The sequence below is a fragment of the Ixodes scapularis genome, unplaced genomic scaffold (assembly GCF_016920785.2).
Source record: "Ixodes scapularis isolate PalLabHiFi unplaced genomic scaffold, ASM1692078v2 PGA_scaffold2__306_contigs__length_199485367, whole genome shotgun sequence".
In the NCBI taxonomy this organism is placed as follows: Eukaryota; Metazoa; Arthropoda; class Arachnida; order Ixodida; family Ixodidae; genus Ixodes; species Ixodes scapularis.
Window position 1 is genome coordinate 122833972 of NW_024609857.1, and position 71651 is coordinate 122905622.

At 44.8% G+C, this 71651-nt stretch overlaps 3 protein-coding genes, 2 long non-coding RNA genes and 2 pseudogenes across 5 annotated transcripts; 2 read left to right on the forward strand and 5 right to left on the reverse strand.

Moving 5' to 3' along the window:
- Positions 1-4714: 4714 nt before the first annotated feature.
- Positions 4715-13549, reverse strand: LOC121836797. The gene is made up of 3 exons (XM_042292008.1): positions 13195-13549; positions 11977-12322; positions 4715-5009 (listed from the first exon to the last, which is right to left on the reverse strand). Exons 1-3 carry the CDS (start codon positions 13246-13248, stop codon positions 4912-4914), a joined length of 498 nt encoding a protein of 165 aa, XP_042147942.1. The 5' UTR covers positions 13249-13549; the 3' UTR covers positions 4715-4911.
- A 3101-nt stretch (positions 13550-16650) lies between these two features.
- LOC120847625 lies at positions 16651-20260 on the reverse strand. The gene is made up of 3 exons (XR_005717402.1): positions 20227-20260; positions 18020-18174; positions 16651-17936 (listed from the first exon to the last, which is right to left on the reverse strand). It is a non-coding gene; the product is annotated as an uncharacterized LOC120847625 (long non-coding RNA).
- A 2505-nt stretch (positions 20261-22765) lies between these two features.
- LOC115315150 lies at positions 22766-23661 on the reverse strand. Its single transcript, XM_040504206.1, has one exon. It carries the CDS (start codon positions 23393-23395, stop codon positions 22766-22768), a length of 630 nt encoding a protein of 209 aa, XP_040360140.1. The 5' UTR covers positions 23396-23661.
- A 1207-nt stretch (positions 23662-24868) lies between these two features.
- Positions 24869-28817, forward strand: LOC115308999. Its single transcript, XR_006078004.1, has 4 exons — positions 24869-28027; positions 28084-28264; positions 28499-28603; positions 28751-28817. It is a non-coding gene; the product is annotated as an uncharacterized LOC115308999 (long non-coding RNA).
- A 3939-nt stretch (positions 28818-32756) lies between these two features.
- On the reverse strand, positions 32757-39895 carry LOC115309003. Its single transcript, XM_040219495.3, has 10 exons — positions 39768-39895; positions 38834-38964; positions 38650-38787; positions 38503-38569; positions 37959-38087; positions 37492-37533; positions 33469-33684; positions 33323-33378; positions 33037-33259; positions 32757-32967 (listed from the first exon to the last, which is right to left on the reverse strand). Exons 1-10 carry the CDS (start codon positions 39874-39876, stop codon positions 32843-32845), a joined length of 1236 nt encoding a protein of 411 aa, XP_040075429.2. The 5' UTR covers positions 39877-39895; the 3' UTR covers positions 32757-32842.
- Positions 34289-36473, reverse strand: LOC115309124 (annotated as a pseudogene).
- A 273-nt stretch (positions 39896-40168) lies between the features above and the next one.
- On the forward strand, positions 40169-52320 carry LOC120847631 (annotated as a pseudogene).
- Positions 52321-71651: the final 19331 nt, after the last annotated feature.

The window sequence follows — 71651 nt, forward strand, 5'->3', positions numbered from 1 at the left end:
AGGGTGTATGGATAACACAACAATGGGGCCACTGATAGCAAAATAGAGCACATAAAATATAAGGTAAGAACGCTAGTGACACGTTGTATCTTAAAATCATGACTACAACATTACTGAAATATAAAAAACAACAAAAAAAAAACAACATGCAAGCACCTTAGAATTGCGAAAAACATGCATCAACAAATTGTTCTACGGTCGTACATGCAACAATCCCGTCGGGTAAAAGATTCCATTCATCTACAGTTCTGGAAAAGAAAGAAAACTTGAACACTTTGGATGACGATCTAAAGGGTCGAATGTGGTGCGAGTTGTTTATTCTACTGGAGTGCTTGAAGGGAGGGAGCAAATACATGGTAGGATCGATACCGGTTTGCCTGTTCGCAATACAGTACAAAAGTTTTAGCCTAGCTAACTTACGTCGGGCGCACAAAGGTTCTATGTTTGACAACGACAACGTCTCAGTGATAGAATCCGTCCTTTTGTACCTGCCATACACAAATCGTAGACTCTGGTTTTGTATACGTTCGATTTTAGAAGAATCAACTTTTGTATAAGGATCCCATACTACAGTGGCATACTCCAACATTGGCCTTATTAGGGTCTTATAGGCGGTTAGTCTGGTGGATGTTGGTGCCAGCTTTAGTTTTCTTCTAATGAAACAAAGTTTTTGGAAGGTAGCTGAGCATATATTATGTACATGCAAGCTCCAGCTAAGGCCAGGAGTGAGCGTTACTCCTAGATATTTCATGGAGTCGACCTTGGAAACGGGGGAGCCATCAAAAAGGTACTCAAAACTTAGAGGGCTTTTTTTCTTAGTGAATGTGATCGCTACCGTTTTTTGTAGATTAAGTTTCATCTGCCATTTCTTGCACCATTCAGACACTGAATCCAGGGCGTTGTTGAGCATAATCTGGTCCTCGACACTCTCCACTTTCGTATACAGGACACAATCGTCCGCAAAAAGCCTGATCTGGATTTATTTTTTATATCGTTCGCAATGTCATTTATGTAGACAAGAAATAATAACGGGCCTACGACCGATCCCTGGGGGACACCGGAAAAAACGTCAAGGGAGGGAGAACGGGAACCATTGATTTCAACATATTGCTTCCGGTTGTACAAATAGCACTTTATCCACTGCACCAAGTCTTCGCTAATACCAGCTTTTCTTAATTTAAAAAGCAGTGCATCATGGGGAACAGTGTCGAAGGCTTTCGAAAAGTCGATAAAAACGGCGTCGGCTTGCCCTTTTTCATTAAGAATGCTTGCCAAGTCATGCATGGTGCAAACGAGCTGGGTAGTGGTAGAGCGATTATGCCGAAAACCATGCTGGGAGTCGGTGAAAAAATTGTTGCTCTCGAGGTAATCAGTAATATGCTTTTTTACAATGTGCTCAAGAAGTTTAAAAGATATGCAAGTTAAAGATATGGGTCGATAGTTCGAAACGGAAAGCTTATTGCCTGCCTTATGGACCGGTACTACGCGCGCGCAAAGCCAGTCGACTGGAACAAGCCTTTCTTTCAAAGAGGACGTAAATATTATACACAGAAACATTGACATCCACTCAGCATACCTCTTCATAAATGCAGCAGGAATGTCATCTGGGCCAGACGCTTTTTTATTGTCTAAATTAAGTAACATAGCAAAGATACCTTGGGCTCTCACGGTTAGGTCAAACATGGGAATAGAAGTGCAACCTGAAGGTGCAAGGTAATCTACAGCTTTTGGTGGTCTGGTAAAGACAGACTGAAAATATGTATTGAACTCGGTACTTATAACCCTTGGAGTGTCTATGACTACATTTCGTATTTTAACTTTCTCAACCACTGCACGTGAGGGAGACAGATTTTGCCAGAATATTTTTTTATTCTGGCGATAGTTTTTATTTTTTTTCTTTGTCGAAAGTATAGATTGAATTTAATTTTACAGACGTAGCTTACTCATCTCCCTTGGCAGTTTATTTGCAATGCTAACCTCAGTCTTCAGACCGTAAATGTGACACTTGTCATATGCAGTGGGTAACCTCCAACACTGCGGAATACGTCATATTTGCAAGCCATGCATCCAATATCAAAAGTCGGAAACACTCACCTGCTGATCTTGAGGAATTCATCGGCTTTCTTTTTGGCTGTGTGCACCCTATCAGTCCAATAGTGCTGCCACCTTCTCCTGTCTTTGATGGCAGGTCTGATGGCATTGGGCTCGGAGACAAACTCAGCCCAGAGCTTATCTTTTTCCACCTGTGTTGCACCTACTCCTGTCTTTGATGGCAGGTCCGATGGCGTTGAGCTCGGCGACGAGCTGAGCCCAGAACTTATCTTTATACACTTGTGTGACCGTCGGCGCAAGATCAGCGGCTCCCAGCTCGATTTGGGGATGTTCTGCCATAAATTTCAATAGTGCCTCGCTCTGGGCTGCCAACACTTGCGGATCCAACCTTGACATTTTTGTTGTTGGCTCCATATTTGCCACCGATCATAGCAGACGACTTGACACTCCGAGGGAATGTGGCATTCACTATTTTATCGCAGATCACTGCAAACAACACAAATTTTTAAGTTTTTATTCACTGCAAATCAATTAGATTCACGTTGGAGCTCTAGAAAACTTTTATCAATGTGGCCCCTCCTTTACGGGAGGGCCGTCGGAGTTGAGCTCTGCGACGAGCTGCGTCCAAATCGCGTATTTATGGGCGTGGAGTCCACCCGTCCTGAAATTTAGTATTGCCTCGCACTATACGGAATGTTCCTCCTGTAAAATTTGTCATTTTCACTCACTGGGCCGGCGAAACCCGCGATTGCGACGTGTACGGCCTTTTCCGCTTTGTCCCTTGAATTGTAGCGGCGGCGCGCTGGAGGGAAAACGGCACGCTGGAGGGGCAATTGGCGCTAGACTCGCGTGACGTCTCAGCCAAAGTGGGGGTAAAAAAATGTAAGAAAGGAGAACGAATCTCGCCACAGTTCGCCCCAGGGGCGGGTCCTTAAGAGCCTCCTCCTTTCGTGACATGTTCTCGCCTGTTTTTTTCGCCGCCGTCCAACTTAGAGCTCCTGGTCAAATCTTCTGTTGATTTCGCTTGTAATGCAGTCAGTCGCCACAAAATACTAATCTTTATCTTGCCTTTGCATCAAGAATTGCAGGTCTTGCTGGGGTGCCGGTGGTTTTGCCGCCCTCGGTTGTTTGGCAGACGGTTGTTTCAAGCCAAACTTCTCCGCAGCGTCCTTCGACTCCCCCCAGATGCTTTCGAAACCGACATCCGATCTTAGTTGTGTTAGGGTCTGTGTGAGGATCCTCGCAGCTATTTTGGCCCCAGTGGCGCTGTAATGAATGCTTTGCAGTGTCCTTGCGAGTTCTTCACATGGCCCAAAAACTGCAATCGCCACGTTTAATCCAAAGACTTTTTCTAGCTTACCCAGAATCTTCTCACATCCTCTCATAGCCGCTTTGCAGTCATCTCTAACTGAACCTGGAGTTTGGAGGATTTCCCAGAGTGTTGCTCGAACTCTTTCGGAATTTCGGAGGAATCTTTGCACAGATTTCACGCGAACCACCCAGAACGTTGTTGGTGTAAACACTCTTCCTTTTTGCTGAATCCAGGATGATTTTTGAGACGTCTTTCACAGTTGTTAGGGCATCGGCAACCAATTCATTGCCACGGCCGACTTCTTGTAGGGCCAGATCGAGAGAGTAGTTGCTGCAATACATGTATACTGACTTTGGCTGGACAGCAGCAATCTTTTTTTTGCACTCCAGAAAAGCGACCCGACATGTTTGCAGCTCCATCGAAGCACATCCCTCGCAGTTTGTCGAAGCTAAAGCCCAGACGTACAATCATGTCCTTCACGACACTGAAAAGTGTTTCCGACTTTGTGTCGGGTGGATTGTATGCCCCGATGAAATCTCCCCCCTTAGCCAGTTGTCTTTTTGAGTCAGCCACTTCTTTAGCACCAGTATATTGTCTGATCTTTTTTCCAGCAGCTCAATCAAGTTACCTTCTTGTTTTGTGCGCCCTTGCAAAGCCTGACCGGTAATGCAAAAGTATTGCACCGAACTGATGATCACGCGCAGCGCAGCTCGTGCTTCCTCTTGCTGCCTGCTTGCGTGCTTGGTGAGGAGTCCAGTTACGAACGACCCTTTCTTTTTCGTCTCGAGATACGTAACGGATTCCACGTGGTAGCGACTCTTTTTGTGGCCGCGGAATCTTTCGAGCGCCTTCCTCCAGTTTGAAAATTGAGTTTGTATGAAGCTGGGTTTTATGACTGCAGAGCCGTCTCCCTTCTCTCTAAGTGCCTGGATGCATTTCTGGCAAACGACAACATCGCGGTCTTCGATGTATTGAAGCCAGGAAAGCCTTTTGAACCACGAGTATTGGCATGATCTGTCGCTGTTATTCTTCGGGTATTCGTAGTTCTTCGCTGGGTGGAATCTAGGCAGAAGCTAATGGCCCACTTCATCTGTGTTGTGGCAATCCGCTCCGCGGTGAGGAGCCAATTTGATCGTGCTTCCACCATCATCGAGGGCTGAAGAAGTTAGAATGGAAACCCAAAAGTGTAAGTTCAATACATAGACTAGCAAAAAAAAAAAAAAAAATTGTAGGCAGTGCTAGAGTGCAGGAGAGCTGGTAGGGAATCAACATCTTGTAGACCCTGAGATGGGGAACAATATTTTGAGACTGTTGTTTTCGTCTTTTTTTATTGTTCTCCCCCATCTCAGGGTCTACAAGATGTCGAAAACAAGTAGCCAAAAGTTTACAGCATTGCTGTGGAAAGCTGAAATTTGACTGGGCAATTATCAAGCTAAATGTAACATAAGGTTTCGATTTTCTACGATATTTATGCAAACACATATAAACCGTGCGGTTCGGCGGCAGCTCAGCAGGAACAACCTCGGCAGGCGTAACCTTGGCAGGCATCACCTCGGCAGTGGTGATTGGTTCCTTGTAAATATAGAGCCAGATGACTCCCCAAGCTCTGGTGAATCTGGCATGTTGCCCAGAGGAAGCCTGGTTGCTGTTTCAACAAACGAGAAATCCAGTCAGAAGTAATCAACCATGTAAACTCCCAGTGAAATGCCCTATTATACGCACTCATAAAGTTACTTCGGTATAAAACAAAAGCAAAAACACAAGCTTTTCCTTTTTATTCATAAAATAAAATGCATTTGTTTTCACCTTGCAAATTATATGCATAGCCAAGAGCAGTAGGGAAATTAACAGCCTCTATGCTTTTTTGATGCACCTACAAGTTTGGAACAAGTTCTAGTCTAGACGGGGAATAAAATACAAAGTTTAGATTTTAAGCTACACTCAATTTCAAGGATAGAGAGGTAATTGAGGTGAAGAGAGTCAAAACTTAGCAAGAAGCAAGATAGATGTTAACTTTTGTTTTGCTTATGTTAGTACTTGTAAACTGCCTTGGTTTAGAGTATGGTGAGAACAAAAGCTGTATAGTTCATCCCACTCTACAGAGTGGTCCAGATGTTGGGCCAAGACCTAAATAAATCGCAAAAACCTGATGCACAAGCCACAGTAAGGTGGAGATTTAGCTCAGTTTATTGCAAACGAAAAAACGGTCCAAAATTGAGAGAGAAACAGGACAAAGTGCCCACTACACTTTAAGCTACAACACACTAATGGCTGGACAGCGTTAGTGTGTTGGCCCCAGAAAACGCAACGCATGCAGCCACTAATGTACCACATAGGTTTGGCGTGGTAGTAAATTTAATTTGTAAAATTACAAAAAAAATAATACTTGCCTCAGTGAAAAGTTACAAAAGAAAACAAGAAAATTCTCATGTATTCCAATGCAATAAAAAATGTCAGTACGGCCCAATGTTGGGCCGTACTGACGTCACGGCCCAACATTGGGCCGTGACGTCAGTATTGTTCTCCTTTTTTCCTCCGGTCCGAGCGTTGTGCGAAGTGTGCTTCTTTGAGCCGCTACCACCGCTACTTCGGCTTGTGATTGGCGTGTTTAGCCGTTGCTTTATTTGTAGCGCCCATGTAGCTTCGGTATAGCCTTTTGTTTATTTGCTTGTGAGAACTCCAAGACTCGTTTTAGCAAGCAACTTGGTGTGCCCAAGACTGCCCAGCTGTTCCTCGAAAGATGCCGAGTGCGACTTGTAGCACTGTGGGCTGCTCAAACAACCCGCTGCGCAACACGGAGGTGCTTTTTCACAAGTTTCCAACGGACCGGAAATTGGAGAAGGTGTGGGTGAACGCTATTCGACGAGTGTACTTTGGACTTCAGCTTTCACGTGCCCGAGGAAAAAAAGAATGAGAAAACAGACAGGTTGCAGCCCAGCACACGTGCGTTCAGGCGCCGCGGCCCGGGCCGGAGAGCCTCAAAGCTTTATGTTTGGGACTGACCCGCAGCGCGAAAGCGAGAGGACCCCCAGTGGCTGTACGTAACTGGCAGCGCGGCGTAGAGCAACGGCGCTCCATCCATGGAGCCTTGATGACAATATAGGCCTAGCGACGAGTACGGAAGGCCGCGCACATGGCGACAGCCACCGAGTACGGCACCGAACGAGTTCACTCATTTTCCGGTTGCTAGCTTTTGGGTATACAAGCGACGAGTAGGGCATAGCGCACGCACGGCGGCGGCCGCCGCCGAGTACGGCACCGTAAGAGTTCACGGGTTTTCCGGTCACTAGCTTTTGGGTATACGCACTAACTCTTGCTACATATATGCTGGATAACTACCACGTATACAGAATTAAAACAAAATCATCTTGCCTCCTATCTTTAGACGGCTAGCGCAACAGGCCGCTCAGCCTGCGTACTCGTTGAACGAGAACGATCCTTCATAATAGCAGCTGATTTTCAGTGTTGCCAGGGCCTCGAACGGCTAGCTCCGGTTTCGTTGGCCGCGCCCCAAACAAAACTTTGAGGCGTCGATATCTTTAAAACTACGCACAGTTAATAACAGACAGTTATTTTGTTGTTGTTTAAATTTGTCTTAGTTATTTTATTTAAATCGGACTAATATCACTGCAGCTAGAAATAACGACCACTTTACATAATAATTGAATGCGAGGTGAGCTTTTCTCCAAGTCTGTGAAAATACTGGTGGGCTTTTGTCCAGACCTGCACAAAAGTGGTTGAGCTTTTCTCTGGGATTCACCTGGTGCAATGATTACAGGCAGACATATGAACCCCCGGGGCTAATCACGATCCAGAGGAAAATCATCCCATATGTTGCTGCAATCTCATCTTAGTGCAGTGATGTGCACGTCGGAGCAATCTGTCGCACATTTTTCTATCTGTTTTCAGGTTGCACCTTGCAGCGAAGACACCAATCTTTTTCTTATACGATGTATGGGGTCTAAATTGACCTAACAGTCTGGGTATGTCATGAGAGTTTCAAGCTTCCGATCATCGATGAAAAGCAACAGGCTCCACTTATGCACAGCGTGTACACTTGTGATCTGAACGTTGCACATGGTCCCAGTTAAAAATTCCCATTGGGTCCAATTGGATTTTCCAATTGGTACCAATTGCCAAAACCATTTGTGTTTTGGAACGCCCCGTTGGAACAAATGCCAATTGGTTAAATATTACCAAATGGCTTTTTTCCAATTGGCACCATGACCAACTGTGTTTTGGAACGCCCAATTGGAAATATACCAATTAGTTTTTTTCCAATTAGAATCGTGACCGACTGTGTTTTGGAACGCCCAATTGGAGAAATACCAATTGGTGTGGTTCCGAAACGGAAGCACACCAATTGGTATCTCTCCAATTGGTCTGAAATTCCCATTAGAAAACAGCCAGTTCGTACATTTCTAATTCAAACTATAAACAATTGGAAAGATAGCTAGCAAGAGAAATTGGTTTTCTGATGCATTAGCAATTTACACAGCCCCCAAATGACTCCCAAATGAAATTTCAAATTGAGCATGTCTCACATAAGTATGTCCAGATATGCCAGCTGGATATGTTCCTAACAAATAGGGTTTTACTATATACAAAAAATTTTAAGCCTGTTCTGAAATAACACATTATTTTAGAAAATGCATCTTTTTTAGTCTTTTTTTTATGAGTTTTTTGCAGTCACACTAAATGGTGCCAGATACCTTTGCAAAATATAAGAAACAAGCAAAATTATAAGGAGCACATTTATTACAATAGAAGAGGAAACACTAATACCCAGTTCAGACCAAAAATGATTTTTCTTCCTTCTACCGAAAGTAGGACGATTCCTGAGAGACACTATGACGTCATTGAGCGTTTGTTTAACGTTCCTCCCACAGTGATGTCATAGCGTCTAGCAGGAATTGTCACCTAGTTCCGGTAAAAGCAAAAAGAAATTTCTAAAGTGTTCAAACTACTGGTCGTCCATGGTTGCATCCTCCTCTTGAGCAGTGTCTATAGCAGCAGCTTGCAGCCTAGAACGAAAACAGGCGACAAAAATTAGTAACCCAGGAACGACTGAGATCCAGTGTTCCAAGCTGTGTCACATCACCAATGCCCTATGGTACTAGTATATGCATCTATGCATCGTGACATGGGACCTCAAGCTATTTAAGGGCACATTATTTACGAGTTTCAAAATGCCTAGCTTGCATTTGTGAATTTGTTTATATCAAGAAATTGTGCATTCGAAAAGAGACATTTTAAACAAATTGTTCAGTAACTGCACTTTACTTTGTCTGAGCAAAAGAGAAAAAAAAAAACACTAGAAGGAAAGCCCTCATTTAGTTTATCAATATGCAATAAGTTAGGCCGTTACCTTCTGGCAGGAATGCCAGTCGGTATCATGACAGGGGTAAAACATGAAAGCAGAAAAATCAATGAAAGCTAGATAATAAGGCTTCAGTTAGTATGGGCTTCTGAATTATGATAGTGATCCAAGGCTTGTCGAAAATTTTAAAAAGGATAAACGGCTCAAGTCTAACACCTGGCCGCAGAAAGTTGTATGTTGTCCATTCAATTCGTTAGTTTTCTGCAATCTTAAGTTTCTACAACAAAATTAGTCCCTTTTTACATACAAAGTGAGAAATTTAATATGTTGTTATCAGCTGAGAGGGGATCCAAAGCTTTGCAGTCAGTCAAATTTGGGGGTTTTACATGCCAACCAACGACGGGCACCTGGCACGCCCCAGCGGAGGTTTGAGGATTAATTTGGACCACCTTGGCATCTTTTGACGTGCAACCGAAAGCTTGTTCTCCGCAACAGGCCTCCGTCAAATTGCGGGCACCTCGGCCGGGATTCGGACCCGCCACCTGGACACCCGTAGGCCGGCGCTTTGCCTTGGTGCCACAGAGGCAGGTTAAGGCTTTGCAGTGCGACCATTAACACTTTTGACTGCAAAGAACTATTCGTTCTGTGCACACTGGATCTCGGAAAGGATACAATTGTCATTATTTGCATGTGTGAGGCTAACATGCCGTTGATTGCAATGAGAACAGAGCTAGCTTTATTCTCACAGCTGTCCGAATTCAAAGGAATATTTATGAGAGCGCATGCTAGCTGCATTCTGCACAATGGGAGCATTTAATAATTTACAAATATTGCAAGCAACTTATGGCAATAAAAAGGGTGTTAAGAGCAACCTAAAAAAAACAGCAAATCTACTGAAGGCTCAAATACTGAATGAGGAAATAGTGAGACACTAGAAAACTGTTTGCTACAATGGAAAGCGTTTTACAATGCGATGTGTGTACTGCACGGCAAACTTTTTCCGTAACGCGGACGTGCGGCAACAGTTCCAAACATAAAAGCAGATAGAACACGCAAACTTGGCTATAAGAACACTTTAGCACACACGGTTGACCGTGAAAATATTCAGAACTTGCTTCAAGAGTCTGAAGGACAAAGAGCAAAAACCCCGCTCACCGCAGCTGCCACGGGACGGAGTTGCTGGTTAACCCCAGCATGTTGCGGTTCCCCAGGCTTTTCTTGGACACATTGATTGAAACAAGACTTGTTAAATGTTGGTAAACTTGATGAAAATGTCACATTTTCACATCCTCCTACTGGCATCCCACACACGTGTTCCCAGAAAAAACAAACACCTATTGGTGTCACTAGCGATGGGGCGTTCCAACTTTCAAACCAAAACTAGAAGTAAAAAAAATAAATAATAATAATAATTGCTTTGTTAAAAAGCCGTAAGATTATTAGTAAAGTATTTATTTATACATATATATATATATAAAAAGAGAGAGAGAAAATGCAGAGAAAGGAAAACAAAAAATGAATATGAGTAATATGAGTTGGCCAGTGAGCAGATTCCTTTGTTGACGTTCCCCGCACCCTTGAAAAAAAATCCATATTTTATCCTAGAGTTTATTTATGATTCAGAAGAGTAAGGTCACAATCTTTCACTGCAAAATTATTCTAGAGCTCTAATATCCAAGAATCCAATTGGAATAACTCTCCCAATTGGTTGCTTAATACCAATTGGAAAATTAACTCCAATTGGAATTGCCGATTGGTTAATTAATACCAACTGGAATATATATTTCCAATTAAAGTGACCAATTGGAAAAACGTATTCCAATTGGAATGGCCAATTGGTTGATTAATACCAATTGGAATATATATTTCCAAATGAAGTGACCAATTGGAAAAATGCATTCCAGTTGGAATGGCCAATTGGTTGTTTGGAATGGCCAATTGGTTGTCTTCATACCAATTGGATCCCACTGATACCAATTGGTACCAATTGAAATTCCAGTTGGACTCAATGGGAATTTTTAACTGGGGATTAATGAAAAAAACAATGAAATGGCACATTGCTTGTCTCGTACACACCGTGTGAGGTATGTGAATGCAAACATGCTGCCACACCCGAGATCGAAAACACGAGAACACAAGAGAACAGCTTTTAGAAATGGAGTCTGAATGACGTTTAGTTAGCTGCATTTGAGACATGCAGTATGTGTCTCTCCTTGTTTGTCCTCAGCCTTGGGATTTAGTACCAAGTCTAACCATAACCAGCTTGCCTGCCTCATACACTCTTTCTCTATGTTGCCATAAAATTTATTTAGGCAACATTTTGTACTAGTATTATGTTGTGCCAAGGAACAGGCAAGAGCGTGAGTTAAAGCTGCAAATTTCACATAGATTTATGTGTGCACAAAAGAATGCACACTTCCTCACCAGTTTCCTCAGAATTTAAATGAGTTAGGAAGTCCCTTAGTTGAGAGAGATATATGATAGTATACAAATTATCATAGTCTACCTATAAGTATATCTTCCACTGAAAAAGGAAACAAAATTATAGTGACACATTGGGTGCAGTTCAATCACTGCGTAGGTCCTAATTTCTGGTCGTTAGCATAAGAGCCTCTAACTTCACTGACATAACATAATGCTGCGGGTCCTTATGCGTGGTAACCATTGTGCCCCAGAAAGCTATTTAGGGGTAGGAATAGCTTTTGCACAGTTGAGCAAGCGTGGAGACAGCAGGGATAGAAATAAATAGTGATTGTTGTGTCATTTTTAGGAACCTCCATTTTCTGCGGAGAATTTTTGAGACTGCCAAATTTGTAAAAGGTCCGATTATTTACAAAATTGAGGATATTACAAACTTTTATAAACAAATCAATCTAGACACTTGTAGCACATATGACCACACAGTTTTCTTAGCCAAGTTAGGACTGTTACAGCTTTTTCTTTGGTGTGATTCCTGAAAAACAACTTTCTCCTCAAACCACTGATAAACAGTTTGAGAAGTATGTTTCGATAAACGAAATTCAATTTTCATGCTCTTATCTAAGGCATCTACAATGCTAGATGCACTTCTACGGGGCACTCTAACGGTGCCAGGCAACACTGGCCCAGCAACAGCCACCACTGGTGCCCTGTCTTGGTGCACTGGCCTGGCACTTGGCTCTGGCTATCCCTGCATCAATCAATATGCTCTTGCAACCAAATAGGAGAATGGCAGACTAGCATAGGGAGGAGAACATAATCTGAAAGCATAAATGTGAAACACACTACAAGTAAAAGTGATTAGGCTACTTGCCAATGTTATCGAAGACAGCATGCGTCAAACGAGTGTTTGTCTGCCTTAGGTCCTCCACCTCCTGCAGGCGCCGAACTGTTGCCTGGGCGTGCTCGAGCTCCGTCTTAGTTTGAGCACAGGTGAGGCACATGCTTGGCTCTCTTGCCCTGCTCAACTTTAAGCGGAGAGACTTCATCGTCTCCTCGGCTTCCTCGAGCATTGCCTTGGGTACGACATCAGGGTCCTCGTCGTCACTCGAGGTCTCCAGCTTCCTTTTGCTGATGAAGCTCGTGAGCTGTTGCTTCTTCGCGGCAGCCCTGCGTTGCTTCACAGTCTTGGCTGAGGGGTCAGGTGTTGACATGGAAGCCTAAAACAAATAAACACATGCAGAGTGGGAACAGAAACAAGTTAGCTAAGAAGAAGAAAGGGCAGAAAGGAAGTCAAAGTTAACCTGGGGTATTTTGTCCCGGTTCGCTACTTTATATTCCGCATATATCTGTGCTAATGTATAATTTCCATCAAAGGGGAGCATATACAATGGCGGATATTCCACACCAAATAAAAGTAACAATGGTTAGCAAGTCACATCTTCAAGGTATAGTGCGAGTAAATATAGATTGCTTAAGCTATAATGGGACAGCAATACTATTTTTCAATGCCTTATCTATGAACAGTATAAATTTGTTACAACAGACCTGGTTATACAACAGACATTCAGATATAACTTACTGATTGGTGAGGTTCACTTAGTTTTCCCATTTGCACCACTGATTCAGCTGCGTTTCTGCATACTACATACTCCTTTTGCAATGGAACGAAATCTTGGTTAATGTCAAAGTCCTTTTGACTCTATGCTGTGTTCAAGACCTTGGAGCTGGTGGAGCCGACGCTCGTGCTGCACAATGCAAAAAAAGCTGGGTTTGATTCCCACCCTTGCTTGTTTCCATCTGGATATGCATTGTATCGGCATACATTTGTGTGATCACTTGTGTGTGATAGATGTTAAAGACCCCAGCTATAGACTATAGTCAAGCCCATTACTTCCCACTGACTAACCCTCGATCATCAATGCAATTATTATTAACTCGAGTGTCAATATTTTTTTTATCTAAAAACTAGCAAACAGGAACAAATATGGATTCCCCTTCTGGGTTGACCGAACATTTAGGATTTATGTACTGAGGGTACTACTTAGCAAAACTTTAGACCGGTCCCTTAAAAGAAAACAGTTCTATTTACTTTCAACGGCCCCTCAAAAATTCGTGGAATAATCATCCGCTTCCTCTGCGACATCTCTTCCAGGAGTGCTTTCTTCGATTCTGCCAACGCAAAAGGAAAAACAGATAGCAACTGAAGACGCTGACATATTTTTTCCGAAATGCAAGTGCAAATTTTTTATGCCCGACTAAATAAGTTGAAGAGGTCAGTGCCTGCACGAAGTGAGTGCAAGTTTCATTGATACATATCCCACTAAAGTGGGATATCGTATCCCACTAAAGTGGGACTTCCGCCGCTTGGCATCGGGCGCTCGCGCGTGCGCAGAACGCTTCTCAGAAAAGGTCCATGGCACAGTCTCATCGTTTCCAGCCACCACATCTGCAGTCATCAGTCTCTTGCACTTCTCTTTTAACAGACTATGTAACATTACGAGATTTACAAAGCCAATACAGCTGGAAATAAAGGGGGAACAACTCGCCCGCTGAGCATGTGTAGCGTCACTTGCGGCACCTTTCGGAGGGCGAAGAAACTAAGAAAGTCTAGTTTACATTCCCAATGACAGGTGGCGCTAGTTGAAATTGTCGGGGCGCGCCCGACATTTGACCGCAAAGGAGAAATGGGCCTGTCGGGGGAGCCCCGACATTTGACCAGAACCTGAATATTTTTTTCGTCGGGGGTCACCTGACGCAGGACTCCAAAGGGTTAAGGAAATTTTAATCTAACGTCTCCAAAGTCAAGCGCAGTTTCAGCCGCAAGGAACTGCTAGTTTTAATTAAATGTGGACAAAAAGCATATTGTCGTTATGATTTATGTTGTAAATAAAAAACTGATTCATGATCTGCACGATGTCTGTATAATAGAAAATGAACACTATACCAACACTGTGCAATGATTGTTAGTAAATAACACTGGGCTTACATCAAGCCTGGTAACTTTTGTCCATTGGCATTGATTGGAAGTAACAAACTCAACTCGGAGGGGTGCTGGACTGAAATTTAGATTTCACAAAACAGTGCAGGAACACTAGGTGGGGCGCTACAAATCCTACAACTCCACTCAAAGCGATGTCTCAAATGGATGGCCGTACTTTGAAAGAAAAAATTACAATTTAATGAGGCAGACGAGGCATGTGACATTATCATTTTTTCTTCTTGCTTCGCCTCCTCTCTTCTAAACAAAAACATCATTCGCACCGCTCAAACACTTTTTTTTCTTCCAAAAATACAGACACTAGTTGGAGATTTCGCTGTATGACACGAGTGATTCTTTGGTATTTGTTACATTCCGTCAGAGTTCTGGTGCCGTTTTGTGAAAAAGTATGTGCAATTAATGTACTATGTGTATCACCATGAACAGTATGAGAAGGAACACTCAATCTGTCTTCTTGCTAGTTTTACGGGTCCCACAACCTCCATTATCTCCCAACCTGTCAAAGAATACATAGGTTGGAATCTAAACTTTGCCATCTCTAACCTTCGTCTACAATAACTTGTTCAGAACTTGCAGATGAGTAAAAAAGCATAGATGTCTGTTTGTGATAGAACCTGGCACTGTTTCACAGTTGTAAGAACTTCTAAGCTTGGGTGCATACACACATGCAGTAGTGATCAGACAACTGCACGCCAGTATCACTAATAGGGAACTGTACCGAAGTGCTACAAAAGTATGTTGGCACTGCTTCAAAATTTGAATATCCCCAATACAATAGTGCTCCGAAACTAGATCTTTCATCGTCCACATAAATGCTAGAAAACAGGGGGTCGGCATTCTTTTTCAGCAAAGGGTAGAGTCGTCGCAAGTGCAACGCTGAGCAGGTTGAACCGGAGGGGGGTAAAACAAATAGTCAATAACGAACAGCAGGAAATGTTACGATCAGTTCGATATAGCAAGAAACATTTTCAACGAACTTCCACGATGCGTTCGTTGTAAGGCAAGAGCCTTCTCTTCCTTTCCCAGCGCTTGTCCTGTCAATTTCTCTTCCTTGTGTCTTCGTTGTTTGCGCGCTGATTCCATTTTGTAACGATGAACCAACTCGCCTGCATTGCCACTTTGCTTCCTTTCCCATCTCCGCTTCCACCTTGTAACAATGCGATGGAAAGTTGTTTTTAGAGCGCAGCTCTTAGGGGCCCGTTGTCGGCTTGAGCGGCGTCGCTGTCGGCGTCGGCGTAACCAAGGTCACGTGACCCCCCCCCCCCCCAGGTCAAGTGCCACCCAAAGTCACGTGACCCCCCCCGGGACACGTGACCCCCGATGACGTCATCAGTGACGTCACTGATGACGTCACCGGCATCCGCATCGTCATCGTCATCATCACTGATGACATCATCGGCATCCGCATCGTCACGTGACCCCCCACCCAAGGTCACTTCACCCCCCGTACCCTTCCCTCCTCCTCCTCAAGAGCTGCGCTCTAATTCGGCGCTACAGGGAGTTGTAAACGGCTTTCACTTTTTTTTAGCTTAATCTTTCCTTTTGAATCGCTTCCCTTCGTGGGCAACAATTTGGGACGAAAATTTTTTTTTTCCTGTGCTTGCGTGCAGTGTATTTTTTAGCTTTCTCACACTTCTGAATCTCTTCTCTCCACTCAATTATGTTTGCAACTTGAGCTTTTGCAATTTTCTTTCTTTCCTACTTTTTTGAGGAGGAAGGGACAGGCTAGAAGACGATTGTTTGTGCTTTTTTGGAAACCTTTTGGGGGGGAAAAAGTTTGATATAGCCAATACGTTGTTCGTTACATGCATTTTTATTTAAATCTTCTGCGAGTTCGATATTGACAATAATTCACTGTTTGTGGGTTCCCTTGAAACGGGTTTCACTGTACTACAAAAATTTACAGGAATTCAGACTGGCATGAATAAATTGAAAACGAATGTTTTTATTTAGTCATGCCATAGTGTGACCCTTGGTTTGGGTGCTGGATATTGGGAAAATGCAACCACACGCATTAGAGTTGCTAATTTAAGGTTGTGAAAAGAATATTGGGAGGAGATTCTTCTCGAACTCTGATCATAACATGAACCTGCTAGTTACACAAGCTTTAGCAAGTGGAGGTGCAGTATATACTCTCTGGACAAAGTTCTCGTGCAATCCTGGAGATCTGGGAGGGCAGGACGGGTGGGGCACGATTTCTATAATGGTACTGGGAGGCCAGACGAAGCTGCCTCGCGGACCAGATTCGGCCTGTCGGCCACCGGTTGCCGACCGCTGCTCTAAACCGAACTGGCTGGACCACCACTGAATCTATATAAGAGAAGGCTTTTTTTTTTCATTATAGTAACTTTATATTTACTGTTGGCAATTTAATAATTGTACTGTTTAGGCTTGCAAGCTGTGTTTCAGTTGCAAGTGATTGTTAGTATGGTGTGTAGAAGTTTCATTTCGGAACTTGGTGACAGAGAATCGCTTTTCCGTATGCAATTCTAATGCAAACAGACTTGACAGAAACATGGGCCTGAGAAGGGTTCTGACCTGCGAAAGGGGACTCTGTGTAGAGTCGTACCAGCAATGAACACAATTTTTTGTTCCATGAAAAATATTGACCTCTTTATTGGAAGCAGTTCACCTAGACACGACACATGCCTCTAGAAGCACCCCCACCTTTTCATAACCACACAGTGTATTACATTAATCCAGTATTTGCACAATCTGAACGCGTTCCCGATGCTACCATGGAGTTGAAACGATGGAGCCTAACACTGATACCTCAGACAGCACATTTTATGAATGCACTTACACAAATTAACAGAATATTAAGGACTATAGTCTTACAGGTGAAGAATAGCAGGTGAAGTCTCTCTCTCTCTCTCCAGATTAGTGGAGTCAGCGCTGGAGAGGGGTGAGGAGGAAACAACACATCCTGGTGAGGAGCGGTGGTTTTACTTTTCCACCCTTCCTGCTATTTATAACCTGCAACGGACTATAGTCATTGTTGCAGTCCGAGGGGACTTGTTTGTTGCTGTCCAGAGATCGCAGAGAGTAGTCCTTGCTTCCACCAAGCGTTTGAGATGAAACCCTTTCAAAGCGGTCTCGCTGTCTTCTTTAATCATGCATGCACATCTCAAAGACCTCCAGGCATGCGACCAAAGTCACTCGCTCGGCCTCGTTTTCTAGTTTTTTTGGGGGGTCTGATATAACAAGCACAAAAATTTAACACTATTAGACAAAACCCCCCGAGACGAGAGAAAAACGAAAGACGACACAAACACAAAGTCATCTGAGACTGTGTTTGTCTTTCGTTTTTCCCTCGTGTCAAGGTTTTGTCTAAGAATGTTAAACTACAACCAGCTCATTCACAAAAATCTGTCTGTTTCAGTTGTGGAGATACGGTACTTCTGTATGTCTGTTATTTCACAAGGCAGCCTGGAGCGCCAATCCGTGTACTCTTATGGTTAACTGCTACCTACGGCAAGTACTTGGCAAATGATGAGGCTGAAAATATGTTTATACTGTACAGTGCATGCACACAGTTTTTGAGGTCTCAACATATCTTCAACCTCATCATGCACCAAGCAATTCCTCCACAGATTGTAGTGATTGGGGCTCCTGAATGCTTTTCGGGGAAGCAGATGCATGATAGCTTTCACTGAACGTGGCAACCTTCTTAACATGAGTACCTAAAGCCTCTGTAGTCGGAGGGCTTCGGGGCAGGGAATTCTTGTCACACTCTTGTCACAACACAGCTTGGCAGGGGGACCCTGTTCTCTCTTCCCAGCTTCCCGTATATCCACGATACGAACTGGGAGTAGGCAGTATATCTGTACTTGCTGCAAATATAAAATAACAGAGCGTCAGTTGAACAAGCAGAAACGAGATGTCACAAGCTGTAATTTCGTTAGGATGTACACACCGTGCCCGAGTCACCAATCACGAAGCACCACCGAAAGTTGGTGCTTCGTGATGCAGGGCAGGCTCCCAGCTTTTTCTTTGACTTTGGCCTGCTCTTTGCAACAGACACTCTCTGTGGTGGTGGGCATACTTGCACAGTGTGAATTGCAGCAGCACCTGTTTGAAGAAATCGGACACACATTACATTTCTGCACATCTCTATACACTATAGTCAGTGACAGATCAAGAGTGAAGTGGAAGCTCCTCCCACCCCTTTCCACTTCAGCGGAGCTACTGGTGAAGAGGAGGTCGTGTCTTCTCCCGCATTCGCTCTACTCAGGGGCGGATTTAGAGGGGGGGTCTGGATGTCCTGACCCCCCTCTTGATTTCTGCTTGTGTAAATTTTAGAGCGTAAAGTGAAGGAGAGGGGGAGGGGGTTCCTAAAAATATGGTACGCTGACCAACACCTGACCCCCCCCCCCCTCAGGAAATTCCTGCATCCGCCCCTGGCTCTACTACAGTGGAAAGAGGTGGGAGGAGCTCCAACTTCGTCCTTGACCTGTCGCCGACTATAGGTTCAAATTGCACGTAAAGGAATTAGCACATCTCTAGTACTGTGTATGATTTGGTGGAGCATAGAAAAGGGTTGTCTCTTCCTGGCTTTGGTTCTGATTGTATTGTTCAAATTACTTTTAGTTACTGAACTGGCTCCCAGCTGGTATCCACATCCAGATTGCTCTCTTTACAAATACAACTAGCTGGTGCCTTGAGCAGACTTCTAATATGTTTGGCAACACCTCACCAGTACCCAAGTAGCACCCAATGTTCTGCAAACATTCACTGGATATTCTGAATGTTGAAGGAACATTAAAACTCCTTTCGGAACGTCCGAGGAACATTCGTATGCGAACATCCCCTCAAAGTAAGCTGCTCAACATTTTAGGAAGGTTACCTTTCTGACATTCGTATGCGCAACATACTTGGAAAGTTCTCAGCTGAAGCCAACTTTACGGATATCTCAGGTTCGCTAGTTTTTGGAAAGTCAGCATAAGGGATCAGTTTCATCTTATATGAGCCTACCGAGGAATGTGGTGTAAGACGTAGAAGGAAAGGACGGGTTCTCAGAACTTGGTCATGAACTAGGCACTTACTGCATATGTAGAGAGGCAGTATTGAATAAACCAGATTTTTAGTATCTGTGGTTTACAACTTTGAAAAAGGTGTTTCCCAGTTAAATAAGCGATGCCATATGTATCTGTTCTGAAGCTCAGAGTGAGCAATCTGTTATGTATACAGCGAATTTTGAATGGAAGAAGTTGACAAGTAGAAGTTAAATTTCAATAGTATGTGCTACATGCTCAAGCTGGTGCTCAGGCTGGTGTGCTGAGAAAGCTGCTAGCTCGTGCTTGCACCTTCTAAAAATTTGCTTAGATTAAAAAAATATCACCCTGTGTAAGAGCTTTATGACATGCAAAGAATGTTTCCTGAATGTAGCGATAGGTACCCTTGCCACGCTCCGAGAAGATTAAAAGGATGGCCCTGCATAAATTCTCAACATTTTAAGAATGTTGTAGAAGTTCTTTGGATGTTCTTAGAACCTTGTTAGGATATTTGACTGTTAGCTGAATGTCCCGGTAATGTTCTGTCATTTTCAGAACGTTCCAAGAATGTTCATCTGTAAATTTGCAACGTTCCAGGAATGTTGTGAATGCTCTTTAGGATGTTCCCAGAACATCCCATCATTGCCATCACATAGCAATGATAAGCATTCAATTTTAACATTTCAAGTGGTGCCCCGAATGTGAATCTCAAACATCACGCTAAGAAAATTGATTGGGTACGTCCGCCGTACCTTTAGAACTCCGCATTGCGGGTACACTTTTGCGGCCGACTGTACGTCCGACGCATACAGCCTTTGTAGTACCCGATGCGGACAGCACGCGCTCACGGGTAAAATACAAAGAAATCGACGAAAACAAAATGTCGCCATAGCACAGTCAGTGCCAGAAACGCCTGCATGGGCACATTCTGCCACGCCCTTTTGAACAAAAAAGAAAAATAAACTTGTGGGACAAAATGGCCAGATGCCTCCACCCTCAGCAAAGCGCACATGAAGGCACCCTAATTTGTCCAATGTTTTATTTTCCACGAGTTGCGAGGCCACCAGTTTGCCTGTATCTTATTTCATACGATCGATGTTCGTGCAACTCTGAAAACGCGCAGCCTTACCAGAGTGTGTTGTGTAGCCGCCGTCCGTCGTCGCGCGGTACGCCTTCGGGGGCTGCTATATCGCTGTCGTCGGACGACGCCGATGGGTCACAGGCATACGGCACCACTTTCGGCCTCTTCCTTGGCGGTTCTTCGTTCTTCGTCCGACGGCACGCCGCTGCCGCTGCCACTGCTGTCAGACGTCATCATGGCCAAAGTGCAGTTGAAGTCGCCGCCGTCGCTACGACGCAGAGGCCAGATTTATAAAAAACCTCTTGCCTACGACAACTTAGCTACGAAGTTCGTAAAGTTACGATCATCGTAAGATGAGGCGAGAACGGTATTCACAAACGCGTTCTTAAGTGAGAGGAGGAAAGTTACGACCTCTTACGGAGAAACGATGACTTCCGGTGCTGTTGCTATGGCAACGGCGTCTTCGGCAAAACGAACAACCAATTAGAGAGCTGGGCATAGTTCGCAGCACGTGGATTTTTAATAACAAACACAGGCTAGCCACTTGTTGATAGACAGCTCTGTGTATGTCCTGTCCTGTCTGTGTGTAAATGTTTGGTGTTCAAGCTGATTCTCATAAACACGGGCGGCCTTTCCACCACTGCTTTTCTGGGGTTCGTGTCCGTGCAGTGGTATATCAATGCTAACACGATTTAAACGCTTCGTTGACTGCTACAAACTCGATCGCTACGAAGTCAACACAACTGTCATCGTTGGTGAAAGCCCCGTGCCAGTCGTTTGCAAAGCGACGTAGATGGAAACAAACCGCCGCGGCATTTCTCGCGGCCTCGGAAATGCAGGAGTGAGCCGACGTTAAAAAAGATATGTTTGAACTACGAGTGTCAGCAAGAGTCACGCAAATACTTGTTCACGCTCAAAGCGGACGCGTGCGTTTGATCGAAGTTCTGGATTCAGACTGCGTTTCGGTAAGCGCTTCGGGACCGATCTTCTATGATTGCAACTCGAAACTGACGTGACACTCGGCAAAGAAAGGTTGGACCAGCATCGCGTAGCTCCCACAAACTGATATAGCTCAACAGTTAAAAATGGCATACTAATGACATAGTGTACATACCGTGTTGCGAAGGTAATCCATACGGCGTTTATTTGAGCTCTATATCACACAAAACAAGGAGATGGAATTGAGGAGTCCCTTTTCGATGACAGCGTTCGTCACCGCTGCCTCGGAAAACAAGGTGATAGAGATAAGGGGAATAGGTTGACCTCTGAAATTTAGTTCAGCTATCAAACTATTCATACAGGAAGGGTCCACAAGGGTCGCGCGGGCATATTCCATTCAGCAAGCCAGCCGGTCGTGGGCAGACGGTCTTGGCCAAAAACCGTCTGAGCAATGCTGCGCCGGAACGGGTCGGAGTGCCTGCTAGGCCTATATATACTGCCGAGCTCGCTTGGTCGGTGGGATCGTTGCCTTTGTTGCCTTTTCCGGGTGTTTGTGAATCTAGCGTTGATGTTCGTCTTGGTCGGTTTGAAGTACTTCTTCATTTTTTTCTTGCTGCTTGAAGTCGGGACGCGCAAGAAGAGCAGGTAGAAAAATAAATGCCCGTTGGTCGTCGCAACCGAGCAACTGAGCGACGTTGTCGGCCATGTTAATTTGATCGTAGAAAGTGCGTAAGACAGCTTCGGAGCTGTCGTAGGATTCTGTCGTAACCTGCGCAAAAGTTAAGACAATTTCGTTTCGAGAATACGGATTTTCTCTCAAATTTGTCGTACGTATTTTTTTCGGCGTAAGTTCGCTTTAAGAATCCGGCCTCAGGTGCAGAAGTGGACTGGGGGCCCTGGGGTGGCTGGCAGATAGTGCGCAGCTAACTCCGCTGGATTAGTTGGCAAACTTCCAACGCGACGGGCATCCGTCTACTATTGTTCAAAGCGCAACTTTCTTCCACGCTGTGGCGCGTCGGCAGCTCGAAATGTTCACGTCAGTTCCGTTGCGGTATGATCACGTCAGTTCCGTTGCGAGTAATCCCAGAGGGCCTCGCGCGCGTCGGAGGCTTCTGGCGCTTTTGGCTCAATCGGCGCTCGTCATTCCGAGAAATATAATAATCTAATCTCCATCCCTTTACATGAATAGCATTTTTAGGTATAGTGCGGCCCCGGGAAGCTTGTCCGGGGCTTATTTCGGCAACTTCAGATATCGGTTCAGCATCCCTTTAAGACATTTTGGAGCAACAAGTTTGTTCAATGTGTATAGTTTGAACAAAGTAGAGATTTTTACTCACTAGCATTTCAGAACTCATCTTTGTGCTTGTTATTTGTAATGTGTTTCATATTTCCCCTCAATGCCATCTTACAGTGTCAAAAAAAAAAAAAAAACATAAAACAGCAAATGCTTTTTGCCTAACTACAGCGGCCAAAAATGTTACAAATGGAAGTTACAATGATTGAAAATAAACACACACATAGCACGCAACAGCTGTGTATCTAAACCTGTGTGGCACTCGTGCATCAACAACAGCTCTACTGGAACAAAATAATGGCTTCTATAGGTTCACTATGCCACTATGTTCACTATGGAACAAAATAATCGCTTCTATAGGTTCACTATGCCAGTGATCACAGTGAAGATCTCGTCAACATACGGAAGAAGATTTAGATCAAACCGATGTCGTAGAATTCGGAAGAGCTTCATTCTTTGAATTGCCCTTTCTACGTGTACTCGAGCACTGGCTATCAACTGATTAGTCCTGGCTTCCTCTGCAGTGAGCTGCTTCTCCATTAGGAATGGAGGCCTTATCACTTTTACATTTTTTTCCCGGCACAGCTCACTGATAAGAAATGCTTTGTCAACCATGACAAAGGATGCACTCCACACACTGTCAGTGTGTGGAGTGCATTTGTCAAGTATCTGCGACTCCTTTGTTATGAATGTGTCGGATGCTTTTCCGCCATACGCTGGGCTATCATAACTAATTAAGCCTGCCAGCGTTTCGCTCACCAAGACCTTGGCCGTGTACGTCTCTTTGTAATGACTGTACGTCAGCAACCTTGACACGAGGTCTTTGGGCCTCTCAATTTCAATTTCTGTACAGTCCAGTATCATCCTGGTTTCTTTGTATTGCCAGAAATATCTGGTGAGACAGCTTACCACGGCTTCTTTTTCGGGCCAGAAAACGGCACGCTCTAGGATGCTTGCGAGAACTACAATGGATTCTTTAAACATGTTGGACGCTGTAGTCCCTTGAATACCAAATACAAAACGGGGAAAATGTAATGTTATGGCAAAGCTTCATGAACGTGAGCAGCTCAACATCGTCATCACCTAAACAGAAGCTACGGGATGACCGAAGAGTGCGGGCTTCTGTATATAGTTCCGTAATATTGTAAAACAACTCAAATGAGCAAATTCCAGAGAGCACGAGCAACCCGTTTTCATCCACTACTTTGGAGATTGTGATCAGCTAGTTATCACGGTAGGAGGGACTACTGGTGGTGTCAGCTTGCACCCCAGTTTCCTGTCGGAACTTGTCAAGCTCTGCACTGACCACGGCAAACAAAGGAAAACAAATTCCGAGTGTAAATCTCAATTCAATCATTCATACAAATGAAAATAAATCATTCCAATGATATTTTTCCTGCCTTCACAAATTGGGACGTGGTTGTCGAGACCCGGCCATGTCGGGGATCGGTGAGGCGTTGGCACTTGTTGCAGTCAAGACTTCAACCAATGGTTCAGGCGTAGGTAGCATCCGAATCACTGATAGCGAAAAAAGAAGAAATTGTGGTGACATCTGCAGTTGCATTCCAACAGATTTACATCACTCAAGCAATGCTATAGGAACCGTGCGCATCTAATTCAAGCCCCGACCAGGGCGCCCGTAGCGGCAAACTACGGCAGGGCGGAATCAAGAAGTGGAATGCGGTCGCCTACCTAAGCCTACCCTTGGATGTTTCCATCAGCCTACAGTGGGAATCGCAGAACGGCGCGAAAAAAAATCGCCCAGTTATTGTCAAGCTGATTCAGAGATAAACGTACCTATTACCACAGTCCACTCAATGCCAACCAACCAACCAACCAACCAACCAACCAACCAACCAACCACAACCAACCAACCACAACCAACCAACCACAACCAACCAACCACAACCAACCAACCACAACCAACCAACCACAACCAACCAACCACAACCAACCAACCACAACCAACCAACCACAACCAACCAACCACAACCAACCAACCACAACCAACCACAACCAACCACAACCAACCACAACCAACACACAACCAACACACAACCAACACACACACACACACACACACACACACACACACACACACACACACACACACACACACACAAGCCAATTAGGCGCCGGCGCAGAGCGTAACCGGTGGCTGCGTTCTGAGAACAACCAATTGCTGCGCTCCGCGTCGGCGCCCAATTGTCCTTGGCTGCGCGCTCGAAGGTCATTGAGTTTGTGCGTGCGCGCACTTCCCGCGGCAACGGTTGCGCCAGTGGAGAGAGCCTTTTTATGGTTTTCGCTTTTGTCATCTTATTTTAGCTTTTGTACAGGGTTTGTTTTAGGCGTCGGTTAAAGGCTGCCGGTTTGCTTGGTTCCGAAGTCGAAAAGGAAGCGGGGACCCGCTTTCCTTTCGGCGTTCGTCACCTTTGCTCAATCACTGTGGCTTCTTGCGATTTTTTTTTTTTTCTTCTTTTTTCGATGATTCTCTTCTTTTTTTTTTCCGTTCACGTTGGACCGAAGGCTGCAGTGGTCGTGGCTTCGAATTGCGCTTGCTCGGAGGAGGCGGAAACGAGCTACCCGCGAAGCAGTGGATTTTGCTCGACAGTAAAATGAGTCGCAAGTAAGATACCAACCCGAGATTTGAATTCATTTAATCTCCTGTCTACCTTCGCTATACACAGACAAAAAAAAATCACATTTTTAAACTTTTCCGAAACTTTTTGAGCTCGGTACCCGAGTCATGGCCCACCCCACAATTTTAGAGAATTTCAGGGGGTTGGGGGGTGGGCGTTGACTCGGGATATTGCGGTACCTAATTACTTCAAGATTCAACCCAACTTTTTTCAGCTTTGTGCCACGTCCTTTGAGTTCTGCATTTGTGTAAAGAGTGTTTTCACTTTTGGTTCGTGGGGGCAGCGAAACACTATATAAACACAAACTTCTGTGGAATAAAAATCAGCTGTATTTGAGACGGTGTTGTGTTGTCCTTCGTCTTTTCCCCAGTCTGGGGGTGTTGTCTTAAATTATGTTAAACCTTCCCCAGCTCGTTCGCACCCTAACTTTTTATTTGTTTACTTCATTGTATTTCTACCTACTCATTATATCTGTCTACACTGCTTACAGTTGACTTTTGCTGGATTTAGACAGTGCTTCACTGGTATATTTTGGTGATATTGGGAGCTCATTAATATTGGCCCTTGCCTGGTGCACAACAAAGCCATTGTCAGGTAGCGTGTCAGGCACATTAGTTTTTTTTCTTCGAAGATTTGATCTTTATGGGCAATAAAACATTGATTTTAAGTGAAAAAAAGAGTGTCAAAGCCTAAACACAAGATTTTCGTACGTAAACTGTCACCCTCCATGGGTGACAGTTTACGTACGTACGTGTTTTCCTGTGCTATCAGGGGGTCCAACTGTATGGAGATGGAAGGCTGTGGAAGCTGGTGAGGATGTGCAGCATTGTGTCTTTCACGTGAAAAGAACAATTTGAATGTGCACTGGCTTAATAAACAAGACTGGAAAAAGGGCAATGCAGTTAAGCAAAAGTACAAAATGTTCACTAAGTATGTGGAGTGAAATAGCTATGCACCTACACAGAACTCGGGGAAATTAGACTGTTTTCTGGTTACCATAAATTGTTCTCAGTCGTTGCACATTTTTTCAAAAATAAAGTTTGCTTATGTCTACTAACTGGGTCACAGTTCATTCATGATGCAGCTGCATTTGCGTAGACTTCCTCTGTCACACAGGCACGTAGGCCTTTGGGCATTTGAAAATAATTTTGGAACGAAGGGTTCTGAAGAATCGGCGAGCGAGTGCGTGCTGAGCGGCGCGCGCGAGTCGGTATCGCGAGCTGTTTCGCCGCTCGCCTAAAGGCGGTAGACGTAAATGCTATCTGGAATGCCAGTGAGACAGGGATCTAATATTTTTATGCTATTTTTTTTATAACTAGGAGGTAAAGTCCGAAACACTTACGCCGCTGTTTCGCCGACCCCTCTTACGATCGCATTCTGTCGTGTGGACGCATGAGGAGGTTCGCCGATGGAATCGCCTCTGCCGATAATTTCTGGCACTTGTAACCTGTTTATAAAAGAAAAATAAACAAATACGCTCATGCTGTGTACGGAGACGTGTCGGTATCGATCTTGCCTAGTATCTTATACACGGGGTAGACGAAATCCTCTTGGAAGTGCTTGCTGCACACAAGGGCATACTTTGGCGCTGGCTTTCCCATTCTTAATCAGCCACGCTTTCTTCAATCTCGTCGACTTCGGGTACAGGTGAAAGCTGATACCTGGTTCTTTTCTGGCTTTGCATTGTGGCACTGAACAGAATGCCACCATAGCAGAGACTGTGCGAGCGTGGACCAAACCGTAGACAGGTACGACTCGGGTCGCTGCGTTCCTTTGCCTACGTCACAATACACTTCATCCAATCAGGGCGCAGCGACCGCAGCGCCGCTCGCGCTCGTTCACGGGGCTAATACGCGAGGAGTGCTCAAGTTTCGCCGCTGACTGCAGCGCTATCCCAGGCCCTAGTGAGACGCTTTGGTACTATCAGATCGCGTGGTTTGGCACGTCTGACGGCTTTTTGCTACGCGTTTCGCTGCCATCTTCGTCGCTTCACGAGTTATTTACGTAGGAGGAATGGAGAAAAAGAAACGTAAGCCTGACACACGATACTGTTGCGTAGTTGGTTGTAGCAACAATCTCGGGGAACGGACTAGCAAGTCTCTGCACCTCTACAGTTTCCCTGGCAAAGTGTACGAGACCCAATGACGGCAAGCTTGGATCACGGTAGTGCGCCGACAGAAGTAAGTACTTTATTAGTAGTGCATGGATTTCGCTTAATGCGCCGATAATGAAATGGGACGGAATTACCGCTTTTTTTTTTTCGGACTATAGGCCGCGGACTATTCATGTTTAAAAGTTGAAATTTTACCCGGTGCGGACTATCTAAAGGTGGATCGTTCCCTGTGGCAAGACACGAAGGATATATTAATAGTGATTTGTGTATGATACAAGCTTCTTTGTGAGCTAATACAGCAGGCATTTTTTAAGGTGTGCTGTGTATGATAATTTTCTCGTTCGGATTAGACACTAAGTGCGGAATATGTGCCGCGTGCGGACTATCTGAGCAAAAACTTTTATTTTTGACCCCAAATTCTCTTTTGCGGACTATAGTCCGGAAAATACGGTAGTATGACGGTCAGCATAAAAAATGTGGATATGCCAAGTGTGGTAAAGCACTGTGGCAATGCCGGCGTCATGAGAGTTTGCGATTTACGTGCTCGTATCATAGCATTTATACAGTGACGCTATGCTACTCTGGTAAACATATTTCGCCTAAGATATTTAAAAATGTGATGTCGACTTGGAAGCTAATAAAGGTCGGCCTGATTTTCGGCTGGTCAGGCCAGAGCTTGGTCTCAGGTTATTTTATTTTCCAACGAGGATGGCTCCAAGTGGTTGTCGTCCCCGGCGACGAGAATTTGCAGTGTCCATTTTGTGGACAGCTGTAAGAACGACATTGAGGCACACCCTCGTACATCCCCACCATCTTCCCGCCTGTCTACAAGAAAAAGGCGCCCAATGTAGAGAGGGCAAAGAGGTAATAGTAATGTGGTCTAGCATATAGTGCAAGATGTGACATGTTCAACCTTTCAGGATGCTGAAACGATCCAGCCGCTGCCAACCCATGCCACCTCTAGTGGGGACGCCTCCTGACCCTCACACGGTTTCTGAGCCAGAGGCTACATCAGAGGCCGAGAGTTCCAACTGGGGTTCCTTTGCGACGCTCGTCCACACGGCAGCCTAAGCCATGCCTACGAAGTGCACGTCTGCAATGGTAATTAACGACAATTTATGGGGGTGGGGGCACCCTGTGACTGCAAGTAATATTGTTTTAAAGGCCCCACTTCTAGGACTGTAAATGTAAGTTCTGCCTCAGCATAGAGTATAATACTCTGGACCTTTGTTTCTTACTTTTCAGTGCCTACCATCATGAGCGTACAGTATTTATAGATTTGTTTGTGGCACAGGATGTTGAGTGCTAATTTAATTTCCGTGTTACTGTTCTTAGGCGACGCAGACTGATGACGAGGGACTGGATGGTGGGCCACTTTGGCTCCTGCTGTCTGCCACAGATGGACACAACGGATCAACGCAGGTCACTCACACAGAGCAGGTGGGTGAGGTAATTTTAACAGAGGAATAATACATTTAACTTTAATATTCTCTATGGGAGGATGTCACAACTCAGTTTCTATCCTATGCAGCTGTGTTTAATGGGAATATTTTATTCTAATTTTCCTTCCAACCATTAAATCCCAAGCACGGCCTCAAGCACGGCCCCAAGCACGGCCCCAAGCACGGCCCCAAGCACGGCCCCAAGCACGGCCCCAAGCACGGTCCCAAGCACGGTCCCAAGCACGGTCCCAAGCACGGTCCCAAGCACGGTCCCAAGCACGGTCCCAAGCACGGCCCCAAGCACGGCCCCAAGCACGGCCCCAAGGACGGCCCCAAGCACAGAAAGAGATTGGCGACGGCGGTGCGGTTTCCTTGGGTTCCAGTCTCTCAGAGATTCAGAGCAGGCACTGCAGGACCCATATGGTGTCACAATGACTGTTTTCAGCCTCCTACTGTGTCTTACACCCGCAACCAGGTACAGAAGTAGTGACATTCCGGCTGAGGACAAACTCATTCTCTTCTTAATGAAACTTAAGTTGGGGATCAGTTACACCGCACTGGCCGCTCTCTTTTTCGTCCACAAGACCACAGCTTCTTGGATTTTTAGGACCCTACTGGACACTCTTAGTGTGAGGCTTGAACGATGGGTATTTGTGCCAGCCCGTGAAATTATCAAGGAGTTGCTACCACCAGCCTTTAAAACGCACTACCTAGCTTGCACATTCATTATTGATTGTACAGAAATTAGAACTGAATCTCCATCTGACCCTGAGCAACAGCACTCCCTGTACTCCAGCTACAAAAGTGGTTACATCATCAAATTGCTGATTGGCATAATTCCGAATGGCATGATTTGATTTATATCTGAGATCTATGGGGGCCGACAAAGTGACTGCCACATAACTGTTAACTCTGGATTTCTGTCCCTGGTTCAGCCCGGTGATGTTGTTTTAAGCGACAAGGGCTTTCCAAGCATCCGAACTACCGTGGCTGAAAAGGGTGCCCAGGTGAAAATGTTGCAAGTGGAACCTTTCGAAGAGGTCCCACTTGAAGTGGTTTATCGAACAGGCACCACTTGGCAAGTGGAACCACTTCAAATGGGACCGCTTCAAATGGGACCGCTTCAGTGGGACCACTTCATGGGGGACGCTTCAAGTGGGACCACTTCATGGGGGACGCTTCAAGTGGTCCCACATCAAGTGGGACCACTTCAAGTGGTCCCACTTGATGTGTGACCACTTGAAGTGGTCTTATTTGGAGTGGGACTACTTTAAGTGGTCCCACTTCAAATGAGACCAGCTGCGTTTTCCGTAAAAGACTTCATAATCATGGTCAAATATGTAAATCCATATTTTATTTGACACCTTTGATTAGCAAATACAAAATGAAATGTGTCCTGACAGTCCAAATGAGCCTTGAAGTATTAAAATTATATCAGTTTACTTTTTTTTTTCAAATTACATTAAGCACACGTGTCAAGAAGTCATTCTCGATTAACTTTACATGGCCCCTCTTTTTCTAGTACAAAACGACGTATGCTTCATAAAGAAAATCTACCTGCTTGGGAAGAAATTAAGTTACCTTACTTAAAAGCAACATTGGAATGAAAAAAGTTTCAAACAGTCGGTATAGGCCACAGATATCACGAAATATACTTTAAATGAAAAATAATTTAATTAGAGCAATATATACGGGGCGAGGACCATTTTAGTTTGATTTCATCTGTAGCCACTATTCGAAGGGAAATGTCAAACTAATAGTAACCCTTTTTGCAGTCTCCCATTTGTTTGGAAGGAGAAAGATTCCTCAGCTGTTTATGTAATCTTTGTTGTGTCTAGTCCCATGAATGACACGTCTTTCTAGAGAGTATTATCTGTGCGACATTCTTCAAATGGTGGCTACTTTTGAGAGTGACTATTTGACAAATTGATGCAAACTAAAATCAGTCTCGAACCGCAAATATTACTTCAATTCAGTTGCTTTCTCTCCAATAATAACTTCTGACATATATGTCCTATCCAGACGGTTTAAAAAGGGTTTTTTTGGCATTGCGGTGACTTCTGAAGATGAAGTAAATTTAATGTACACGTACAAAGAATACATCCAAGAGAAGTATGTACATCTGAAATTCCTCTTATTAACAAACAAAACTTCAACAATGGTAGTGTCAAGAATCTCAGAGTGAATATAATTAAACTATCCAAAGTAGGATATAAAAACAAAATCATGTCTACCTTCATTCATGAAAATGAACAAAAGACACTAACTGTCACAATATTAAAACCAAGAGCTGTTCACTAAACAATGCATGTACATGGAAACACTTCAAATAAACATATCAAATCAGGAGACATCAAACTGGTAATTGGGATAGAATAATGCTTGCAGGATAGGCACAGTCTGGGAAAAAAGTTTCCACACTACAGGAGCTGTGGCCGATTTACATTGCTGCACCCTCTGATGACTCGGCACCTGGCGTTGAGACCGGTGCTTGGCTTTGTGCATTCTTCCATACTCGCAGGGATGCCGATTTCCTCGCTTGCGGCTCCCGTGCCTCGATTGTTGGTAAAATGCCGCGTGGCGCCGCTGCTACATCCTTTACTGTTTATCAGTTCAGGTAAGGAAACATTAAATGTAAAAAGTGAAAGCCGTTTACAACTCCTTGTAACACCGAATTAGAGCGTAGCTCTTGAGGAGGAGGAGGGAAGGGTACTGGGGGGTGAAGTGACCTGGGGGGGGGGGGGGGGGTCACGTGACCTTGGAGGGTCACGTGACGATGCCAGTGATGTCATAACGTCACTGACACATTGTCATCGTCATCATCGCTGATGACGTCATCGGAGTCCGCATCGTCATCGTCACTGATGACGTCATCAGTGACGTCACTGATGACCTCACCGGCATCCACATCGTCATCGTCATCATCACTGATGACGTCATCAGTGACATCACTGATGACGTCACCGGCATCCGCATCGTCATCGTCATCATGACGGATGACGTCACCGATGACGTAATCCGTGATGATGACGATGCGGATGCCGGTGACGTCATCAGTGATGATGACGATGCGGATGCCGGTGAGGTCATCAGTGACGTCACTGATGACGTCATCAGTGATGATGACGATGATGATGCGGATGCCGGTGACGTCATCAGTGACGATGACGTCATCGGGGAGGTCACGTGACCCTGGGGGGGTGGTGACGTGACCTCGGGGGGGTCACGTGACTTTGGGTGTCGCGTGACCTGGGGGAGGGGTCACGTGACCTTGGGATGACCTTGAAGGTCGCGTGACCTTGGGGTGACCTTGGTTACGCCGACGGCGACGCCAACGGCGACGCCGACGCCGCTCAAGCCGGGAATGGGCCCCTAAGAGCTGCGCTCTAAAATAAAGTTTATCATAATAAGCGATAACATTCAGACGGCATTCAGGAAGGCATGCTATCACTGGCAATGGATACTAGTTGGGTTGAGTGAAAGGAGCTGGCGAAAAAGGCACGCCACCGTAAAAGCTGGTAAGATCTGCGAATTTTTTCTCCGCTGATTCACGGGCACCTCTTACCACTGCTGCTTCCGAAGCAGCATCATGTGACAGGTTGTCAACAATCGGAGCGCGGGAGTTGCAGACGAGGAAACCGGCATTCCTGCAAGTATCGCAGGATGCACATGCGCGAAGCGCCGGTCTCGACGCCAGGTGCCGAGTCATCGGAGGGCGCAGCAATGCAAATCTGCCACAGCTCCTGTGGTCCGGAAACTTTTGTTTCCAACTGTACATGCCAAAGAAAAGCGGCGTAATACATTTTTTTCGCATATGGCAGAATTTAAAAAAAAGGTGTTCTGGGTTTAACTGATATGTGCAGGGGTAAACCTCCAATATTCCCATTTATCTGTATCCTTGTTCATATTGCATCTTCCGTAGAGACCCCCTAACTAGGCATGGGCGAACAGTGCTCTGAACTGAAAGGTTTGCATTTTTTGTAGCTCTTACAGCACAATTGCATTCCTACTCCTAAAGGCTGGTTCACACTCTTGCAACTGAGTACGACCGAGAGAGGCAAGACCGGTTTTAATCCTCTTGCAACTTCTTAGTACCAGCTCCGCAGCAGCGCGCCTGGTCCTAAGAAGTCACAAGAGGATTAGAAACCGGTCTTGTCTCTCAGTCGTACTCGGTTGCAAGAGTGTGAACGAGCCTTAACTCACAAAAAGCTGTTTTAGATCCCCGCCTCTGCTCAATTCACATGTCCAAACGCCTCATGCTCTTGCGCACATTTTGAATTTTTTGCGACAGAATAGTAGACATGTTCTTGAGGGCGTGTGTCACAGATATTCCTGTTCGGGATCCCCAGTATATCACTGTCTCTGCAAGACAGCAGAAAGCAAAGTGTATTACGCATAGATCACACATACAAAAAATATGTGCAAACTTACCAATCACCAGGGCCACTTTTTCAGGGGTCATCTCCTTCCTTGCAGTGGCACCAGACTTGTAATAGTCTTTTGGGGCTAATTTACCCCCATAGGTTCGTTCGGCCAGCCCCCGGCGACCCCATATTGCTTGTGATATGTCCTTTGCTACTAGCGCTGGCTTCGTCTGTCCCATGGCTTTCTTTGCTTGCTTGCTGCCAACCGTCAGGCCCCTTTTCAAGTGGAACTACAGAAGTAGTAGAAACATCATTTAGAAGCGACCTTGAATACATGTTAGTTATATGCTTACCCTGCCACCACCGATGTCAGTAAAAGGAGCATGACCCGCAGCCTGAGGGTCATCCACTGATGAGAGGCCAAGATTTCATAAGTTAGCCAAAATATTGAAAAGAACACTAAAACAACACTGGTGCCTAGTCAACTTGGCTACTTTACCTGTGGCTGATGGGGATCCCGAGGTGGCTCTTTGGAAGCTCCTGGGTTGGTCATCTTTTGGGAGGATACTTGGGGGATCCCTTGGGGGCGAATCTAGCAGCTCAGTGTTGGGCACTTCTGGGGGTCCTCTGGCCAAGCTTACTGGAAGATTGGGAGGAGGTGTTGCTCGTGCTCTCTGCACACTTGTCTCCGGGACGTGTCGATGTGGTATGCAGCCTGAAACATGTGTCCCTCAAGTATTGAACTTTAAATGTAACACTGGGTAAAGTTGTGGATAGGTTATCCATTGTAAGTCATTTTATTATCAATACTTTTGCAAGTTGAGTCAAGAATGCTCGGCATATTATAGCATACATGTACTGGACAGGCCTCAAAATTCTGTGTGAGCGATAGGCCAATTATGACATATACAGTGGTGGTCCAGCCATATTAGGTTTTGGAGCAATTTTTGGAGCAAGAAAAACCCAATTTTGGAGCAATTCGTATCACATAAACTCCCCTTTTGGAGCAGGGAAAAGCTCGTTTTGGAGCACCTTGGTATCAGGAAAACAACATTTTGGAGCAGCATGAACATAGAGCAGTTCTGTGCCATGTCTTTATTATTATATATATATTACGGCTGCCCTTGTCAATCTTACCTCACCCCCTATATATATATATATGTCTGTGTGTGTCACGAACATCTGAATTTCATATAGTAATTTACAAAGAAAAGAACTCACCATAAGAAAACCATTTTATTTATGACAGAACATTCTTGCAGCTAAAGCTTAATTATGTAACAAAATATCACAGATGAAAACTAAAATATTGCTTAATACTTCTTGCCTTTTGACTGTAGGCTATATATCACAGGTGAAAAAAAAAAATTGACTCAATGCTTTTTGCATTTTTTTTTTCAGTTTGTCCAGCTCGCAAAGAGTGCGTGACAAAGTAGCATTGGCTTCAGCTAACATAGTTTGGCCACCTTCTACTTTTTCTAAGCTTTGGCACTTCAGTCTTGCACCAATGGTCTCTTCCGCCCTCTTCAGCAACGCACGGCACGAGATCACCCTTTCCTCCAACTGCTTCTTTAAGCGCTTGTCATGTGAGTTGTCAGCATCAACTTGTGTGCTGTCAGGCTTTTTTTCTCTTCATGTCGGCCTCTCTGCTTCCAATTCTTTCCTCATACCGGGCTCTTGCTCTTTTGACGCTTCGCAGAAGGTCTGGTGACAGGGGCACCTTTGTGGCATCTCCATCATACCTCTGCAGGTAGGTCTTCACTTGCCGCAATCCGTTGATGCTCGCATTGCACAATGAGGCTCCGCCTTCAAGGAGATGCTTATTCTCACTGAAGCCTCGCTCACAGTCCGCGTTGCCATGAGGTAGAAAGCAGCGCATTTACTAGCCTTGACAACAGTGGGTACTTCTGCTGACCAGCTGCGCACTTTTGTTGAAATACTGTAGCCCAATGAGTGTCGATCCGTCCATCTTCCATCAACTGAAGGCTGTTAGCAGAGTCACATCTCAGCAGATGCCACTCATCGACCAGTGATGACACGTGGTCGCTTTTAAGCACTTGAGGTAGCTGGGAAGCAAGGTATCGCAAGGATCGGACTTCTGACTCCACGTCGCTGGGCTGCAATCCCAAGAGACTTGTGTGCTGAAGGACTTTATTGTCAAGAGGCAGCTTCTGCAGGAGGTCTTTCGAGCAAGCCAAGTAGAAGGCACGGGCCCCAAGAAGTAACCGCTTCTTTTCACCTGGATCCCATTTCAGCATTGCCTGCTCAGTGTCCATACCCACTTCTGGTTTGGTTTTCCACAGGGTAGAGTCCTGCACATCGAGCTTCTTCAGTTCCTCCGCACTCTTGTCCACATAGGCTGCACTCCTCAAACAACGGCTGAGGATTCGCTGGACTAGAGACAGCAACTCCGCGTGGAGTATGTGTAGCAGGGGCTCTTGCTTCTGAAACAGTGTCTGAAACCGAGAAAAAAGCTCGGCACAGTTCTTCAAGAACAACACCTTGGCATAAAGGTCTTTCTTTGAAAATCCTGCAGCAAGCTTGCTGTGAAGATTCTGAGTGTCCACTCGCTGCTTTGTCAGGCTTGCCTTGTGAAAGTATGACTTCAGCGCTTCAAATTGTTCTAGGACACGACACAGTGAATCTTGAAGTGTGAGCCAGCGATTGGAGACATGACGCAGAAACACATGAGAAGCAATCCCTAGAGCCTCCTGACATTCTCCGAGGGCTTCAGCACGAACAGCGCTTTTGAAGTAGTAGTAGAAGTTTCGGACGACCTCCTCAACATCCGAGCCAAACGCATCGAGACCTTTTGGAAAAGCATTGTGGACTTTGTGAAGGTTGCAGTTGTTGATGTCAACCAAACTTGATGGCATATCCTTCTGGAGCTTGTTCCTCACGCTTTTCATGACGTTAGGCCCGTCACTGAAAAAACAAACAAGCCCTCTCTTCGGTAGCTCAGTCAGCGCGTCTTCTACACAGCCCACAATTACTTCCGCGGTGGCACGCCCGAGGTTGTACGATTGCACATGCTCAACGACAACCTGTTGCTGGCTGTTAGAAAAGTACCTAACAAGCACATCCAGTTGCTGCGTTCTTTTCTCTGGCTTTGGGGTTTCGTCGATCATCACAGAGAAGAAAACATTTGGGTGGCACAGCTCACTCACAACTCTGGACTTGAAGCAAGGGCCGAGTCCGTCGGACACGATGCATGATAACTTGGACCTGCTGCAGCTAAACTTCTTAGCAACCTCGCTGTCCGGGAACATACACTCGTACATTCCCGTAGCACTGTCTCCCCACGAGAAAGGGATAGACTTTGAAACAACGGACATAGCGAAAATTGATTCTGCTTTCCACACTTGGTCTTGGAGTGATGTGCCAGAAGCATTTTGTGAGAAATCCAATGCGGCTTGCACCAATTTGGGGGGCTGAAGGTTTCCGTCTTCATCTCTGTGCCTTGCAGCAGCTTCAACATGTTTCTTCAATGCTGCTGTGCGCAGGAAATTGATGAATTACAGAGGACACAAAATGCATCAGTTTTGTGAGTCCCCTTTTTGCACCAGAGACTAATTAAATCATTATTTGAGTCCACCTCACTGAGTACTGAGTCTTTAAATTTGGTGCTTCGCTCTAGAAAAAAAGGACAAAATTACAATTTTAAGCAAACCAAGAAAATACGCCAAAACTTTTTTGCCATGATCTACAAACTTTAAAGTTACCGCGGTGAATATGTATTTACACAATTGTAAGTCGACCTGTTTTTCGGGATTGTGATAAATATACTCAAGGCGTCCGAGAATCCGAAACTATAGCGATTTATTAAACATGTTTGTAAGCTCTATTCTGAGTTCGCACGCAGTGCGACAGTACGACAACCAAGGGGTGACCAATCGTTTACGGCATTTGACATGAAAAGGAACACGCAACAATTTGCAACAAGGAAATCATGCAACGACCACGCGATCAAAAAGAGTACCACGTTCGGTATTGATGCCGCTGGTCTGCCGGTGAACGAGCGTCCGAGCAAATTTCTACTATGGGGTCTGTAACTTAAAACGCGCATGCAGAAAAAAAAAAGTACTCACCTTGGCTCATCTTCAAGAGGACTTAGTAGTGGCGATGCAGAAATGAACAGCCACAACGCCGCATATCAAAACGGTCGCAACAAAACAATAATGCGCAATAATGCCACTGGGCCGGAAACCTGAATTGGATTGTGATGGCTATGGTAACGGCTCTACCCTTCATATCGGGCGGCAGCTTGCGCCACCTAGCCTAGAAAATAAAACTCCCACCGGGTTGCCAGCCGAAAATGCCATTCTTCCAAAAAAGGACTCGTTCACGGACCGACTAGCCCTTTTTGGCGCAGTTTGGCGCAATTTGTGTCTTTAGGCGGAGCAAGGCACAGGTATAGGAGAATTTATCAAAATGGCGCAATTGGCGCAGCTGGACCACCCCTGCATATAAAACATGACTGTCACATTAGACTGCTGCACTATAAATTATTGCCCAAATTTACCACTGTTTAATCTTGGAATCCATGGATCTTCTTGCTGGGAATCTATAAACAAAAACAAAAGTATGACCTATAGGCTACAATCCATCATAGTTAATACATATTACCAAATACTCTTACAACTTTACTAAAGCTACAAAATACTCAGGTCATAACATTAATTTCGGATAACTCAAAACGGCTAGCGAGATCCATATGAACACACTGGTGCCCTAATAATAAAGGCTGACAACGGGAAGCAGACTGACTTTTGAAAGATGGGGCCATTTTGATGTTACTTTCTTTACCTTCATACTAAGGAGCGTTTTTCTGTGCTCAAACCTGTAGGTGAAAATATCAGAAATTCCCACTGGCAAGAGATTTTTTAGCCAACACCTCACATCTAGTAGTTTATAAAAAAATGTATTCTATCAGTTCAGTTCTGTTTAAGTTAATAAAAACATGTCAGTATAAGCTCATGGGCTCCTTACCTGGACGAACTGCCTGCACTTCTGGCAACTGAATAGGCCTTCTTGACTCCAGTTTCTCCTCAATTGAACAAATGAAAAACACTGCCTTAGTTTGGAAACCTCTATCGTAATGCAAACCAACATGAAAACCTTAAACATCAGGGAAAAAAATATTTCAATTAAGCATTATACACCAATTTCAACCAAGCAAATCATTGAAAATTGCGCCTATATATTTAAGGAGAGATTAGTTCAGCAATGTGACAGCTCATCAGATGCATATGATGCCAACGTCAAAAAAGTAAGCCATCAAAAAGAGATTAAGTATTCTCTGTATGTATGAAACAACATGGGCATGCAGTCTCCAAAAATACACTGAATAGAACCACAGGCTTCTATGCAAACAGCTGAATGAATGAAGACATACTTACTGGCTGTCAGCTTGCTAGCGATAGTCCCATTCATAGATTCTTTGATGTTGGTGAGTTGGGCCTTCTCTTTGATGGCTTCCTCACAGCGGTGGCGCCAGTCCCTCGCGTCGCTTCTGGCACGCTTCAGCTCTGACGCAGAAATGACATAGTCATCACTGTCGCTGTCCGATTCAGTTGCAGGACGACATCGTTTGTAGAGACCTGAGCAGTAAAAAATTTAGACCATTGTGTACACAAAGTATCAAAATCTTGTGTTAAATGCATATTTATGGACCACATACCCGGACGGCACAGGCGGCTTCATTTTTTTTCCTAGAGTTTTCCAGATGCTCTTGAAGGATGCTCTGATAGGCAGAGCTCTTAGATGCCAACTGGTGCACTTTGTGCCTTTTCTTCTCCTGTAAAAAGTTACGAAAGTCCTGAAAGACTATGAAGTTGCACTAAGTATAAATGAGTGCAACATACCTGTTTGGATGTTTGCTTCTGAGAAGCAGTTGCCTCATGCTCACTTCCTTCTCCAGTTTCAAGATCTGAAGGGTGGATTACGGCCTTGCGCACCCTTCTGGATGCCCTCTTCGCTTGCAGTTCTTCGGAATCTGTGTTACAACTAAAAAAAATTACTTAAAGTAGTACATCAAATATTTATACAACAGAGTTTGGCACTCATTAGGTCGCAATTTTGAGATATATGAATGCAAGAACTTTGATATCCAATGCTACCCGTAATGTCTTTTGACTAGTAATTGTTATCTCTATACACTGTGCGAGTATGAATAAGTTGTCATCTAGTCGTCTATCGATGCTGTTGCCAGCAAAAATGATTTTCACATTTTGCTTGTTCTTTCTCTCCCTGCTATTTTGGGGTAAGAGTCACACTATTACCACGCGACGAAGCGAGTGTGACGCAAAATTACGCATTTACCTAGTGTTGGACAGTGAATTCCTCGCATAACGATTGTGTGTACACTGGCAACTGAAATAAAAGGCTGTCATCAAAACCACCAGAACTTGAGCCATATAAATACTACTAAAACACTTAATCACCATTTAACATAGTTTTGCTCTTGCACAGTCTGCGGTGCTGGTCTTTCCACGTGCAGTGGGCTCAAACCTTCTGACGAACAGCACGCGGATTTCGAAAGCGGTTCTTAACCTGTCCAGTGAGAAAATGCGGATTACGTGCACATGCTAGTCGTTGCGAGCAGTGTACATGTGACTGACATATTTGATAGTTCCCATCAGTGGCTGCCTAATTAAATTAAATGACCGCGACCACCACGCAGACACGTTTCACTTTATGTCGCGCGTCCGCGCGTATTTTATGAATATGATCACGCCCTCCTAATTTTATATATTATTTATTTGTAATAATTAAGTAAATAAGTCTCCAATTACTTACTTGCCAGAAGCAGCACTTGCGAAGGATACGATCCAGTGTTCTCGGAGTTTTCATTGTCCTCCCAGAACGTCGTGTATACTCCGTTCTTATCGAAGTCATTTTTGTTCATCGGATGAAAGTCCTTAATGCACCGCACCGGAACCACATACCTTTTCTGATCAAATTCTTTTAAAAAAGAACTAGCGCGAACATCGTTTCAATGATGTAATAGGAATTCGCGATTAACTAATCTCCACCACAAAAATGTTCTGGAATCTGCATCCGGAATGCCGACGCTGTGGTGGCTGTGGATCGGATTGGAATCGGATCGATGATTAGGCTTGAAAAATTATGACCACATAATCTACATAAGAAACATACTATTACAGCTAGATCAAAGACAACAGAGATTTTTACTTGAAATGTTTGGCAATTATAAAGCATGTGTAAATGAAGTAAACATAAGTTTCCCCCTTAACCAGTTACAGAGGCAATAGCCAACGAAATCCAATCCCAATCCAAAGAACTGGACAACTAGCTAGACAAAGCCAACAAAGCCACATTTGGTTCACGGCGAACGTGATTTGGTTGAACTTCGGAAAATTAACGTTGTTTTTCAGTTTAGTTGGAGCTGCTGGGCAAGATTGACTGCCTGTAGCTAACCGGGCCGATCTAGACTTCTGTGGACTGGACCGAGATGGTTTTGTGTTGTTTCTCTACTGGAACATGCTGTGAACGTACGACGATGAGCCTGAGCAAATTCAGAACTTGTAAGCGATATCTTGAGCCCGACGCATAGGATGAACCGTTACCAAGATCAACAGAACATGAGATAAGAAAAAGGGTGCTCGTGTCTCCAAGTGTTCCCTGTCCACGCCATAATTCGGGGTGCCCAAGCCCTGCGACTGCTTCGACTACTCGTGGAGCATCGGACAGCAGCTGCGGAGATGAACCAAACAACCACTCGAGATCTGAAGGGAGTGGTCCGTCGCCCGTAGTTATAGACGATGATCCAGGAGATCACTCGGCTGCTGAAGACAGCGGTTCGGAGCACTACGATGAAGACGAACATCACTCTTCAACCGATACTCATCCAGGCACCAGTTCTGCCAGCTCCCCGTTCTTGCTGAAGTTTGTGACCCCTCTTCGAGATGGAAGCTCCATGTCTGTAGGAGACGTCCTTGTCCTTACCATAGACATAGCGATAAAGCATGACTTGGAATGGACGGCCATAGAGGACCTCCTAAAGTTCAGAAATATTCTGTTGGGAAAGAATGTTCTTCCAGAAAGCAAATATTTGTTCAGGAAGTTTTCTGGAGCTTCACCGGAAGAGATGCAGTTCCACTTCTACTGCCCTACTTGTGATCAACTGCTGACGAAAACTGGAGGAAAGCTACCAGAGCGCAACAACATATCGAGCACTTGTTCGATATGTGGAAAGCATTACATTGGTCGCCAGTTAATGGCGAACGGGAACTTTTTTGTTAGCTTGCCGCTGGATAAGCAATTCACCTCTCTCCTTGCGGACAGTACTGTGAGAGAGCAGCTCTTGGAGTCATTGAGCCGCACAAAGGCACCAGAAAACACTGATGTTTCGGACATCACCGACGGATCTTTCTACAAGCAACAGCGAGAGAAGCTCAACTGCAGAAAACAGGACCTGACGCTGACCATGAGTGCAGACGGGAGTCCGATGTTTAAGTCGTCAAACTACTCCATCTGGCCCGTGCACTTCACCCTGAATGAGCTGCCACCACACCTGCGCTGGCGCAACGTCATTTGTTCTCTCCTGTGGTACGGTACAAAGCACCCAAACATGAGGCTGTTCCTTCAAGCGTTCGCCGACCAGATGAGGGAGCTCTCCAGGGATGGGATATCCTGGAATGCAGGTGGCCAAGATATACATTCAAAGGTATGTTTCTATATATATGCTCTTTATTTATTTATTTATTACAATACCCTCAGGGCCAAAAGGCATTACAGAGGGGGTGGGGCAACCAAAAAATGAAAAAGAAAAGGGGGTACAAAAAGAGCAAACACAGCCGAGAATAAACATCAACAGCTCGAAACACAGCACTCTGGTCAAAAAATAAACAAAAGGACAATCACGACAAAAGGTGAGCAGATAAGGTTTTTTTAAATAAATCAATTGAAGGTATATTAACAAACGAAGCGGGAAGGTGGTTCCACTCAAGAGATGTTTTTGGAATAAACGCGTTCAAAAAGGCTGATGTGTTACAATGAGGGACACCAACTTTGAATGGATGATCAAAACGCGGAGAAATGAATGGGGGCTCAAGGAATAGTTTATCTTTCAATGACGTGTTAGAATGATAGATCTTGTAAAAGAGGCACAAGCGCAATATTTTGCGACGTAAAGAGAGGGAGGGTAGGGATAGACTGAGTTTCATGGAGGAAACGCTTGCTGTACGATGATAGTTAGAAAGTATGAAACGAACTCCGCGATTTTGCATGGCTTCCAGGTTAGTTATAAGTGTCGAGTGACCGGGATCCCAGATTGCAGCAGCGTATTCTAATTTTGACCGGACCAGGGAGTTATAAAGCAGTAATTTCAAAGAAACGGGGGCCAGTGTAAAATTTCTTTTTAGAAAACCGAGCATAGAGTTAGCGTTAGCAATAATGTGGTCAATGTGGGTTTTCCATGACATGTTATAGATAATATGGACACCCAGGTATTTGTAACAGGTCACAGACTGAAGTTGAGTGTTACAAATTGAGAGAGGTGGAAGAACCGTGTGACGACGAGAAACTCTCATAGACTTGCACTTGTTAATGTTAAGGGACATCTGCCACAATTCACACCATTGGGATACAGCACACAAATCATTTTGGAGGAGGAGTGAATCGGATTCATTAGTAACGTCACGATATATCACACAGTCGTCGGCAAATAAGCTAATAGAAGAGGATACACACGTAGGTAAGTCGTTAATGTAAATAAGAAACAATAAGGGCCCCAGAACGGACCCTTGGGGGACACCGGAAGTGACTGGACTTAGAGAAGAGTTAGCATCATTAGTATACACAAACTGAGAACGATTAGTAAGAAAACATTCAATCCAAGACAAAATATTAGGATCAACATGCAAGTGACTGAGCTTGAAAAGTAAAAGTTTGTGAGAGACTTTATCGAATGCCTTACAGAAATCTAGAAAGACGCAATCAACCTGGGAACCACGGTCGAGGATGGAAAGTAGGTCATTAGTGAAAGTGATAAGCTGGGTTTCGCAGGACAGTGATTTGCGAAAACCGTGTTGTGATGCAGTAAAAAAAGAATTTGAATCAAGAAAGTTAGCAAGATGTGAGTAAATTACGTGCTCTAAAATTTTGCAGGGAGTACTGATAAGGGAAATGGGTCGATAATTGGAAGGGTTATGTTTACTGCCTGATTTGTGAAGCGGAATCACCTTCCCAATTTTCCAGTCGTCTGGTAAAACGCCAAGGTTAACAGATTGTTGAAATATTTTGCAAAGAAAAATGGAAATGTAATTTTTAGTTCTCTTAAGAAATTTCGGTGTGATATTGTCAACGCCACAGGAGGAAGATGGTTTTAAATCATCAATAAGTTTTATAATTCCGTCATAGTCAAAAGCAAGTGGATCCATTTGAAAAAAACCATATCTCGGAAAAGTACCAGGGTAAACAGGAACAACATCACTAGCGAATTCTTTGACAAAATATTCATTAAAAACGGAAGCACAACTTTGACTAGGAACTACCACGCCATCATCACATGTCAGCGAAAGCACTGTATTTTTAGACCCGCTATACATATTCCAAAATTGTTTAGGACTGTTAGCAGAGCTGGCCAAATTACTCATATTTTGTAATTAAATTACATTACTAATTACTTTGCTGAAAATTGCTGAAATGTAATTAAATTACATTACAAATTACCACCGCCAGAAAGTAATTAATTACCATTACAAATTACTTTTAAAAGTAATGTCATTACTTTCGCATTACTTTTGTATACTTTTAAACATAAAGGAGCCATTGATAACTTCCTTTTACAGATAACTTTATTTACATTATTCACACAGTTCATGGCACACAGCTAGAACTCTCTGTTGCATGTTTACCGATGGACAGAGAAATGCACGCGACTGATCCGTTTCCCACCCCAACCCGGACAACTATTTTTGGAGATGACTGAGGACCCTACGCGGATTATCTCTGGGTGGGGGGAGAACAATTGTCAATGTTCGCAAAATCGCGTCGAGGCCGTTCCACCAGGGGCCTTAGTTCGACCTCCTTCCCCTCCTCCGTTTCCCGAGAATGTCGAGCAGAAAAGCTCGAATGGCAGGCACTTACCAGCCCTATTTCTCACAGTGGAAGATAACACAGAGAGGGTACGCAGCATGCATCAAAAAAAGTAAGCGGAAACTTTCAAGAGGGGCCAGAAAACGTCGAATGCAAAACCGCAAAACATAGGTAGAGAATCGCGCTGAGCGGGTTTTCACAGTTCAAGAGAGTGACAGAAAATGTCTAGCTGATAGCGGGCGTGAGAGTCGCACCAGCCGCATTGGCACCAGCAACATAGTGGCGGCCGAAGAGCGTTTTTTTGGAAAGGTGTAGAGGAAAAAGAAAAAGTAAAATAAAAAGAAAAGCGCTCTTGTGTATTGTGGACATAAAAATATGCCTGGTGCGAAAAAGTAATTAGGTAATTTAATTACAATTACCGTCGCTCGAGTAATTCATTACATTACTAAATTACCTGCTACAAAAAGTAATGAATTACATTACTAATTACTGAAACAAGTAATTAAATTACTGTAATTTCATTACAGTAATTACATTACTGCCAGCTCTGACTGTTAGTTAGCATAGAGGGGAGGGTTACAGAAAAAAATGTTCGCTTGGCCTCCGCGATAGCGGTCTTATAGGAACAAGCTGCTGCGCTATAAGCTTCCCATCGTTCAGAAAGTCCAGTAAGCTTGGCAGTCCGGAAAAGACGTTTCTTTTTATTAGAAAGACGCTTAACAGATCTGTTGAACCAGGGCGATAAGTGGTTAGAAATGATAGGCCTACATGGGATAAAAGAGGTAATTAAAGAGCTTACTTTGGTTTTAAACATATTCCAATTGGTATCAACTGTGCGGTGTGAGAAATTAAAAAGGAACTCATCGAGAAAAGCAGCTAGTTCGCTATTAATGGTATCGAAGTTAGCTTTATCATAATCGAGAAAATGTTTCGTGGTTTTCTTTTCAAAATAAGCTGGAAGTTGCAAATAAAAGTGCAAAATCGAGTGATCGCTAATTCCCGGTAAGTAAGTTATGGATGAGACAAGGTCTGGGTCAATAGATAGAATAAGGTCTAATATATTGGCCGTTGTACTGGTAACTCGGGTGGGTTCGGTGACAAGTTGTGAAAAGGAAAAATCGGCACAAAGGTTCAAGAACTCGGTGTAGTCGGAAGAGCCCCCAGATGCAATCGGGAACACTCCGGACCAGTCAATTAGCGGAAGGTTAAAATCGCCTAGTAATAACAAAGGGGCACGAGGAAATCTAGAAGAGATAACGTTCAGCGCGTCATACAGATCAGAAGTAAAATTTGCAGGGGCGTTAGGGGGGCGGTAGCAGACACACATGATAATACAGGGGTGGAACGGCTGCGCCATTTGCGCCATTTTGCGCCAGAGGCATTTGTCTGCGCCATCCTGCGCCATGTTGCGTAAACTGCGCCAAAGCCAGTACCTCGCGCCATTATGCTCCAAATCTCAAAACGTGCGCAAAAAAATATTGTATTTTGTCTTGGTTTCGGTTTCTATCGACTCGATTGGCAACAATGAGCGCGTTTAGCTTGGTCGGCCTTGCAATCCTTTGTTCTGTTTATTCTCCCTGTGTATCCCGAATCGGAAGCGCGCACACACACACACACAAAAAAAAAAAAGAAACTTTGGGGTTGCATTTTAAGCGCTACACCACCTTCGAGTGGATCGTTATTCTTCAACCATAAGCGGGGTCGAGTAGCAAAGCGTCAGATTGTCTGAGGCTCTGAGGCCCGGAATCCGCACGTCAGCCAGTTGAAAACAAATGAGCAAAATATGCGTTTAGTACTTCATCGTTAGAAGTTAGAACCACATTCCCGCAAGATAAATCGTGATTTTCTAGAACTGAAACGCGGTCCGATCCGAAACCTTGTCGACCAGCAGCTCTCACGCGAGCGATAGATCTGCTCGGCGTACTTTAACCTTGCTCCTGCTTATCGCCTCAAATACGATAACTCCGTTAATCGTAGTCTGCCGTCTGGATATTGAGTTGCACAATAGGATAAACTTGAAATTCGTTGCACTGTTCCTCCGCGCACCTACTCGTCCGTTGCTTAAACACGTCACATGGTTCACACATATAGAATTACTATGTCGAACACGTGTGGGTTGTGCGATAGGCAGTGCTGGTTTGCATTTTGAGCAGCTGAAAGCCACTCAGAAACACTCAGAAAATACTAAGGACACTATATATATATCTTCAGAAACATGGTACTTGCTTTTTGGTTCTCATTAAGACTCACAAAGTTTTAAGTTTTCGAATTTTTTACACTGTTATGCCTTCCACCTAGATCCCTAACCACTCATGTTAATCTGCGCTGCAAAGCATAATTGAAATTGCTCCTGTGATTGTCTAAGACAGAACCTGAAGGCTGCAATAAAACCTGATTTGAGCTGCTCCTAGCCTGCTCCAGAATGTAGTTTTAGCTGCTCCCAAGCTGCTCCAAAACAACTGTTTCAGCTGCTCCCGTGGCTGCTCCCAAGTACATTTCATGAGTTCCACCCCTGTAATATATCTGTGCAGACATCGCAAACGCACACAAACAAGTTCAAGTGGGGTGACAATATCGACATGAAAACATTCCATACTATCGTTTACTGCGATTAAAACCCCGCCACCCCGCCTATCACTCCTATTATGCCTAAAAAACCTATACCCCTTGGAACAATGAAAAATCTCGCTGTCACGAACACCGCTCGAAAGCCAAGTTTCTGTTAAAACAACAATATCACTAGATGACGCATCAACAATTGATGACAAATCGTCTCGGTTGTGAATGACGCTTCTTATGTTAGTGAAAAGAACAGAAAAGTTATTTGGAAAGGAAGTGCAGCAACGTGCTTCACCAGATAAAACTTCCCCTAATTCCGAGGCAGCAGGTCTGTTCCCACTACGTCTAGTTAGTTATGTGGCAGCTTCGTAAACACGGCTTGTGGCATAATTAAAATGAAATTGCTTATCACCAATAACCAGTTTGTCGAACCGGAGTTTAAAAGGACTACCTTGAGTACGGGCAAATTCCAAGAGCTTCTTCCTCGCGAATTGTACATTTTTAGCATAGTCTTCACTGACCGAAACACCTGTATCTTTTAGTTTGTAACACGACCTTATAACAGCCTCCTTCTGCTTAAAAAAAGAAAACTTCACAACAATGGGCCTGTTTTTAGAAGGATTAAATCTCCCAATCCGATGGGCCCGCTCAATTGTTTCTGGGTCAACCCTTATACCAAGTTTCTCGTTACAGACTTCAAGAATCAGCCTTTCGGACTCCGCCCATGTTTCCCTCGCAGCGTCCTTCAGGCCGAAGAACAGTAAGTTAGATCGCCGCGAACGGCTCTCAGCGTCATCAGTTTGCCGCTTAAGTTGAGCGATTTCGGTTAGAACGGACTCAACTTTCGCCTCAATTTCTTTAGTAGTATTAACAGTGGATTTACATAGTGCGAGGTCACTTTCAATGATAACGACACGAGCGGTCAGTGCGGAAATCGAGTCATTCGTGCGCTTTTGTTCCTCGGTGATTTCTCTTAATTGGCTCACGATTCCTGCCTGGCCGTCGTATAATTGCGAGACAATCGACTCGATTTGCGCCAATGACTGAGCCTCGTCTTTAGTCATGGGACCAGGGTTTCGTTCAACATCGCCACAGAGTAGCAATAACAAGTCTAGAAAGCGCTTAAGACAATACCGTGGGCACGGCAGAACTACAAGACAAAGGTTATTTCTTCTTATAGAGCAGGAAAGGTTTTCCGTGCTAACCTGCACGATAAACAGAAGCGGAATATTAGCCATCATAGCTGTGGCTTGCATGCCGTGCCCACTGGTCGAAAGATCCTGGAACGATGCTTTTGAAGGAAGGTAGCTTGCCGTCGATGACCATGGGGCTGTCGATTCAAACAGCAGCGGCGGGGGTAGGTGTTGACCAGTGTTGTAGTAATCATCCCCGAGCATGTCTGAAGATAGCGGAGCATTGGCGTCATGCGATAGGACCAGCAGCTGCACGATAAACAGAAGCGGAATATTAGCCATCATAGCTGTGGCTTGCATGCCGTGCCCACTGGTCGAAAGATCCTGGAACGATGCTTTTGAAGGAAGGTAGCTTGCCGTCGATGACCATGGGGCTGTCGATTCAAACAGCAGCGGCGGGGGTAGGTGTTGACCAGTGTTGTAGTAATCATCCCCGAGCATGTCTGAAGATAGCGGAGCATTGGCGTCATGCGATAGGACCAGCAGCTGCACGATAAACAGAAGCGGAATATTAGCCATCATAGCTGTGGCTTGCATGCCGTGCCCACTGGTCGAAAGATCCTGGAACGATGCTTTTGAAGGAAGGTAGCTTGCCGTCGATGACCATGGGGCTGTCGATTCAAACAGCAGCGGCGGGGGTAGGTGTTAACCAGTGTTGTAGTAATCATCCCCGAGCATGTCTGAAGATAGCGGAGCATTGGCGTCATGCGATAGGACCAGCAGCTGCACGATAAACAGAAGCGGAATATTAGCCATCATAGCTGTGGCTTGCATGCCGTGCCCACTCAGTCTTATCTGTGTCATAAGACTGAGTGTGTCATAAGACTGTGTCTTATGACACAGTCTTATCTTATATTCTATTTCTTTGCATTACATTCTGAGTAGCCTTCGCCCGAAGGCTTGCGGCTATACATTTATGCCAGGAGTTACTCTTTATTTCTTTTGTATAGCCTCTGGTTGAAAAAAATGAAGTCCTAACTTCTTCAATACAATAGACATCTGATATGGAACTACATCAATACATCTTTAACAGAATTGGAGGAAAAATGCAAAGAAGACCTCAGTACCTACCTCACCAGTTCAGCTACTTCTTTTAGAGCGCAGCTCTTAGGGGCCCGTTTCCAGCCTGAGCGGCGTCGGCGTTGCCGTCGCCGTCGGCGTAACCGCGCGTTGCATGCAACAGGTGGCTAACAACCTGACATGCAACCACTCAGGGGAGATGCAACCCGTTGCATGCAACCTGTTGCATGCCACCTGTCGCATGCAACAGGTTGCGTGCAACCTGTTGCGTGCATCGTGCATGTAACGTGCAAGTAACGCGCGGTTACGCCGTTGGCGTAATTGCGCGTTACATGCAACAGGTCACATGCAACCTGAGATGTAGCCACTCAGGGGAGATGCAACCTGTTGCATGCTACCTGTTGCATGCAACAGGTAGCATGCAACAGGTAGCATGAAACAGGTAGCATGAAACAGGTTACAAGATCCAACAGCGTGCATGCACCCCTGTTGCATCTGCGTAATTGCGTGTTGCATGCAACTCGCGTTGCATGCAACTCAGGCTGCATGCAACCTGACCAGCAGTAAGCCCTCAGGCTGCATGCAACCTGAGTTGCATGCAACACGCAATTACGTAGAAAATGCAACAGGGTGCATGCAACCTAGGTTGCATGCAACACAACGATTGCGCCTGGTTTCGTGCAACCCGCCGACTGCGGCGGGTTGCATGCAACCCAAGGTCACGTGACCCCCCAGGCCACGTGACACGTGATGAACAACATTCACGCCAAAAAAAGAAGGGGAGGAGGACTAGCAGCCGTGATCACGAGGGAGGAGGAGGGAGGAGGAATATACCCTCCCTTCAGTATCCTTCCCTCCTCCTCCTCCTCAAGAGCTGCGCTCCAATTCGGCGTTACAGGGAGTTGTAAATGGCTTTCATTTTTTTTTTAAATTAGTTTCTAATAGCACTTATAAATAGGGTGTGTACTTTCCGGTGTTTATTTCTGAGAAAAATCGGCGTATGTTTTTCGGTGTTTATTTATTTTCAAAACACCGGTGTATTTCGGTGGAACGTCTCACGACGAGGCTAAATCCGGTGATTATCGGTAAAAAAAAACCGATTGATCAAAGACAGAGAGTTCGAATTTTATTCACATAGTTCATACACTTCTTCTCTAGGAAGCCACTATTTCTCACACTTGGTTATTATAGTAGATGCAAGCATACTTTCATGCTTGCATCTACACGCAAAGAACGTGCTGCCGTCATGGCAGCACGTTCTTTGCGGTTCGCAACCCGCAATTATGAAAACGCACGCTCTTGTACGACACGGACGTTGGCATTGTCTTCCAGGAACCACAGCAACCTTTGAATACATGGCTTGCACCGACATCACTTGGCCAGACACAATGAGGAAAAGGCACGTGAGAGCCTACCCTCCACTGCGTTAATTTTTCCCCAAAAGGGGGCTATCGGAGACACAATGGGGGAAAGGCGTATGAGAGCTTAGCTTCCACTGCGTTCACTAGACGCTTTTGACCCCCAGAAAGGAGGGCGGACAGACGCCACCTGCAAGCCGTGTATAAACACTGGAAGAATGCAGGATCCACGAGATAACACGTTTGACGAACCTCTACGGGGAAAGGGTTTCGCTAGGTCGCAAACTAGCAACGGCCGATGTTTTTCGGTTTTAACCAGGGCGAACATGTCCAACCACCGGTGTTTTTCGGTTTTAACCGATTTTATATTTTCGTCACCGACGGATGTTTATCGGTGTTTTTCGGTTAAAACCGGAAAATGCACACCCTACTTATAAAATGTATTACATTGTTATGAAGTTGTTAGAAAACAATTTCCATGCAACTATAAAATGCACCGAGCTATATTCTTTGGTGTCTCTTACTTTTTTAGGTCTACTGCATAACCAGTGTCGCAAACGCTCCAGCGAGGGCCTCTATGCAGAACTTGGTGCAGTTCAACGGGTACTACGGCTGTGCTTGGTGCTTACACCCTGGAGTTTTCGTCGAAGGTAGAGTCAAATAAGTTTATTCTTTGAAGGATCATTCTCAGTTGCTAGGCAAAGCACTAATGTTCATGTTTCATTATGCAGGCAGTGTGAAGTACCCGGTGACAGTAGCTGTTGATGACAGGACAGAGGCTTCTATGTTGTCTGATATGACAAGTGCAGCAGCGACAAGCAACGCCGTCAACGGGGTTAAGGGGCCATCGCCTCTCATCAATGTTCCGGGATTCGACATAGTTTGGAGTTTTTGGCTTGATTATATGCATTGTGTCCTCCTTGGTGTTGTGCGTCAAGTCACCGAAATCTGGTTCTCGAACGTCGGCGAGGACCATTACATAGGGGCCCCTAGGACTTTGGCTGTGGTGGACCAGTGGCTCCAAGGTCAGAGGCCGCACCTGTGCTTCAATCGTCCACCACGGTCAATTAAGCTCAGGAAGTAGTTGAAGGCGTCAGAATGGGAGGCATGGCTGCTTTATTACTGCCTGCCGTGCCTGAGGGATATCCTTCCAGAGGAGCTTCTGGAGCATTTTGCGCTCCTTGTTTCTGGACTTTACCTCTTGCTGCAGAACCATGTCACGGTGGAAGACGTCGATACAAGCACTACCAAGATCACAAAGTTTGTCGTGCTGATGCAATATCATTATGGAGAAACACAGATGACATCCAATGTTCACACGTTGCTGCACTTGCCGAAAAGTGTATTGCGGCATGGCCCACTCTGGTCACTATCGTGCTTCGAGTTTGAGAACAACATGGGGCACCTGCTTAAGCTGGTGTCCTCTTCGAATGGAATTCCGTTCCAAATCCTGTCCCGCATTCTCTTGAGGAATAACTATCATCAGTTGCGATCCATGGCCTCCGAAGAGGTGAGGAACCAGTGCTCCAAAAAAATGCCTGACAGGGAAACAGAGACCAGGCTACTTGGGAAACCTCAACCAGCCTCTCAAGACGTGACGGACTTTGTACTGGAGCACCTGACAGAAGTGGACAAAATTGAGGAGTACCATCGTGTGTCTGTGGGTGGATGCACCATCCACAGTGAGCAGTACAAGCCTCTATCAAAACGGGACTCCACTGGTATAAAGCTAGGAGACGTCTATGCGAAGGTGGCGAATATAATGCGTGTTTGCAAGTTTGGTGGGAGCTTGGAGCTTTTCGTTATCTCCCATGTGTACCAGGTCGAAGCAATGGGAGAGGTCGATCACCTAAAAGTGGCGCACAAGACTGCTCAGAAGAGCTTGCATCCACTGCCCCAAGCCGTTTGCTCATGCATGTAGCTGCAGATCGATGACACAGAGATTTTTGCAGAATTGTGCAACCGCTATGGTTCATTTTAAAAAACCTTCAGGGTGTCCCCCAAATTACCTCTTTCCGATCCCCTGACTTTTTCAGGTTATCCTTGACTATTTTGATAAAATGCCCTGACCATTTCTTCGGTCAAAGAAGATGTTTGACCAGCCTATTTGCATGACAAACCAATAGCCGCTAACCTTCTTGTGCTTGTGGCTCTTTTCATTTAATCAGGCAGTGGCTCTTTTCATTTAATCAGGCAGTGGCTTTGCACTGCCTCGTGGCATTTCAGGCAACGCTACTTGGCACTGCCATGCCGATACATGACAATCTGGTTTCATTGCACACCGCCACTTCACCTTCACTGGTAGTTTTCCTCCCATTAGCTAGCTCTTTGGGGGTTTCCCCGATATTTCCCTGACTTTTCTTGATGATCCTATGTTCCCTGACAATCTCGGCTTTTCCAGGTTGGTAGACACCCTGACCCTGTTATGTCGGGGTAACAGGTTATTTCACATAGAGAGGTACCATTGAACATCCCTTATTTATTTGTTTCATGGGAAGTAAACTTCAACTGTAGTAAGCAACTTCTGCCCGCATTTTCAACCTGCGCGTGAAACGGTGTCCACCAACCTGAAAACTTGTAATTTTTAGGGAATTTCAGATCACTTGGTAAAGTCAAAGAATTACCGGATTTCGTTGGCTAAATCAGGGAAAATGACCAGTGCAAGTGGCACGGCAGTGCAGAACGAGATGCAGCAGTCGTGCGTCGGCATGGCCGTGCTGAATATTGCCAGACATGTGATCCATCAAGCGAAGAAACAGAAAATTTTATCAAAATGGTCACGAAAAACCTAAAAAGTCTGGGTTTTTTAAAGTAGGTGTGAAGAGTAACGTGATTTCAACGCGATCAGGAGCAGCACAAATGTAATCAACTGCCTCCTACAGTGCTTAATGTGCCAAAATAAATAGATTGAACAGAGATATATTAGGAATAATTTGGCAGTCCTGCACACTCAAGGTTCACATGCTACACAATATTTGTATCACCAACAACTACCTCCAAATTCTAATCTTTTCTGAAAGATCTTTGTAAGTTGCTATTTTTTTTACTTTGCATTCTTTTTTTTTGTAGATATGGTTGGTTTATTTTGTTCTATATGAGATGCCCCCTCATTGTTACGTTGTCCCCCTTGTTAACCTTAAATTGTATATATGGTAGTAATTATGCTGAAAATTGTCCTGGCAGAAGTGAAACAAAGATATACCATTCAACAAACAAGCAATGAGTTTGTTGTCATTTTCGGAATCATCTGTTTAGTTGACAAACAGAAGTTTTACTATCTCGCCAACTTGAAGTAAATATATATTCTGAACTTTGAAACCATTCATTTGTTGTAATTTTTTGAGTCATTACAAGGGTTTACTTTACCAAATGAGAAGGTGTACTATTTTGCAAGTCTGGTAAATCACAAACATTTGACAAGTTTGCCCTCGGTTAATCACTGTCGGAAAGGCAGAATTAGTAGTGGGGAGGATCCGTCAAGTGCAGTGTGCCATGTTCTCCGGTGCTGACCTGATGATAAGAGTCTTTTCGCTCCTTCCATTGGCAATACCAAACAAACCTCTTGTGTCATGCAGAGAGCCTTTCTTGCTTGTTGTTAGTAGCTATAACTCCCCCAAAAATATGAATTCCAGACTTTTCTGTGTTGCCACATTCACTGAGGTTGGGCTTAGCATAAACTTGGAAGCAGTCGGGAAAAAATTGCAGGGCTCCTTTTAAAGACTGCCAGAATGCCCACCTCCAGCATGTGCTCGTTTCCTTCACCGGACGTAGGGTGGGGAGGTGCACGTGCATGCTTGTCATGAAGTTCAGAAATCTCGTGCAAGAGGTGGAACTTTTTGAGCAGTTTTAACCTTTCACCGACTAGAGTAGCTCCAAGTGTACAAGGGATGACCAATGTGTCTACCAAGTGGGACCACTTCAAGAACCACTTGTATCCAAGTGGTCACAACTGGACCTCAAGCGGGACCAGTGCAAGGACCACTTGCATCCAAATGGTCACAACTGGACATCAAGTGGGACCACTTGCATCCAAGTGGCCACAACTGGGCATCAAGTGGGACCACTTCAAGGACCTTTTGCATCCAAGTGGTCACAACTGGACATCAGGTGGAACCACTTTAAATCAAGTGGGACCACTTGAAATCTCACTTCATATCTTCACCTGGGTGCTGTCCCCGTCATGCCGCCATTCTCAAGTGCTGGTCAGCAGTTTTCTCAGGAGGACATGGACAATACTTACCACATCGCACAAGTTCGCATTCATGTAGGAAGGGTAATACAGAGGCTCAAAACTTTTCACATTCTGAAGCACAGAGTTCCACTCACGCTTATCCCACAGATGAACCAGGTTGTTCAAGTTTGCTCAGCTCTTGTCAACATGCAGGCACCCATTATAAAAAAGTAAGATGTCTCCTTCCAAGACAGATTGAGCATGTTGGTAAAGTACACATAGCTCAGGAAGGAAGGAAAATAAAGGACGGACACAGTACAACTTCCCAACTAGATGCAGTATTTGTTTGCACCAAAGTTTCTATAGTAACAGACAAACTTCAGTAGAAATAAACATTGTCTCTAGTTGGAAGTTGTACCGTGTCTGTCCATTATTGTTCCCCATTCCTAAGCTACATTTCTCCTTTTCCATGCCAAAATTATGACAATCAGCATTATTTTCTTTAAGCAAGCAGGGTGCAGGATATTTTCTCGAAACATGCGTTAACCTCTCGTGGACAACCATTTAAGTCATTTACAGTAGGCCTCACAGATCATAGTTTAGGTGGAAACGTCTTGCAGTCTGTGTTTTTATGTGAAGTAAAAGTAGCCAGGTTGCCTCCAAGAGACCGATCTCACCAACCAGTTCGGCTACGCTGCTGCGGTGCGTAGTGGGAACTTTAGTTTTTCTGCATTTGAGACAGCCTCGCCTAAGCTCTGCATGTGCAGAGCATGAGATAGCATGAGCGGTATCGTGCACTGCTGGTTGCCTCCTGAGAACTAAAGTTATGGCAGAATCACCCATGCGCCAAACATTTGGCGAAATCAGTCTATTTGACAGAAGCTAATTGCAGTGAAAGGACCATGTGAGGGATCGTCAGACAGTGTGTACTCGCTTTCACCTCAAGAATCGTAGTAAAAAAAGTTATCCATACATAGTATAACTAATTTCATCATTGTGGCAGTTTATGCACTTTTATGGGCATACGAGGTGTATTTTGTTTCATAGTTTATGATGGCACACAGCTTTCAAATGTAAGAAAATTTTTTTCTTTTACTCTCAACCAAATTTTGAAAAGAAAAAAAGGCTGGAGGTACACCTAAGCACTTCTTATGAGTTGTGAATGCGAAAGCATGCATGTCATTATTTCACTTCCTTATTTAGTCTGCAATATACTTCCGTCGACGGCGGAGCGCACGTTTAGGTGCCGTTTGGCGTGGCTTCAAAGCTGATGATGACGGCTTGCTCCATGGGACAGTTAGTGTTTTCACTTTAAAACTTCATGAAGTGTATGAATTATATGCAAAACACTTTTTTTTTGAGAATCCGAGTAAAAAATAATATTCACTTGCTCAGTGGTGATCTAGTTAGTGGGAGTGTTGCCCCATTCGAGTACTGAAATTGGTTTGTAACCTTGTGCCCCAATCACTCATCTGTACCTGGATCCCTGTTCAAGATATGTTTGGCACTTGAAACTAACCACCACCTCCTAAAGGTAGACAGACCTTGCACTGCTTAAACGCTCAATACGAATTTGCTTGCAATTTAAAGGAACATCGCTATGTGTAGGTACGTGCTTAGATTTTTTTGTTTTATAAAGTCTAACCAGTCTGATCAAGCTCCTTTTTTTACGTCCCTATAATGTGCCAATGTTAAAACCACCACTATTTTTTCTTGGTGAAGGTTACGACGGCTAGTCATGCATGGATGACAAATCGAATATGAATGGTAAAGAGAAAAAAAAACACTCCAGTCTGGAACCCAGTGAGTTTAACGTAAATTCTGAACGCAGTGGAAGTCACTGTCACCGGAAATGTAGACTGAAAGCAGTTTTGTGTACAAAAAAACTTTATTTGTGAAAGCAATACAGTGGTCTGAAATACCTTTTCCAGAACATAAAAATTAGACTAGTATATGTAGCATTTCAATTTTCCTTTTGACATGTTTTCTGCTGTTACACTTTCATCTGTGCAATAAATGCAACATGTTGTGTTTCATAAACATTGAAAACCTCATTTGCAAATAATTGGGAAAAAATAGGTGAAGTAAAAATGTAGTTTTGGGATGGTCTCTGCAAGAAATGCATCCTCTCTTTTCACCAGGATGGACTCTGAGCCTTTTGGGCTATAGACATGAAATACTGGCTTCTGCAGGTTCAGCGCATACAGCTGAACCTGCACTTGGGTGTAGTACAGGTGAGGTGGCTCAAGTGACAGATCACCTTCTCTGTATACAAGGTAGGGAACATTGCACTGACTTTCGGCACGATCCAGAATCGGGCAGTCCTGGCAGGTTTCTGGGCATTTATTTTCTACCAGCACCGTCTCACCGTCTACCATTATGAGGCCGTCTGGGCTGCAGCAGAGCTGGGGCTGCTGGGGCATCACGAGACCTGTGTGATATTGCACACAGTGAATACCTTATCACTCTATTGACCCAAAATGATGAATATCAGAAAAAAACATCTACTTGGAAAATTGGCGTGCCTAGCTTCTCCTGCAGCTCTTCTCTTGCGGTACCTTCCTTCTGGATACCTGCACGCATATTACAGAAAGAAAGGCAACAAAATGCAAAATCATGCCTGCATGGGTTACTCCAAAGGTAACATGCCGTTACAGTGTACTACCTTGCTTAACAAGATCAACCAGAACAATATCCATGTCAGAAAAGTTACACAGAGAACTTTGCTTCTATAGACCAGGAATTCTTATGTTCCATTCGTGCTGCCATTTTTGTCGATGCTGGCACCACCGACGATAGCAGGGCTGGGCAGGTATTCAGGATGAGCTTTTTAAAGCTTTTTGCAGATTGCAGTGCAGGAACGACAGAAACGCATAAGCATGAAACACCAAGAACACCGATGCCAATGTTGCCGCAAAATGCAAGAACCATTGTAACCGCAGTCCCCCTTTATCATTCGCATGCTACCAGCACGAGCCGATGTAAAGAAAAATTAACCTTGGCGATAAAAGCATTACCTGAGGCTATATGCTCGTACCGAGAACCTCCAGAGTTTGTGCACTATTAATATAACAAAAAAGGTGGGCAGAAACATAGATGAGATCGCTGACAGCGAGGGTTTCGGACAATGGTCTATGCATTTGTTGCCACCTGGTCATGTCATGCATGGCTGGGGCCGAAACGTGAATATATGTGCATATTACCATACTGCACGGCTTTGTTTGAAAAGCATTTTGGCCGGCCCAGGTTTCTGGCTAAGGCTTCATGATCGCCTCCTCTGGTGCAGATGGGGTTGGCCGTGGTGCTACCAATGCGCATGCGGCGCTCTTCATGCCACCTGGAGGTGTTAATCAGGCAGGAAGCAAACAGCCAAGCAGAGAGCATCATATTAAAGCTTTCTTAATGCACTGTAAATAATGTCATTTGCAGCAAACATGCATCATGAATTTTCCAAATTGCAACTTTAATAGCAGATATTTTCAACCAAAAATTTTGCATTTGATGGCGAATGAACCAATTGCTATATTACCCAAGCATTAAGGAGAATGCAGGAATTGGTGTTTCATGTGCCACACGCGCACGCCTTCCCCGTATAAAAGATTCGAAGTAATAACCAAAATAAAGCGTTGACGAACGAACGTGCAAGATGCCATTTGTTTTAGGCTTTTGCTATAGAAAAGTTACTACTGCTGACGCCAGCACGTGCAGGGCGTGGAACACCAATCCCTGCATTCTCTTGATGCTTGGGTAATATAGCAGTAGTTCTATTGTGCCACCCCGCAGGGGGCACCTGTGAAAGCAGGTGTTTGGAGAGTGGCGTCTCCACGGACCCCGAGCCATGCGGGTTCGCCCGCCCACGTCTGACTCTGCGTGACTTTCCCGTGTCTGGAGAAAAGGGCATCCTGGTGGTTGAGCCAAGCCCGGGGTAGGTTTGGACCCTTCGGGGCCCCCCGGGCGAGGCAATACACCACTTCGGCCCCTGCTTCTCATAGACGGGAGTCCTGGTAAGGCCCGGCCAGGATGATTCGGTCTAGTCGCCACTCCTTCTACTATCCCCTCCCTTCTTTCACCTTTGTCTCCTTCTTTTCACTCTTCTCATTTCTCTTCTTTCTTTTTCAACTTCTTTGGCGGCAAGGGCTAACCTTGGGTGGTGACAGATACTCTCGTCCAGATCCACACTTGGTTATAGTTTCTGGGTAGCGCTAATAGAGTAATGCTTCCAGCAAAGCCATATTTCTTATGGGGTGTTACCTATTCCCTCGTTGGGCTCTGTGGTGGGCGGCGCGCCACAGATTCTGAACACCCTTTGCCTTTTTATGGCTCCCCTCTCTCCTAAACCCCGAGCAGAGCGACCCCCTAAAAGGGTTCGCCCCGCTCCCCCTACTCGTTGGACGTCCGCGACGCCACACAGGACGCCGGGGTGCAGTTCTCAGTGACATTGGACTTCCAGCCCCACATCGCTTTGGGAGGGCTGTCGCAGCTGGGTCACAACCACAGTCCCTCCAGTGCACCACTTCCTGGGGGGGGGGGGGGGGGGGCAGTCTCATGGTGGCCAGGCACACTGCTCAAGGACCCCGTTGCCCCGGAGGTTGCCGCCAAGCCAAGGTCTACTGTGAGGTGTGCGGTGGCCGCGCACCCCAGGTCTCGGGCGAACTGATGGACCTCAGTGAGGACAACCCATGGGACCAGCGGTGTGTGTGTGCGTGTGGGGGGGTCTCCAGACCAAACCAAGCGACGGTGTTTTCAGCAGCCTAGCCGTACGTCTGAATTCCGGCGTACTTCGATTTTTAGGAGAGGGGAGTATGGCGCACCATGAATTCACGAGGGCGCCCATCAAACCATTCGGCCAATCTTGGCTGTGACACGATCACATGGTCGTGTTGCCGCGGGGTCGATCGGGATCTCGAATTCGGCTCCCGACACGCCGCTTTCTCTCCTAGCCACTGGAGGGCGCTGCAGGCGCCCCCGTGGCAGGCAAGGAGAAACCTCCTCGCCCATCGATAGATATATACTCGGTGGGGCAGGGGGCGAGAGGCCTCTAAGAACTCCGGACGAGACCGAGACGCAGGCAGGCAAGTGGGTGGCGACCGGATATAGGATATCGCGGGACGCGAGGCCTAAGGCCTTCTTTGTGTTTAGCGTTGGGCTTAACGTGCTGTTGTAAATATTTGTGTAATGTAGCTTGTATTTGTATTTTAGATTGAGTGTTTTGTAGCGTTGTGTGTTATTGTACCAATAAACTGGGAGCGGAATCCCGCTCCCGTGAAAGAACCAGGCTGGACTCGGGTTGTTGACGGACCACGTGGGAAACGGCGAATCGGCGGCGGTACGCGATTTCCCACACCATGGAGACGCAGACTTCCCCGGAAGACCTGTCATCTCCACAAGGGTCCTTTACGTACGTCCGAAGACGGTGGGCAACCCACTGCTTTCGTGCTCCCATGGGGTTGTTGTGCCCTCTAAGGAGAGTGCTGCACCCTCCAAGGAGCCGGACGTGCCGTCACCGGCACTAGCTGGCCCTTCTGGGCGGGGTCGGGGGCTGCCTCCCCGTGATGAAAGCCTGGGCGGTCAGATTCACCTCTGCCGCCCCAAGGACCCAAGGTCTCATTGGATGAGAAAATGGATGTGAGCATCCCGCTCTCTGATGAGGACCTTCCTCTCTCTCGATCAGGGTCTGTTTCCTCGGCCTCCTGCGAGGCTTGAGGAAGGCCTAAGGACACTGTAAAAAAGAAAACCATCCCACGGATTGTGGCACCAAACGACACAAACTACATTTCACAGTTTTTGTATAAGAGACTTATTGAGGCGTTTCCTTTATAGAAGATAAATGTCTTTCTTCCTTCAGTGGAACTGCAGAGGCTTCCTGCCTAACTACGATGATGTGAGCTATCTTTTAGAGGATCACTGGCCCATTGCATGTTGCTTACAGGAGACGCACCTAAAGACCATCCACACTAATGTTTTAAAACATTTCCAGATGTTTTGCAGGGACCGTACACATGCAGCTCACGCAGCTGGAGATGTTGCAGTGGTTGTGCAACGTTCAGTTCCTTCTAACGAGGTAGCCCTGCAGACTTCACTGGAGGCTGTGGCTACACGCATTTTGTTAGATCGAATAATTACAGTCTGTTCTTTGTATGTACCCCCAATTATCAGTTACATATGGAGGAGCTAGAAGACCTTGTTAATCAACTTCCTTCACCTTTTTTACTTTAAGGAGATTTTAATGCACACAATCCCCTGTGGGGTAGTAACAGACGGGATTCTAGAGGGGCCCTTGTTGAACGTTTTTTGCTTTCTGCTGGATTGTGCCTGCTAAACACAAATGAACCTACATATTTTAGCTCAGCAACTCACACTTTCACTTCCATTGACCTATTTGTCACCCATCATTATTCCCATTGCTTTCATGGAAGGTCATCCCGAATCCTCACGGAAGTGACCACTTTCCCATCATCTTAGAATTTAACCATCAACCATGACAGTCCCAACATGTCCTCCTCGTTGGAAATTCGAAAATGCCAACTTTCCTACTTTCAAAGAATCATCTCTTTTTGCATGCACATCACTCGACGATCTCAATATCGATAGAGCCACTGAACATATCACTCGGCACATTTTACAAGCTGCCATTCTCCATCCCCATGACGTCGTCGCATCTACCCAGGAGACCAAAGCCCTGGTGGAACCAAGATTGCCGATTGGCCAAAAAAGAACAAAATCGAGCGTGGGGCAGGGTTGTAAAGTACCTAGGTACAAGTAACTGGAAATCAGTATCTAGGTACTTTTGTTGTACCTGAGGTACAAACCTAGGTACTTTCATTTCTCGGTATCTGTATTTGTATCTTAGGTACATTTTCCAGTAACTTGTAACTAATGAAGCTACTTTTTACAGGTACTTTTCTATTCACTTCGTCAAAATGGTAGAAACTATAAATCTTGAAGTATTAAACCACTACCATTTGCCGTGATTAAAGTTGGGTACGGCATTGGAGGCACTGACTTGATTGAACGACGTTTTAGCGAACGAAGCCCCGCCTATGATGTTTCATCAAACGACAAACTTTAGTGAATGTAGGTGTTCATTTGAGCGAACGGTGAATTAGCGATGCCGTTCTAGCGACACCAATTTATTTAATCGCTTCGGAACTCCGTTTAGGAAAAATAGCGACCTGCTTCCTTCATCTCAAACTGAAATCGACTTCATTGCGTGTTTGAAGTTCCTCTTACAGCTATACAAGGGAGGAGATAATTTGAACGATGTGCGCAGTTTCTGTTGCCCGTATCTTGTCCTGGTGGTGGCACTGCTCTGCCATAAATACAATATGAAATATAATTACAAATAAATAATTACAATCGTAAAGCAATGTAACATTGCATATATAATACAGTTTCCACTCAATAGATTGGACTTAAATTTTGCAGTTATCAAAACTGAGAAAGTTCGGAAAGAAAAAAAAACTAATTTTTTTATTGACTAACGAAAGAAAAATTAAAACGAGGAAGCTTGAAGCCTTTTGCTCCTCGTCGCAAAGGTTAGGTGCATATGCGCTTGACTTGTGCGTTTCTTCATGCGTCCGACGTCTTTTGGGCCCGTTGGTGTCAGCACCGGCTCTGAGGGCAAGAACGTCAATAAGAGAGTTTTGGCGGTTTCGGTGTGACATGGTAAACAGTGGAAGCTGTGGCCTCGGTGAACCAATTGGAGCGTGGGGACAAGGCACGTGAGAACTCAACACCGATGTGGACATCGCATTGACACCAATAAAGCACATTTATCGAACTCTTTTTTTAGTGTATCCTTAATATAGAAAGCTCTACTTCCAATATATTTTACAACTTTGGAGAAGATAAATAAAGACAGTATCTTTAAAGTAACTTTACCTGTACCTAGGTACATCTTTAAGCAGGTACCTAGGTGCGTACCTAAGTACCTTTTCGTAGGAGTAACTATAACTCTTAGGTACATGTTTTAAGTAACTTTTACAACCCTGGCGTGGGGTATATTTAGGCGCTACCCTACAACACACAATCTTATTGAATTTAAAAGAAAAAGGGCCCAGGCGAGGTGGATTCGAAGGCAAGCGAAGAAAAAAGTTTTAGAGGGTACGCTTCTTCAATTAACAGCACTGTATCTGCGAAGGAAGTCTGGGATCGCGTACATAAAATTGACGGCTCTTACGGGGCATTCACTGTCCCACTCTTGAGTCAGAATGGAGTGTGTCCTGCAAGCCTTGAGGAACAGGCCAACATCCTCGGTGAGCACTTTGAGTATGTTTCCAGTTCCGAACATTACACCCAAACGTTCCAGTGACACAAGATCCATGCAGAAAAAAAAAGCTGTTATCACATCAGGTGGCACGCACGAACCCTATAATACTCTTTTTACATTATACAAACTTCAAATGGCACTTCTTTGTTCCAAACAAACTGTCCCTGGACCAGATGGTATTCATTATAAAATGCTCGAACATCTCCATCCATCCACTATGGAGCTAATTCTGTACCTTTTTAATAGAGTTTGGCTTGAGGGCCACTTTCCATTCTCCTGGAAGATCGCTGTAGTTGTACCAGTGCTGAAGCCCGGCAAAGATCCCTCTTGTGCATCTAGTTACAGACCAATAGCTCTAACTAGCTGTCTTTCCAAGACATTAGAAAGGATGATTAACAAGAGACTCATGTTTTTTCTAGAACGAAACAGCTGCCTTGATAAGTTCCAGTGTGGCTTTCGGTCAGCACGGTCCACTGTCGATCATCTCGTCCGCTTTGAGACCTTTGTACGGGAGGCTTTTGCCAACAGGCAACAGTGTCTCTTCTTTGATTTGGAAAAGGCATACGACACAGTCTGGCGTTACGGCACACTGTAAGATTTATTCAATCTTGGTTTCCGTGGCCGAATGTTGAGTGCTATACAGAGTTACCTGCAGCATCGTACGTTCCGCGTGAGGCTGGGAGAAACTCTCTCTAAGGAGTTTTTACAGGAAAGTGGAGTCCCTCAGGGGGGTGTACTGAGTGCCACTCTTTTTATCGTCAAACTTAATTCCATTGGCCGTGCAATTCCTCCTTTGGTGCAATATTCTTTATATGGTGATGATCTCCGTTTCATCCTGTAATCCCTCAATTTGTGAACGTCGCGTCCAACTTGCGGTCAATAATTTGGTCAGATGGGCCGATACGAATGGTTTTAAATTTTCTCCCGAAAAAACAGTTTGTGTCAGCTTTTCTCGTCGACATGGTGCTCTTCAGGAACCGTCTTTGAACATGTATGGTTCTCCTATTGTTGTAAAAAATGAACACAAGTTTTTGGGCCTTGTTTTCGATTCCAAGTTGACTTTCGTTCCACACATTAAGAGCTTAAAACTCAAGTGCCTTAAATCTCTGAACATCCTTAAGGTCTTGTCACATGTATCATGGGGCTCTGACCGACTGTGTCTGATGCGTATCGCTCAGTCATCCGCTCTCAGCTTGATTATGGTTGTATTGTCTATAACTCTGCTCGGGCATCAGTTCTAAAGATGTTAGTTCCTATTCATCATCAAGGACTGCGATTGGCTACTGGTGCATTTCGCACCTCCCCAGTGCTTAGCCTTTACGCAGAAGCAAACGAACTGTCCCTTGAGTATAGGAGGTTTTCCCTGGGTTTTATGTACTCTGTCAGGGTGCGCTCTGTCGCGGAGCACCCCGTCCGAGATAATATTGAGACCATCAAGTTCCAACGCACATTTGAAAAAAAACCTACCATAGTCCCCCCTTTTTCTATGAGGAATAATACTGCAGCAAAATCTGTTGGTATGGATGCAAAGCCTCAGTTAGTCCAGTACCCACCAGATATAGCTCCATGGAACAGCTGCCATATACATTGCGACCTTACGCTGACCAAGTATAACAAAAAGGATGTTCCACAGGAAGTCATAAGGCAGGACTTCTTTGAGCTTCGGACCAGATATCACGAGTATGCCAGTTTTTATACAGACGGGACAAAAAAAGACACGGTAGTTGGCTGTGCTATGGTGGGACCATCGGTAAAGCAGGTGAAGAGAATAAATTCAAAAGCCTCTATACTAACAGCAGAGCTTTATGGTTTGCTGCTGGCTGTTGATTACATAATCAAAAAACGACTTTCTCATGCTGTAATCTACACAGACTCTTTAAGCTCTCTGAAGGTAGTCGCATCCATGAACCGTCTAAAAAACCCACTGGTTTCCGAGTTAAAGTACAAGATTATCCTGGCTGCAAAGAAAAATCTTGACATAGTCTTATGCTGGGTTCCTAGCCATGTTGGCATTCCTGGAAATGAAGCAGCTGATTGTGCAGCCGGCTCTGCTAATGATAGAGAAATTGACACACACCAAATACCCTACAAAGATTACCACAACTCCCTGAAACGTTGCATCAAAGCAAAGTGGCAGCTGCAGTGGAACAGCGAGACCGCCAACAAACTACACGCAATCAAACCTCTTCTAGGCGAGTGGGAGAGTGCCCGACATCGGGAGCGCTTTTATGAAGTCATACTCTGTAGGTAGTTTCGTTTCGTTTCATACTCTGTAGGTAGTTCGGAGTTTTCGGATAAATCCGAAAAACTCCGAAAAACACCCGTCGGTAAAATTCTGGTCAATTCGGATTCATTCGATAAACTCCGAATATTTGTGTGTCAATGGCACTGCCTCCCCTCCCCTCGCCCCCCTGGCAAAAGAAAGAAAGTAAAATACTTTTTTTATATAGTTTGATCAGCACGGAGTTAAAGGTCCTGGGAAAATGGAACTATAATTATCTTTCAAGTCTCGGACCGTTGTCACAAGGGGTCTTGCCGCTTGTCTCTTCAAGGTTGATTCAGGGCAACAGGTCGTTCGTTGTACATTCGTGTCACGACGAAAGCCCCTGTATTGGTTTCCAGTTTGGGCCATGCGATTTGTGATTTAGAGGAAGGAAAGGGTATGTTTTCGTAACAGTGAAAGCTATCGACCATAGGGATTGTATAAGATTGGGAAGAGGGGCAGTTCAAACTTTCTATTACCTCCTTAACCACTCCATCTCGCGCGGCCGCGGGCTAGATTGATGGAATAGGATGGGATGACTACGAGCTTCCTAGCGACGACCTCCGGGAGTTCATTGATCTTAAGGTATCGATGTTTATCGAAGCGCCCCTTGTGTGTGACTTTTCTCGTGGATAAATTAGTATTGCCAATGACAATGGCATTCACGCCAAATTCAACTGAGGATACTTCAATTGATACAAGCGCGTTTTATCTTTTATCTGGCATACATCTACATTCGGTTATTACTTATTTATTTATTTATTTCTAATAGGCAACACACCGAAATTAAACTCCGAATTTCGGAGAATCGGGAATAAAGAAAAATATGAACTGCGATAAACTCCGAATCTTCGCCAAAAAATAAACTCCGAAAAACACCCTCCGAATTTGACGAAAAATAAACTCCGAAAACACGGAACCCTATCTGTAGGTTACGAATCGGTCATACTCGTCTCACACATGGACATCTGTTGAGTGGGGAGGATGCCCCTGAATGTGTGCACTGTAACCTACCTCTAAGTATTATGCACATACTCATTGAATGCCCTATGTATGACCAATCCGGTATAAACACTTCTCACTGCTTTATAAAGAACACATTCCACTACACCTTGCCCTACTATTAGGGGACGAACCGCTCATTCCATACAGTTGTGTTTTTAATTTCCTCACATATATCGGCCTTCTACACCGACTGTGATTTTACTTTCTCTGCTAAATTCATTGTCATATTCTTTACACTTATACACAAAATTCATGTTCATGGTTTTATCATATATTACGCTACTATATAGCTCTTTCCTCTTCTTAAACCCGAATTTCGATAGTCTAAGCTTGGCGCAATATAGCCTTAGTTGCTGATGTGCCATAAACCCCCAATCAATCAATCTATTGTGCCATAAGCCAGTGGCACCAGTATATTTGAATGATCAATATATCATCCTTCGTTTCTATTGGCATGATCAATGAAACTTTAGTCGCCACAAAAGTCATTCAGAGCATGGCATGCATCACAGTGGAACTCTGAAGACTCCGTTTGCAGGCATGCAAGTCGGCAAGCAATAGGAAGAAAGCTTTGAACATATTCATGCCACATAAATACTTTGCATGCAATGGTGAGACTAAATGTTGAAGAGCAATAGAGTACAATCAGAAACACTGCAAGGAATCAACTTCCAAATGGGGTTGAAGAACCCATTGCAGTAAAGATTAGATTTGGCTGTAACATGCTTGAAAGGCAGATAGTCTACAACATGCCGTGGGTTCTGGGATTGGCCTTCGGTGTCCAGGGTCATATCCTTCACATCGCACAAAAGCAGGACATGTGCGACGTACTGCTCTTGGAGCCTGTCACGAAGTGCAGCTAAAAAGTCAAACACTTTCAGAGAGATCCTCAGGCCCACAAAGGAAGCTGCCACGTGGTGGAACACCTGCCGAGGTTCCTTCATGGCTGCAAGGAGCCCCACAAGCCTTTCTTTGTCCACAGCCCGGGAGACCTGGGTAACCATGGAGTTGAGGACATCTCTGCATATGGTGTCATCAACACTCCTGGCCGAAAGTTTTAGAATTTCGACAAGGGGGCCTTCCACCTCTGGGAAAATCTCCAAAATAATTGAAGGTGAAGCAGGTTGAACACCTAGACATGTGCTTCTTGGACCTCAGGGATGGGCAAAATACATGCAAATATGTATCAAAATACAAATGCAAAATGCTTCGTCAAAAATGTATTTAATTACAAATCTAATTACAGTTCCAAAGAAACATTTAAGTACAAGATACAAATACAACCAAATGTATTTGGTCTCCTCCAAATACTTTTCCAAATACATTCCTCAAAATTTGCGTCAGCGACTTCAGGGCACCTGCAACGGGTTCCTGGGTATCTCATTTTAATTTTGCATCGCACACTCGGGAGTTAGTGTGCGAGGCTCTAGTAACGTAAGAGAAATATAATCACAAAAAAATGTAATCAGCTTGGACGTAATTGGTGAAAAAAGTACAGAGCTTTAAGCAGCTTTTTTTGTTGATTACATTTTGGTATAGACCAACAAAAAATCGAGACGACCAAGACGCACAGCACTAGATAGAGAATTCGTTATTGTTGCAACTCGCACCAGTTACGAAAATCTGGACGAACCGCGCATTTAGAATGTTCCAGGCAAAACTATGGATGGAAATCAGGCTGGAAAGCATCACAAGTTGTCACAGGCACTTATTTAGCCAGTCTGCCTGTGAACGTCCATTTCGTCACTATTCTTGCCCTGGACTAGCACCGTAATCACAAAGTCACTAAACGCTTGTGTTTGATTGAGAGACACTGCATTCGGAGCAGAACATAGTTTTCTTCCTGCTCTGGACAGTGACAATAAATATGAGGGATGTATTTTCGCCCACAAAATTGTATTTAATTACAATTGTATTTGAAATACCCACGTTTTAGTATTTAAATACACAGGTCAAATACATTACCCAATTTGTAATTAAATACAAATGCAAAATACACAAAGTATTTGAAATACGTATTTCAAATACTTGCATTTGAAATACTGCCCATCCCTGTTGGACCTAAAACAAATTAGAACATCACACAATAGTGCCCTAAAATGGGTGCTGTATTTAATTGTATCAACAAATGAAATGATATTCCACGTGAATAATGCACGGCCTAGGCAATTGTGAACCAATTGTAGAGAATTTACCTAGGCTGATCTGTTACCACATAGCAAGTTTACTACCTAATCATGCTCGAACCTCACTGGAGATTACTATTTCTCACGGAACGAGAGGCTGCCTCCTTGAAATTTAGATGTAATGCACCACCGAGTAAGCTACTGAGTGAAGTACGAGAAAAATAACCTGGGAATAAATCCACGAGGGGTTTGTTCGTGGCATACACTGGTTTGTGGTTTGGTCTGCCCCACTGTTGAGGCCGGCTGGTGCATGAGGAGTCTTCGGTAGTATTAATAAAAAAACATACTGCAGCGCAGTGCTTGCACCGACCCTCGACACCAGCCCGGCAGGTGCAGGTGGCAGTCGAAATAGCCCGCGGGGATGTTGAAAGGTAGAAGAGAACAGCGGAAGGACACGGAAGGACACTACGGTAGCCGAACTAGAGCTCAAGCAAGGACCGTACTGTCCGCAGCACTTTCTTTGCACTCGAGGCTCACCTATTACCGGACAAAAAGAAAAATGGACCACTGTGACTACAAACCGCACTCGTGACGAGTAGAAAATAAAATGTTACGCTTACGCAAAATGTAAACACACTCCGCTCACCTGCAAAGTGATGTCGTAAACGACGTTCTGTTGCACTTGGGACACACATTTGGCCTTCACTTCGTTGGTAGAGCCGTCGACTATCTCTTCAACGAAGAACACGTGCTGCCGTAGCTTTTCACCCTTCTTTTGATTTGACCCCCGAAAGAATTGGCCCAGGTTTTCTATTTTTTCAAAACCGCACCGCAACCGATGATGATAACTCCGCACTACTCCTCTGTTTACCGATGCTGACTGACCGACTAACGCGATCCATTTTCGTTTTTTCCTCCATAGACGGCGCCACCATCGCACTTTCGGAGCGCCATCTAGTTGGGCGCTTCTTTTCTATAGCTCCCTCGGAGCTCTTGTTCAGAGCAGAGTAGCGCAGAGCCGTATATTGGGAGAGTTGGGCCATTGGGAGGCGCAAGGGCCGCCGCCAGTGCCAATTATTCCCCAAGCGGTTATAGCTTGAACTTTTTGTAAGCCATTTGCACCAATCAGCAAACCGTTACGTCACAACATTGAAAACGACATTGAAGGCGTGTAAGTGAAGCGTTCAGTCTGGGTTCAGTCGGTTTAGCCGGTAGCGGTCGGTGGGTGACACAACCGGCGACAGAGCAACGGTGATCGCCGATTGAGTGCGGCGTGACTGAGGCTACGAAGAAACTGATAAAAACGTTCCCATAATCGAGACGGTAGTCTCTCTTCCGTGGAAATTAGACTTCCTTTTTTGTCAATAACAGGTGAGTGAGCGCCAACCTAATCGAAGAGAGAAGGCATCGGGATTTCCGCTGACACCTAACGGCTCTGTGCAGCGCCTTGCTTACAAGCTGCATGTACCAGAACTTATATTCTGCACCAGAGTGGACTGTAGTACATCCCGCCCGGTGTCGGAGTGCGTAGTGAAAAGCAACTCGCAACCGGCGGAAGCTAGCGGTATCATGCTATCCTGCGAGGGCGAGCACCTCGCTTTTGTGCCCACCTGCGCTGCTTGAGTGTTCGTCGTGGACCGAAGTGGTTGATGCATCGATCAGAGCCCCGATGAGCGGCGCCGGAAAAGAAGCTACACCTCTGAGCCACACAAGCGGCTTGTTTGATTGAAATTTCTCTACCACTTTAATAATTTCTGCCCCGGAAGTATGCTTAGCAGACTCCGCTACCACACCGGCAGTAAAGAAGCTAGATCGAGATGAAGCTCCCCGGGTGTTGCGGTTTTGTCCAGTGGAGGTTGCCTTTTACACCAAATTCGCGTCATATAAAGTCACTCGATCGTTTAGGACAAAGACAACTCTCATTTGGACCAGTGCATAGAGGAAGCTGAGTGTCGGTAAATATTTTCGAACCACTACTTCATCTGGGCGACATCAGTTAATTTGAAATGTCATTTCTTCTGCTCACGAGAGACGGGGGTAGAGCATGTAGGCCGAAGGCTCGAACCAGGTGGCTGTCATAGTGTGTTGATACTTATAGGTGAAGCGAGCACTGGAAAATGTATCTCATTTTGTTGCTGTAATAAAAACAGTCCCATCACATTTAGTTGGGTGTATTTCTTGTCTGCAGTTGCCTATGCGGTCAAACGAGTACCATCCCAGGCTCTACGAGCTACAGCACTCAATCTGGCTTTTTGGTACTGTTGCAATTTTCACAAGCGATCTCCAAATTTCTCAGAGTAGAGAGTTTGGGGCTGAAACTTCGTATTCCAGTCCTACTCTTAACCATAACTTTAAAAACAGGAAGATATGTGGCAAAGAAGGAAAAAAAGGCTATGTTTAATTAACCTGAGACGGGTAGAGAAGAAGCATCAAAACGTAGAAGGGACAGAAAATAGACAGGACGACGTCTCAAACTCACGTAACTTATTTATTTAGTCCACCTCCTTATATAGTCTCAATCTCAAGGTCATCTCCACCAACACAAAAGGACGAAATCTATACAGATCAAGCGCCACAGCCTTCATCGCACAATGCAAGAACGTTGACAACGTTTACAGGTCAACGCGATAAGGCAACATCCATCCACCCTCAAACTTGAACAAAAGGATCTCTTCCACTACTACTATTCTATACACAGTTCATACTTCTCTTCAAGTTTGAGGGTGGATGGATGTTGCCTTATCGCGTCGACCTGTAAACGTTGTCAACATTCTTGCATTGTGTGATGAAGGCTGTGGCGCTTGATCTGTATAGACTTCGTCCTTTCGTGTTGGTGGAGATGACCTTGAGATTGAGACTATATAAGGAGGTGGATTAAATAAACGAGTTAGCTGAGTTTGAGACGTCGTCCTGTCTATTTTCTGTCCCTTCTACGTTTTGATGTTTCTTCTCTACCCCAGTCTCGGGTTAATTCAACATGGTTAATATTCACCAGCTCGCCTGCACCCTTAAGATTTTTTCTAAAAAAAGGCTATAGTAGCTCATTGTTTGCAATCAAGTAAAAAGACAATTGGCGAAGTACCTTTCTATATGAGCGGAGCATAAATCCTTCCATATCAGAGCTAAAATGTAAAGTTATGTTTGGGCACACAAGCATGTGCGCAAAGTTTTGTGTCCACGTACCTTTTTTGTGCCTGTGCCTTACTCACCTGCTGCAAAACTTTTGCTTCGATGTGCTGGCAGTGCGTCAGTGTGATTATTTGTTATTTACCTTCTGTCCAAACGAGGTGAATGGGCCAATAATTTTTCAGCAACACATGCATCGTGCCAAATGTTTTATTAGCACCTCCATAAAACTTGCACTCCTGGCTTTAACAAAAAAAAATCTGCATTACAGAGGTATGCCCACTATACCGAGAATCACATCTTAGTGTGCCTAAACTTCTCTTTCATTAGTCACGGAGTCTATTATAAACTACTCCCAACGAATTATAATGTGGTGGTACATAAAAAGAAACACACACAGCTACCAGTATGCAAATTTATTTCGAGAGTCACTCACAAAAGGTATAAAATATGCTTTCAGAGAGAGCAGAGCAACTTTGTTGGTTAACGGTCAAATGGCACACTGGAAAGAGTGCAGGAAATTGCACCAAT

Coding starts and splice junctions, on each gene's coding strand:
- LOC121836797 (XM_042292008.1), bottom strand. CDS start 13,248: ATGTCGCAGAGGAAGCGGATGATTATTCCACGAATTTTTGAGGGGCCG. Junction 12,323..13,194: donor TTTTTGAGGGGCCGTTGAAA/GTAAATAGAACT, acceptor TATTTGTTTTAG/GCTTCCATGTCAACACCTGA. Junction 5,010..11,976: donor TGCTGTCTTCGATAACATTG/GCAAGTAGCCTA, acceptor TTGTTGAAACAG/CAACCAGGCTTCCTCTGGGC.
- LOC115315150 (XM_040504206.1), bottom strand. CDS start 23,395: ATGTTTAAAGAATCCATTGTAGTTCTCGCAAGCATCCTAGAGCGTGCC.
- LOC115309003 (XM_040219495.3), bottom strand. CDS start 39,876: ATGAACAAAAATGACTTCGATAAGAACGGAGTATACACGACGTTCTGG. Junction 38,965..39,767: donor GCAAGTGCTGCTTCTGGCAA/GTAAGTAATTGG, acceptor GTTGTAACACAG/ATTCCGAAGAACTGCAAGCG. Junction 33,260..33,322: donor CTGACATCGGTGGTGGCAGG/GTAAGCATATAA, acceptor CTACTTCTGTAG/TTCCACTTGAAAAGGGGCCT.